The sequence below is a fragment of the Orcinus orca genome, chromosome 6, assembly GCF_937001465.1.
Source record: "Orcinus orca chromosome 6, mOrcOrc1.1, whole genome shotgun sequence".
NCBI lineage: Eukaryota > Metazoa > Chordata > Mammalia > Artiodactyla > Delphinidae > Orcinus > Orcinus orca.
Window position 1 is genome coordinate 68,923,529 of NC_064564.1, and position 72,089 is coordinate 68,995,617.

A 72,089-nucleotide genomic window follows, 5' to 3' on the forward strand; every position below is an offset into this window, starting at 1 on the left:
TGATCAGTCTTCCACAAGACTGGCCTGGGTCCCAGAAAAGAAAATACGGAAATTTCTACTTCTCCACTGGCCTGCAGTCCAACTAATGAAAGAAAAAAAAAGATTGCTCTAGGTCTGCTCTCTTCACTCAGCAAGTATTTCCAATGTACCAACTGCTCACATGTGGCTTCTGAACTTTCACCATCCATGCACAGTGTTCGACAGGATTTGTAAACTACCGGTAATTCTCAGGAAATGGAATTCTCCTTGCCACCCTTGGAGATAAGCAAGGAGGCATTTGCCATGACAGGTTCATCTGCAGGCATCCAGCTGGTATCTGCTCTTCCTATACGTCAGGAGGAAGGGAAGGACTCAGAAACACTGATTAGCAACCATGTTGAGCTATTCTCTATTCAGCACCACAGTTTTCAAGATGCATTTGAGATAAACTGGAAAAGAAGCAGCTAAGGAAAAGGCTGGCTGCCTGACAGTTAGGTCTTTGAGTTTAGTTAAGAGCCATGACTTAACGAAACTGAACAGTACAATGGCCCTCATCTTCTCCAGAGGGTCGTAAGCATGCTTTCAGCTGCTTGTTAAGATTTAGTCCCACTTGCTCACATCACCTCTTGGAGGTTATTAAAGTGCTCAGGTATTTTTCTAAGCAGCCTGGTGGCTAACAGTACTTTAGCCTAGCAGTTCTCAACACTTTAACAACACCACAGAAGACCAATGACATTTTGCACCTATGGGCAAAGTCAGATCTAAAGAACTCCCCTTTCCTGCCCAAGAATATTTGGCAGAGAAGTTAAATACTAAACTAATTTTTAACCATTACTATTCACAGTACCTCTGAGTGAAATGCCACCCTTCCCTGTCCCATTCAGGAAGGCATACAGAACATCAGTGCACAGGGACATATCTTGAGGGGAACTTTCAAGTCACTGAAATTTGTTTAAAAGCCAAACTATTAGAAAACAGACATTGCAGTTATTAGTAATAAAAAATGACTATGACACAATGCAGAGCTATACTTTAGGTGAGACTTGCTGCCTGAACCACTCAGCAGCTCAGAATGCACTGTGACTTCTAAAGATATGAGAACAGCTCCATTCCTGCTTTAAGAGTGATAAAAACGGATAAAGATGGGTTTAGTCCTTTGTGGCTTCCATCTTCACTTCTTTGCAAAGCCCATGGGGTGTTCCCATTGCTCTTTCTGTGGCTGATACTCCTACAGAATCAAACCCATGTTGTTCCTCCTCTTGTCGAGAGCAATATCCATCATAGGTTATAAAAGTGCAAGATCCAGTAGAAAGAGCTCAGTGGGGATGCTGAACCAGGCTGCTGCCAGCTGCAGTTCAAGGCCCAAGCAGCACAAAGGTGCTATGCTTACTCCTTTGCACTCTCCAAATGTCATCTGTTGCCTGTTGGATTTTCTCCCCACAGTTTCAAATCCTGCCAGCTACGATTTGTGGCTAGGCTTATTTTGAAATATATTATGCATACAAAAAATATATAATATCCCTAGGTACAGTTAGAAGAATAAAAAAATAAATACCCATTTACCCAACATCTGGCTGAAGAAAAGGAACATACCCATAACTTGAAAGCTCCCTCCCAACTGCTTACCCCTCACCTACTACTACCCTCACACTTCACAGAGGTAACGACCACTCAAAAATTAATAACTGTTCCTTTGTTTTTCTTTAAGACTTTATTATGAATAATACATGTCCAAACAAATGTATTGCTTGATTCTGCCTGGTTTTGAACTTCATATAAATGAATGATATTAAACATAGTCTTTTTTGACTTCTGAAGAAGTATAATTATTTTTTCAAGATTTCATCTCTCTCAATATCTATAGCTGTATTCCATTTCTTTTTACTGCTGTATAGTATTCCATTAAATAATCCTATTTTGTCCTACTAAAATGTTTCCAATTGTGTTTGCTTGCTTTTTAAAAAATTGTGTCTGTGAACAGTCTTGAACCTGTCCCCTGGTGTACAAGAGCAAAGAGTTTTCTAAAGGTTTTCCTTAGGAGTGAAATTGCTGGTTCATAGCATACCCACATATTCAAATGTATTATAAGCACATTTATATATACCCTGACTTTGTTCTGAGCTTCCTATTCCGTGCAACTGGTCTTTTGTCAATTCCTGCAACAATATCACAGTCTTAATTACCACAGCTTTATTAAAAGTCATGGTAAGGCAAGTCTTGTTCTTCTTTCTCAAGTCCCTATCCTGCCCTACTTCAGGAGTATTTTTATTCTTCAGGAACACTTTGCTTATCCAAATAAAGTTTATAGCCTCTTAACTAATCACACTTAAAAAAAAAAAAAAACATCGGGGCTTCCCTGGTGGCGCAGTGGTTGAGAGTCCGCCTGCTGATGCAGGGGACATGGGTTCGTGCCCTGGTCCAGGAAGATCCCACATGCCGCAGAGCGGCTGGGCCCTTGAGCCATGGCCACTGAGCCTGCGCGTCTGGAGCCTGTGCTCCGCAACGGGAGAGGCCACAACAGTGAGAGGCCCGCGTACCACAAAAATATTAAAAAATTAAAAAATAAAAAGAAGTTCTAATCACTAATCTTTAATCTTTTTGTTTTGTTGCCCAGCTCACTACACTGGCTAGACCTACAGTAAAATGATGAACAGAAGTGGTTATAGCAGACATTCCTATTCTGCTCATCTCAGAGGGAAAGTTTTCAACATTCTACCATTAATTATGACTTCTCATCTAAGCTTTTGTAGTTGTAGAGGTTAAGAAAGTTCCCTCTATTCTCAGTTTGCTAAGAGTTTTTATCCTAAATGATTCTGTTAGCCAAATGGGACTGCTAATACTGAAACCTAGAATTAAAAAGACATAAACTTAGGCATCCAGTCATGAAAAGAAGGATCTCAACAGCATACCCTCCTCACAGGGGAGACCCCTCCACAGTATTTGGCATCGGAACAGAGAACTCATGTCCTCTGTGGAAAGGCATAGCCCTAAATGAAAGGAGAGTAAAGCTGAGATAAGCATGACCAATGGTATTTCCAAAATTTACCAGTCAGGTGAGTCAATTTATCTCCCCTCAGGTAGAGTGAGTAAAGGGCCCGATAGGGTTCTTTCCATCAGAGGGTTTAAAAAAAAAAGTGAGAGAAAAAGCATTTTTCCTAAGTATACCCTATTTTAAAGATGAGGCTTTTGCACATGTTGAAGAAGCTGTTATGTAGAAAGTTCACGGGTCAGGGATGCACAATGAAGGGACTAGGGAAGAAAACCACTGTGTCGTCTGAATGACTTTCTTAACCTATGTGCAAAGAATGAAGCAAAGCAGTCATTCCCATTTCAAACCATCTGCTTGAAGGGAAGGACAAACAGGACAGGTTCTCCCCCATCTAAAGGCTGAGTCTATCAATCCATAAACCCTAAGTACACAACCAAAACAAAAATATCTTTCTAATCATCCCCCATGGAGGAGTTAGCTTTCAAACTTTCTCAACTGTAGTCCACAATAAGAAATATATTTACAAGATGGCCTTGCATATGCCCCACACACAAAAATAAAACTAAAAAAGGTTTTCCAAAACAATTCTTACCCTTACTTCATGTAAAGCAGTGAAGCACTTCAAGAGATCCACTTTGCTCACCTTCCATAATATATGAGTTAGGAAGGCAGCAACGTGTAAGTATGAGAGTGCAATGTTTGCTGTTGGTGCCCCACCCCTTTCAGCAGGCCTATGCACCCATCCACCAGCACCTGTGACTGGGGGCTGCTAACAGCTCAAAGCTGGAACCTTCTCTGGGTAATTGCTCTTGGCCTACAGAAGCCATCTTGACAGGAAATGCTCAGAGGTGACAGTCCACCCTAGGTGCAGCCCACAGCCAAAGACTGACTGGTATGGGGTCAAAAGCCCAGCCCCACTGCCTTAAAATGAGACAACTCTGTGGTGCATCTCTCCTTCAGAGCCCCTGGAGATCAGGCTGAAACTGCACTTCAGCTGAAGCCAGAGTGTACTTAGTTTCTCCCCTATCTCATCCTGCTTCCCTTACTTGCTTTACTGATTTTTCCTGAAACCCTCAATAAACCACTAGCACAACATTCTCCATCTCAGGCTCTGCTTCCGGGGGGCCCATCCTAAGTCAAGGAGCTGGAAGTCAGAAAGGAAAAAGTACGTTTGAGACATTCCAGTGCCTCTTAGCAGCTCTTTCTTGTATGTTGGCCACCATGTCTACAGCAAAACTCTCACCACTTTAAAAATACCTCACGTATCTTCTATAACCACAGTTGGAGGAATCAATGATTCCAATGGATGCACTGTCTTAGTCAATGAAATTCCTTTCTTTTTTTTTTTATTGAAGTGTAGTTCATTTACAATGTTGTGTTAGTTTCAGGTGTATAGCTAAGTGCTTCAGTTATATAGATAACTGAATTCAGATTCTTTTTCAGATTTTTTCCATTATACGTTATTACAAGATATAAATTCCCTTCTTGTTGATGAAGGATCCATTGTTCAATCATTCACACATTCTGTGAATTATAGCAGTGTGCTGCTCTATCTCTACCTTCACATTTTGCTTTAATTTGATTATCTGACCATTTAATTTCTCCCTTGTTTGTGGCCTCCCTGCCTTGTGTAGAAAAGACAAATAATGAACCAAAACAGAATCTAGAGAAGGTCGGGAAAGTAGAAGTGATGGCCATATTTCATGCAGCAATGTATGAATCACAATTCAGATACATCATCCCCTCCATGAGAGAGGCAAGTAGCAGAAAATACACTCTCTCACCTTCCAGTAACAACCAGTTCATTTACAGGCTAACCAAGTGCAAACTCAGACCACCCGACCACACTTGACAACTGGTGCTCCATCCTTGCCTTTCAACTGAAATCCTGGATCTCTAAGTATTAAAGTGCTAATGGCTCCCACTGGTCCATGGGAGTATGGTATCCTATATTATAAAAATATTTCCTCACAAGGGACCAGGTCTCCAACGGGCATACAAAGTGTGGCTTCACTCTTTTAAAATTCATCAGAACACATAAAGGTAAAAGTTTCTCCTTCATATAAAGAGTTAGAAGCCGACAGTTAACAGTGTGGGCTGTGGAGAGATAGAGTCCTGGGTTTAAATTCCAGGTTGGCCACTTATTGGCTGAGTAAACAGGCAAATTATTTAACCTCTGTAAGCCTTGCTTTCCTCAACCATTAAAATGAGGATAAAAACTAGCCCTATTTATTTTAGTGAAGACTGATTCTCATGCATGTAAGCACTTAGTATAACAGCTGACACAAAGGAACTGTTCAAATAATGACATCTGTTATGGTTATTTTCAAGGCTTGTGTTTTAGAGTTAAATTTAGTAATACGTAATCCCATTTTATAGTCAAACATCAGATGAGTGAATACAAGTTCCCAAGAAGTGCCCAGTGCCAGCGTGTTGCACATTCCAGCATCTCCATCCACACTCTGCCACTGCCATTTACGCTGTGGTGTAACCCTCACTGGGTTGTGAGCCTGGGAAGCCTTACCTGAGTCAGTCCCGTTTATTGCTTATCCTACTGTTTCCTTCAAAGAGACTAATCATAGTCATCCATGTCTGAAACTGTGTCTATACATTACAAATGGCTCCAGATGACTTCGACAAAAAACAAGAGCAAACTGATTAACATGATAAAATTAAAGCAAGAGCTTGGCAGAAAATGAATATCTGAAGTCACTGATTTTTCAGATGCCTTCCCTACTCTTTGTTTTTCCCTCTAATTCCTTTTAAGCCAATTACCTCTGCTCTATGTTGTTGGTGACAGCAAAAAAATTAAAAATGAAAAGTAAAAAGTTGCCTGCATGATTGTGTGCTGGTGATCATCACTATCACTCTCTTAGAGTGTTTATTGTGCCCCTTTTTTCCTCTTCTCTGGGCACCAAGAGCTGACCAATAGTGGACTGCATCCTTGGGCTCTCTGTCCTCTAGCTTCTGTTTGAGTTTGGCCAAAGAAAGGCACTAGCAAGAAAGTAGAAAAAAAAAAGGAGGGGGGAGGATGTGTTTGAGGTGCGATATTGACCCACTCCCTCCCTCCCAGGCAATTACAGCAAGTTCACTATGTCCCTCAACTGAAGGCAACTCCTGGAAAGTGGCCCTTTTCATAAGCACTCTCCTCCCCCTCCGCCTGGTCCTCCAACTCCCTCTCCTTTTCTTCTCCTATTCCTTGCCCCTCGTCCTATCCGTCAACCTCTACCTCTTCTTCCTCTTTCACCTCCTTCTCCCTCTGTTTCCCTTGTTCCCTCTCTCCCTGTGGGTTCCAGTAACCAACAAGTCCCTTTCCCCTTCGGGCCTAGGGATGGGAATGACTTCCTATTGTTACCAGCCTCAAGATATGACACCATCCTTTCTTGCTTTCTCTAAATTTTGCCTGCTGTTTTGTAAATAGGGCATTTTTATTAGTCTCTTCTTAAATTCTCCAATTTGAGTGTTCCACCTGTTTTTTTCTGGGACTTACAGAATACATTTAAGGTCAGAAGAAAGAGGTCTGAGGATCTAATGGTGACTACAGTTGATAATACTGTATTGCAGAATTAAAATTTGCTAGGAGAATAGAATTTCAGCATTCTCCACCCCACGAAAAAAAAGAGTAAAGTAAAAGAAAGTCCACAGAGGGTATAACTTAATTTTCATGTAGGGAATTTATTTTAATTCTATTTATAAATGTCCAAGGTTCTCTACCAATAGTATGTGAATTTTTTCTCAACATCATTTCCACCATTGACATTAACCTTGACTCAGGGAAGAATAACAGATTCGTAATAAGAGGAATCTATCCGTAAATTGTGTTTATTCCCAAAATAGTCTCATTGTTTTCATTATGATAACTGATCAGCTTAAGCAACTGTAGTGGAGCTTTATCTCAGTCCACAAAATTGAATCTAAAAGAAATAGTACATCTGTCTTTTCTAGAAATCAATTTTGAAATTAATCACTCATACAGCTAGTAGGAAACAATCACAGTGGTCTGTGGTCACCTCTCTTTCCTCAGGTTGCATCTAGGTTCCTAAGGCATGGAGGGAAGAGGGTTTGTTGGCAATCATTCATTTACCTACACAGTTTGCCAAAGAGTTGGCCACTGTCTTGCCCCTATGGCTCCCTGGGGCCCAATTTCTCTCTGCTGTTTCGATAGTCCAATAACACTTGTTTCCCTGAGAATTTCTCTGGTCTTATCTACCTAGACATGCTTGCTAGTGTCTTGCTTCCTCTGCAGGATGCTGTCAGGATCCCACTTCTCTAGGGCCCACCCACCTCTCACTCTCCCCTATCCAGCCCAGGAGAATATTCTCCTGGTCTGCAGTAAGCCCTTCTATGAACCCCCTGCATCTGCCAGGTCACTCTGCTTCTTCCTGTGAACAACTCTCTCCTTTTCTCATCCTTGGTGGATACTTTAAGCCCCCTCTTGACCTTTGAAAACATGGTCTTGACCTTTGAAAACACAAGCTAGGAGGGATTGATGAGTTTGTCACTTTCAACCCTGCTGTTGACCTCCCTGAGGAAATGACTGGATACAGAAGGGAGAGAAAGGGGAAACTAATTATCACAAATGACTATCCCAAAATACATCTAGTTACACCGTCAAAATCAGTTCATTCCAGGAGGAAAAAGCTATCATGTGGCCTGTGACTTTGCCCTCAGTACCTCTGTTTGAGTTTTCATGGACAGCATAGCTTTCACTCTGCCACCCTGGACCCCCCACTAGGAAGACAGTGGGACCTGAACCTGGTGACCCAAACGTATAAGCTTATGAGACACAGACACCTGGATTGACCAATATTGTTCCACTCAACCCCATTTTCTATGTAAGAGTATAATTTGCTAGTATATTAATTAATTTAAGGGACTTCCCTGGTGGCACAGTGGTTAAGAATCTGCCTGTCAATGCAGGGGACACAGGTTCAATCCCTGGTCCAGGAAGATCCCACATACTGCAGAGCAACTAAGCCCGTGCGCCACAACTACTGAGCCTGCACTCTAGAGCCCACGAGGCACAACTACTGAGCCCATGTGCCACAACTACTGAAGCTCACGCGCCTAGAGCCCGTGCTCTGCAACAAGAGAAGCCACTGCAATGAGAAGCCCGCGCACGGTAATGAAGAGTAGCCCCCGCTCACTGCAACTAGAGAAAGCCCTCGCACAGCAATGAAGACCCAACGCAGCCAAAAATAAATAAATTTAAAATAACCTGCCATTGCTTAAGTTTTTAAAGAATATCATTTACGAAAAGATTTTAAAAGCAGGAAACCTTAGGTTCACAACTCCAAAAGCTTGATCTACCTCTCCTTGATGTCAAAACCCCTACAGCACTTCTCCAACCAGAAATAAGTTGTTTTCCCTTCTCAGAAAGGCAGGATTCCATCATGAAGTTGATTACCAGAATAAATCACTGAATATTGGATAATTAGCCATTACCGTAGCAGATTTGCAGTTCATTTCTAAAATGAACTTTAAGCTTTAAGGGGATTGTGTCCTACTTTCCAGATCAGATTGTAACATTTTTAAATAGCAAAAACGGTTAACTACATAGATTTTTCTCAAGCAGTATCACCACCAGATATTACCCCCACACACAAAGTTATTATTTTTTAATATTTTCAGCTACTGTGCACGCAGCCTTTGTTAGCCAGAAAGAAATGTGTGGAGCATTGTTTTGTGGCAACACCAAAGTCAGACCCAGGAGACTTTGAAGGGAGCATGAAAGGACCGCATAAGGATTCTAATATTTAAGCCCAGCAGGAGAATGTTACAGCTCCTATAGAGCTCCCTCAAGATGTGACAGGACTCCTTGCATTTCCTGCTGTAAATGCAACCTCCTCCAACCTCAAATATCCTGGAATACTTCAAGCATTAAGAAAGCTCATACCTTGGCCTTACATAAGTTTGACTTAACACACCACCTCACTTTACCACAAGGCCTTTCCTTCAGGTCCATCACTGACAAGAGCAGAATCTGAGCTACTTGGGTTAGGCTCACAGCCAAATTCCTAAGTTCATTAACCTAAAATGACAAATCACAAGAGTCCCAGAGGTCGAAAACCTCAAGAAATAGATAGGACCTTCAACTGCCTTATAACAAAAACACTCCCAAATCCCACCTTCTCTCTAAGTGGGTCTTAGAATGGTCAAGTGAGGTAAGTGACTCAATCCGGTCTGCTCAGCCTCTCTATTTGTATTCTCAAAAGGCAAGGTGCAGAAACTACTGAGTATATAGTTCAAAGACCAAGGAACAACCAAGGTGTGGGCTGCCTGGTAATAGCTTTTAAGGCTACAAATAAAAATGAATACTTATTAAAATGTTGAAAGTCCCAGAGAAAATCTGTCAAGCAGGATCCTGTCCCTATTCAGGACATGTTTGTTTCTGTGTATTTTACATCCCATGGAATTAGAAGCTATTATCCAATGATGCTTCTTATCAACTCCAGGCATTAATCTTCCCATGGCTTTTCAGTGAATTTCTTTATAACTAATGCCCTTTTGTTAGTCGTTAGCTTGCCTGGGAGAAACAGGATAATTTGGAGTCTCTGAAGTCCTAAAAGCAGGCATTCACCAAATTCTTTCCACTTGTCTGAGAACTTTTACCTTTTTTTTTTTTAGCCTTCTAAGTGTAACATTCCATAAACCCCACTGACACTGTTCTCCAAACACGTGGCTTAGTTGTGGAAAGGAAGAGAGCTGCTCAGGGCAGGAAGAGTGAACCAAATGAGCCCTGGCCTGTTTTCATTTATGAAACCTCTCCCCCAGTGGACCAATGGAGAGGTGAGGCTACAGAAACTTCTGGAGGCATCAATCTGCTTGAATTAATGTGTTGCTACCCAAAATCGTAAGCACTTACATTTGGGGAGAAAACACCATGTGTGTCTGGGTATGTGGTATAGACTGACAGGGAAACCAAGGCAGGCATGTGGCTTACTTTACAGAGCATATCTGGATGCTATAAATCACCATCTGTACACATGTTACTTAGAATATCTGTACAGAGGGAACTCAAGCATTATTACGATATTAGAACCATCTCCCCTTTCTGGGTATTTTTACACCTAGCTTATTGAATTAGTTATATATAAATCACTTTTCATGTCTCTTCTTTTAGCTGCTTGACTTAGGTTCCAAAACTACTGTTATTTGCATACATTGATGTATTCTTAGAAAGCTCAACAAAATTAACTGAAATTTTCTTAGAATTAATATGATTTTTAAGTGTCTAACACAAAATATATATGCAAAATTTAACAGCTTTCCTGCCTAGCAGAAAAAGACACAGAAAATAAAAGGAAAACTGAATCAATCTATATTTATAATAGTATACACTTCAGAATAACTTTAGTGAGAAATAGGAATACCCTTATAAAGAAAACTACAAAACTTTCTTGAGGGAAGTTAAAATTTTTTGACTAGATGAAAATTTATACCACATAATTGGAGGGAAAGAATGAATATTCTAACAAGGTTAAAAGTTGCCAAGTTAATGTGAGGGTTTAATGCAATTCTAACCAAAATATCAATTTAATTTATTTTTGTAAGTTAATAAAATCACGTTAAAGTTCACCTGGAAGAAAAAAATAGGCAATAACTAAGAACTGAAAAAGAAATGCAATATACACCATAGTAGTTAAAATATAACACAACAAAAAATTATGGCAATAGCACAAGAATATAAAAATAATCAGATAAAATTGAATACACACACACCAGAAACTGATCCTACTAGTCTATACTTTTTTTTAAATGCAAATTTAATATGTGATGAAGGTTTCAACACTAATCAGTGGTGAAAGGTGCTGAGACACCTGGTTTAGTCACTTGGGGTCACCCAATCCGGTATACATTCTCCCTATATTTTGATCACTTCCCACATTGTCAGGACTGCCTTCCCAAAATACTTTCCAGAAAAATTGCTTCCTCTATCAAATGCAGCCACATGAGGCTTTTCCTCAAAAGTGAGTGGGGAAACCAGCTCTAAGCATGGCCTGACCTCAGTTTTGCTGGTACAGGTGGCAGCAGAGGCAGCTAGTAGATACCTCACCTGGCCAGTCCTGTGGCACCACTCCAGGTGTTATTACCAGAAGTTAGCCCTGAGCCCAGAAATTTTGTAAGCCACCTAAATTCCTCAGAATATTCCACATCTGCTTAAGTTAGCTAGAGTGCATTCTGTTATTTACAACTAAGGTACTCAAAAATTGCTTACTGGGCTTCCCTGGTGGCGCAGTCGTTGAGAGTCCGCCTGCCCATGCAGAGGACACGGGTTCGTGCCCCGGTCTGGGAAGATCCCACATGCCGCGGAGCGGCTGGGCCCATAAGCCATGGCCGCTGAACCTGCGCGTCCGGAGCCTGTGCTCCGCAACAGGAGAGGCCGCAACAGTGAGAGGCCCGTGTACCACAAAAACAAAAATTTAAAAAATTGCTTACTGATTTAAAGAAAAAGCATATTTATTTATTCTTTAACATCTTTATTGGAGTATAACTGCTTTACAATGGTGTGTTAGTTTCTGCTTTATAACAAAGTGAATCAGTTATACATATACATATGTCCCCATACCTCTTCCCTCTTGCATCTCCCTCCCTCCCACCCTCCCTGTCCCACCCCTCTAGGTGGTCACAAAGCACCAAGCTGATCTCCCTGTGCTATGCGGCTGCTTCCCACTAGCTATCTGTTTTACGTTTGGTAGTGTATATGTGTCCATGCCTCTCTCTCGCCCTGTCACAGCTTACCCTTCCCCCTCCCCATATCCTCAAGTCCATTCTCTAGTAGGTCTCTGTCTTTATTCCCGTCTTATGCCTAGGTTCTTCATGACCTTTTATTTTTTTTCTCTTAGATTCCATATATGTGTTAGCATATGGTATTTGTTTTTCTCCTTCTGACTTACTGCACTCTGTACACTTCACTCTTTCTCCACACCCTCTCCAGCATTTATTGTTTCTAGATTAGAAAAAGCATATTTAAATTCTCACCTCATACACATGCATTAAAGTAAATGTCATGCAGGTCAAGTGACAAATTTGTTTTTAAATCAAACCATTCTTAAAATCTAGAAAAAATATAGATGAACTTTGGAAGGAGAAGAACTCTCTAAAGAAGAAAAGTAAAAAAGAAAACAAGATAGGGCTTCCCTGGTGGCGCTGTGGCTGAGAGTCCGCCTGCCGATGCAGGGGACACGGGTTTGTGCCCCGGTCCGGGAAGATCCCACATTCCGTGGAGTGGCTGGGCCCGTGAGCCATGGCCACTGAGCCTGCGCGTCTAGAGCCTGTGCTCCACAACGGGAGAGGCCACAACAGTGAGAGGCCCACGTACCACCAAAAAAAAAAAAAAAAAAGAAAACAAGATAAATATACTTTAGCACTCAAAATGTTACATTTCTATACCTTGGAAGTGGGTACATAAGACTGAAAAATATGCATTTGTTTGCTTATGTATTTTTTATTAAGCTCACTAGTAATTAAATAAATGCAGTAAAAATAAGATATTTTCACCTATCAAGTTAGCAAAGGTTTTATTAGTAATAATAAATTCCAATAACAATATATTCACTTAATTAGCAGCAAGGTAAACTGGTACAAGCTTTCTGAAACATAATTTCACAATATGTATATTAAGGGTCTTTAAACTATATTCTACATAAAACTAGTATTTGTACTTGTAGGAATCAGTCTAAGGAAGTAATTTATACTTTTCTGTATTACTTTTATGAGCAGAAAAACAAAGGTATTACGAAAGTACTAAATAAAGTTTTAATGGAAAAAGAGGCCACAAGCAAATCTTCCAGCAGGACTGCTTTAATATAATACTGCCCACTCCAAACATTTAGAATTACATATGAATGAATCAAAGGAAAGAAAGGCATATTTAGTCTACAAGTCACAAACCTATAAAAGGAAGGTAACTCTGTCCTTCAGCCTCATCAGGAGGAAAATCAGGAGAGGTAATCATGTGATCATATTCGCTCTCCGAAGCAGGAGAAAAGGAGGGCATATCCAGGGGCTCACATGCCTCTGTAAACCAGCCATGTGCAAGGAAACAAGCAAGCAAAGTTTTAAAGGACTCCCAGGATTTCCTCCAAGCCTGGGCTAAAATGGGTGCTTCCCAGAAATACCCCAGGGAAACTGAAAGAAGATCTCTGAGAAAAGGTTTTATCCTTTCTAGGACAATAGTCTTAACAACCCCAAAGTTATTTACTCCTATCCAAAATCAAGACAACAACCCCCTCCCTGAAAGCTAATGGCGGAATCCAGGGAACAAAATGGAATTCAAGGGTCTGAAGGGCCGCAGGAAGTTTCAGCGCGAAGCCAGTACCAGACCAGATCAGACGGGTCGGCAAGCATCCTGGGAGAGGAGAACCAGCTCAGCTAGGGGAATCCACAAGATCAGAAAAGAAGCATGAACTATTTTCTAAATTAAGATTGGAGACATGGAATCTACACTCCCACTTGACTTACAGGGATGACAGTACAGACCATTAACACTGGAACTATTCCAGGACACCCAGTCACATGGTCATGTGTGATCTGACATCTTCTGTATATGTACGAACCGGTGCCCCTGTGGGACCCATCCTTTTAAGGTAAGCCAGGATATTTTCTACTGCTCAGGTGCTCATAGGGTACAGCTCTGGCTTAGATTAGTCAGAGATATAGTTAGCAACAGAGTAAGATCCAAAATTTAGTATAAACTAGTTTTGGAAGCAAAAGTAAGACCTAATTCTGGATACAGTGAATTCAAAAAGTATAGTAAAATACAGAATAACGGCCCCTCATCTGAATTTTCACTAATACAGCTGACACAATCACTTAAATCTGGAAGTCATTTCAGAAACTACCATAGATACTTGACTTTTGGATAATTCTTCAAAGACTTGTAGTAAGTTATTAATTATATTCCTCATTTAAAACCGGCTTATAACTGTTTTTAAGTATCAACTGTTTTGTAAGGTGCCTGAGACATTTGGTTCCACCATTTTCAAGCTGCCACAAAATATCAGCACAAGGCAAAAAATTCTAGGATGAAGTGGTTCAAAGATGCAAATACCAGAAGCGGGACCAGAAGCCTCAGCATGAGGCTGAGAGGCGGATGCATTTAGAGGGGTAGCCCTGTCCTCTGAAGCTGCTCCCTGAAGGGATGTGCAGTACCCATCCTTCCAACTGTACCCACGTTTACCAGGAATTAACATTGGGAACATCTGTAACATCCCTGAAGCTGGAAAGGGCAGATTTAGGGAGCTGTTTTTACTCATTCTGGCAATTCTAAATTTTCCAACTTTGACTCTATCTAAAGCTATAAATGTAATTGATACAAAATTATTAACTTTTAATGGAAGTCACCATGCCTGAAACACTGATCATGGGTCTTGAGAAATCAGAGAGGGAACCTGAGAAACAGCTCCCATGTCTAAGGAAGGCAGCAGCCCAAAGATGACCCACTCCTGATCCACGGGGAGAGTGAAAAAAATAACAGTACAGGATTCTTTCAAGACAGAAACAACCGTGATTCAAAATACCAGAATGTGCCCTATGGCATAACTAGAAAATAATCAACCATCATATTTTTTGTGACTATCCCAGAAGAAGACTATAGGGATTAATTGAAGGTATATTCTATACTTCTTTAAAAATCCACTTTAGGGCTTCCCTGGTGGCGCAGTGGTTGAGAGTCCGCCTGCTGATGCAGGGGACACGGGTTCGTGCCCCGGTCCGGGAAGATCCCACATGCCGCAGAGGCCCGTGAGCTGTGCAGCCAAAGTAAATAAATAAATAAATGCTCTTAAAAAAAAAAATCCATTTTAAGAGTTACCATATGACCCAGCAATCCCACTCCTGGGCGTATATCCGGAAAAGACAAAAACTCTAATTCAAAAAGATACATGCACCTCAATGTTCACAGTAGCACTATTTGCAAAAGCCAAGACATGAAAGCAACCTAAATGTCCGTTGACAGATGAATGGATAAAGAAGATGTGGTACGTATATACAATGGAGTATTACTCAGCCATATAAAAGAATGAAATGATGCCATCTGCAGCAACATGGATGGACCTAGAGATCATCACAGTAAGTGAAGTAAGTCAGATAGACAAAGACAAATATTATATATCACTTATATGTGGAATCTAAAGTATGGCACAAATGAACTTATTTACAAAACAGAAACAGACTCTCAGACATAGAGAACAACCTTACGGTTACCAAAGGGGGAAAGGCGGGGAGGGATAAGTTAGGAATTTGATGCGTACACACTACTATATGTAAAACAGGTAAACAATAAGGACCTACTGTATAGCATAGGGAACTGTATTCAATATCTTGTAATAACCTATAATGGTAAAGAATCTGAAAAAAGAATATGTATACGTGTGTGGATATATTTGTATGTATATATAAGTGAATGTATAACTGAATCACTTTGCTGTACAACTGAAACTAACACAACATTGTAAATCAACTATACTTCAATTAAAAAAAAAAAAGTTTTAGGGAATTCGCTGGCGGTCCAGTAGTTAGGACTTCATACTTCCACTGTACGGGGCCCGGGTTTGATCCCTGGTCGGGGAACTAGGATCCTGCAAGCTGTGTGGCACAGCCAAGAAATAATTAAGTAAATAATTTTAAAAAAACATTTTAGTATTATTTATGAACATATGAAATAAAATCTATCCCATGTGGGCTTCCCTGGTGGCGCAGTGGTTGAGAGTCCGCCTGCCGATGCAGGGGACACGGGTTCATGCCCCGGTCTGGGAAGATCCCACATGCCGCGGAGCGGCTGGGCCCGTGAGCCATGGTCACTGAGCCTGCACGGCCGGAGCCTGTGCTCCGCAGTGGGAGAGGCCACAACAGTGAGAGGTCCACGTACCGCAAAAAAAAAAAAAAAAAAAAATCTATTCCATATATGCATAATAGAATTAATTAATTATTTCCTCAGTTAATGCAGAAATGAACTCAGACCAAGGCTTTAATTTAACATGAGGTACAAAGGTGCCTTCTTGAACTGTAAGCCTCATTCAAGGAAGATATATTAGGAGATGTTTTCCAAGAACCTGCAAGGCTGAAAACTAGAGACTATCAAGATCTCTCCCCATAAAACGAACACTTCTCCCACCTCTACCATATGCTCCTCAGCAAGTTCTTCCCCATTCCTGCCCCCTTCCACAGGCCCCAGGCGCACGACATGGAGACTGGCCCTTACTACAACCAAACCGAAAGAGCTCTGGGGTGAAGGAGATTCAACTTGTCTACAAGGCTCTTCCTGGTATGGATGCTGCCTTGGCCTGTTTCCTGCTGCACATGGACCTTTCAGCTCCTGGAAACTAACCCTCTAGGCTCTTGGTCCCTCTTAGCCTTTCCCCCAAGGCTTCTGTATCCTCTGTGTGTTAACAAGTCCACTAACACTCAAATCACCCATCCCTATCACCAAGGCTTTCCCCACATATCCCACAGTAACTCCAACAACTGAAACTCTGGCAGGTCCCAGACCCAGCCCAATTCTTGAGCCCATCAGGTTGGAGACAAAGACGTCCATACCCTTGTTTCCGCTCCCATCTGATGCAACCAAGAACTAAATCATTGTATACAGCCAAGGTAACTAGTAAGCCTCTTTCTGAAAAACAACCTTCCCCGTCTCTCATATTGAAGCTCTCCAGGGGGTAAGATTCTTGCCTCAGTTTCCCTGTTTAGCACCCGTGTTGCCCAGCAGCACTAGCACCGTGCCCATCATAGTGTGGGCCTGTAGTTTGGAGTCACCTTCTCCCTGTGGGCTGGATCTGGCTGCCTGTGACTAGGCCCAGACACAAAGAGACAAGTTACCTGGCCATGAACAACTGCCATGTGGCTAGGTTTGCATATATGCGGGTCAGTCTCTGTTTTCTCCTCAACTCCAGCTATGCTCCACCCTTCAGTGAATGCCTGGCTCCGTGCCCCAGGAGGCTGACCTCATGGATTCCCTCACTTCTATCTTCAGATTGGGTTTCACCAATGGGAAGAGCCAAGAAGAGATGAGAGAAAAGGACAAGAGGTCAGGGTATTTCTTCTACACTCCCCCTGCTACGGTCTGAATGTTGGCATTCCTCGAAATTCACATTTGAAATCCTCATGTCCAACGCGATGGTATTAGGAGGTGGGGCCTCTGCTTATTAGAGTGGAACCCTCATGAATGGGACTACTGCTCTTTTAAAAGAGACCCCCAGTGAGCTCCCTAGCCCTTCCATCCTGTGAGGACACACACAGGAAGACGTCTGCAACCCAGAAGAAGGCCCTCAACTACCAAGCTGGCAACCTGATCTTAGACTTCCAAAACTGAAAAATATATTTCTGTTGTTTATAAGCCACTAAGCCTGTGGTATTTTTTTATAACAACTTGAACAGACTAAGACACCCTCCCCAATCTGCCTAGCAGTGGCTGTGGTCCTCTGTGATCACAACACTGGTCCGGCTGCCCCTACAGCACAGCTTCCACTCTCACTGGGCTGCAGAAACAACTGCCCCCACCCTTGCTCCGTCAGGTATAGGATGGTAACAGCTCCCAGCTGTCGCTAGTCCCTGAATACTTCACCACGCTTTGTTGGCTCACTTATCCCTGTCCACACCTTCGTAAGTTGTCCCTTCATCATAGTGTCTTGAGCCGTCTGAACTGGATTCTATTTCTTGCAAGCTCCCCAACTTATATCTTCCATCATATCCTTCCCGCCACCCCATTCCATCTGCCATATTCTCCACCCCCTATCTAGGCCAACTCTGCCTAGTGCGCAAGGCATTCCTTGCCTCTGCATCCCACCAAGCGTCCCAACCACACTATAAAACATAGGCATTAGGCTCTGCACACTCCAACTATACAAGCAAGACACCCATGACTTCACTATCTAGCTGGACCATTTCTGACCTGTGACTATTGCCCAATGCATACCATTCATGCACATCCTGATTCTGACCCACCTTGCACTCACCATCAGGATGGCGGATGTACCTCGCTCTGGGGTCTTCCCCCTGTATTGAAGCCCAGCTCCACCCTGACTACCAGCTTCCAAATGTTACTCAGGGTCTAGGCTGCCCTCATATCTGCCCTTCCATCCCATGACTCTGCTCCAGCTAGCACCTCCTCATTGTAATCCATTGCTGTACCAGCTCTGTCAGCGGACATAAGGAGATGAAAGCCAGAAGACCTCCCATTGAATAATTAGCCTTCCATTAAAAACACTCAAATTCTGGCAGATTCCTTATCCATAAAACTGAGCTATATTTGGCATCATATGTAGAAGCATCATGGTCTTGGGTGACTTTGAAATAGCCAATGATAATTATCCTTGGAATGCCAAGTTCTTTGGAGTTCCTCTTCTTGCTAGAGTTCTTCATGACTAACTGCTAAATGCCTCATGCCTCCCTCATCCAGTGTCTGACCTCACTCTCTGGGAGACCCACTCCACACTCTGGCAACATCTACCCCAGACTAGAAGCAAAACACCACTTCTCTTGCTCCCTGAGGGTCTGCCTCTTTGCTCTCCAAAACACCACCCCCTTTCTTCCCAGCCTCCCAGCCCTCCCCCTCCAGAATATCAGCCCTCCTGCTTAATAAATAATTCTTACATCTTCCTCCACAACACTTCCTCTTTCTCTCTTGCCGCTTTCATTTACATACTGATGTCATAAAGGAGGTGGGGGTGAGGAAGGGTTATAGCCAGGAGAGAAGATACATTATCTTCTTGGCATTTTACTAATAGGTCTTTTTTTTCTCCTCCTTTCAGAATTTGAAGGGAGCTACACAAGCTGGAACAAATTTCTTTCAAGCTCGTTTAGCCTTTCTTGTGCTTTTTCCATTATCATTTTATAGCGGAGATTTCAGTGAGGATTCACAGTGAGTCATTTTATGAGGCAGCTCCATCTGTACCATCTGCAGGCATGACTTTCCCATCACTCTAGACATTACGTATCTCCTTATGGCAGCCCGGACAGGGGGTGGAGATTGCCAAGCCAGGTCACATGCCAGGAGTCCATCACTCATCTGAAGGGTGTGGGAAGGGTCTGCTTACAATTAGATTCATCTCCTGGTTCTGGATAATATGTCCCTCTGGCTTCAAATTCTTTCTTGCCAGCTCCCTGCTGGCTGGGCCCAGGAGGGGTTGAAGTCCTGCCTTCCTGCTTTCTTTCCTCCTCTCTCTCTCATTCCCATCTCTCTCTCCCCCTTTCTCATTCTCCATTGTCTGCATCTGTCTATTTCTCTTTCCCCCATTCCATCTCTTTCCCCTTCTCCACCTTCCTCTCTTTCCATCTCTCCTCCACCTTTTCCCCACTTGGCCCCATTCTTCATCTTCCTGCTCTTATCTTTCCCTCTTTTCTGTCCTTCTCACTGTTTCTGGTCCTTTGAAATGAAAATTTTCAGGTCACCCTAACAGGGATCATTGCTGTTTCTCACACGGTAACCAGACTGCCAAAAATTTTTTAAGTCCATCTCCAGAGGGAGATAATCTCACATTTAACATGTTTTTAAGACTCATCAGGGCTTGTATATAATGCTAATTGCTGGAGAAAATATACCTAAGCCTTTAGGGGTAGGGATAGGAAAGCCATTTGTAAAATGAAGATTAGTGGGGAGCAGTCACCACTGAATGAGGAAGTAGGACTCCTCAGAAGAGGCATTTCAAAGCTATTAGTCACTAATGCAGCGCAAAATTTAATTTAGAATAAATTAAATTTTCAACCACCTCTCCCACGTTCTATTCCATCCATTGTAAAACATCATAACCAAAGATGAGGGGCTTAAGCAATTAATGTCCCTGTAATTTACATTCATTTGCATACAATTTACATCTTACTTGTGAAATCTACCTAAATATATACACGAAGACTCCCAAATCTTTGACACTGTCAATTCAATTTAAAGGGTGTCTAACACTGGCAAAAAGGTCTATCTTTTAATGACTAGTAGAACTATCACTCCATTAAACCGATAAATCTACTTCGTGATTTTGGGGCACCAAGGGGGATTACTGTGGCATGCATGCATGCATTCATTCATTCATTTATAGCATTGCAGAGATACTCATGTAGGTTACATTAGAGATACTCAGTGAGTTATCAAATTCAAATCAGTGTGTTCAAATCCCTGTTATTCTAGCTTACATATTACATGGCAGTTACTTTATCTCTAGAAGTCTCAGTTTCCTCATCTCTAAAAGGTGCACAATAACACCCACACTTAAAAAAAATTATGAAATACACCCTCTATTCTAGTAGAACTTATTGGATGATGCCTGATGCCTTTTCCTTGTCTTAATAAGCTACTCTATTCAGCATCTCTTCATCACAAGATCAACATCAACTCTGACATGGTAGGAAAACCATTTAAAATGGAATCTAAGTTCTGGGTTTGAGTCCCAATTCTAACTGCTAGTTGTATGTCCTTGGTAAAGTCCTATCACTTCTCCAGTTCACAGTTTCCTCAGCTTTCAAGTTAAAATATGACTAGTATAAAAAGTTGATGATTGAGCTGAACAATAGCTGTAAAAGTACATTTTACATAAATGTGAAGTATTTTTCTTTTCCAACACAGCTTTTACAAACAACAGTGTGAAAAAGGTGAGCTGCCCCGAGATAAGTATGGGGCTGAGAGATATTTAGTCTGTGAGCCACTTGGCCAAGACAAGTGTACCATATCTGCCATCATCCACCATCTAAAGACTCTACCAAGGGGGTGGGGATGGTGGAAATTTTGACAACTCAACAGTAAAAAATAGAATGTATACATTAATTCACAACAGAAAAGGAAGTGTAAGTCATGGCAGAAAAAAGAAATCTACACCTTTTTCTATACATCAACATTTTAATCTATACATTAATACCACATTGTCATTTGTGAAGTTTAACTTGCAATTTACTCCAAGGCCTAGAAAAATAATTGGAATATAAGACCCTTGTGGAGTGTCATTCTCTTTGCCCAGAGATGGTTCATGTCCATCAACAACTTCTGGTGTCACTGACCACAAGGGTTTGTTGATTCCTCTGTTAACTCTTCAGGGGGTAGATGGGTCACCTTCCTGTAGCCCCTGTCTCTTCTCTCTTGGGAACTTTCAAAGGACTTGGGGTGCAACAAATGCTTTCCTGGGCCCTGTGTGGTGAGTTTCCATTTTATCATCACTTATTCAAGATTCAACATGGATATGAACTTAATATAGGAAACCAGAATATAGATTCATGGTTGTAGAGTTACCAGAAAGCACAGCTCTTCCTGTCCTTTCTTTTGTATCCAGGCGGGAAGATTTGCTCCCTACACCATTTCTCATCAGAAAGTAGATAACCAACTAAATAGAAAACTGCTCCCAGATGGCATCATTCAGTAGTGGGAGATCAACATCCTGGAATTTCAGGATCTGCTCTATAACTCTGTGTGATCCTGACAAGTCCCTTAATCCTTCTGATCTCAGTGTTCTCATTTGTAAAAGTATAGGATTCAGTGAAATGGTCTCCATCTAAGCCCACGACACTATCCAGTAATTTTCAGGGTTAACTGAATTGACCAAAGCTAAAATATGGATTTCTGATCAGACTCATTATATTATTTACTCCAAGAGAAAGATTCCTCCTTTTTAAAAAATAGATTAAGAAAAATAAACTGTTAGCTCTGATGATGTAATGTCACTTTGGTTTTCCTATGTAGTCCATGGTAGACTTTAGGAGCAGAATGATGAGTGTAATTTTAACCCTGCGATTAAACATGGATTTAAAGCACCTAGCACATGGGCAGATCCAAGCAAATGTTATTTCCCCTTATACAACCTTTCCCAGGGTCTTCAGTGTACTCCTGAAACTGAAAAAGTGAAAGCTGCTCAAATATCTGCTTCCAGAAACACATCTCATCCATGCGATGCCAACAATAGCAAAAGAAATCCCACTTTTAAGGCAGATGTTGCACACACTCATTGCTTCCTTGTCTTCTGGCACAGGAACTGAGATCTGATACTTGGGGCTTCAGTTTTCCTTTGTGCAAGATGAGCATTAGGTCCTTTGCTTAGAAAGAGCTCAATTGATCTGGCTCCAGGATGACGTGCATGATAAAAAGAAAAACAATGTAAGTGAGGGGAGTTTCTTTTTGTCTTGCAGGTAGCCTCAGAACACTTCTTGCTGCTCAAACGTCATTTCCCTAATAGTAGGGTAGTAGTGTGGAATGTGAAAAGATTACTCAAAATTAGGGCCATTTTGGAGGCCAGGTGTATTAAAAACTATGCCCTTCCTGCCCCACCTTGACAGAGAAGAACACAGAGGGAAGAAATCAGGACAGGGTTTTCTGTCAGGTCCTGCAATAATAAGGTAGTTCAATATATGAATCTTTATTTTTTATAATATATTTTTAAAATTTTTTATTTATTTTTTATTTTTGGCTGCGTTGGGTCTTCGTTGCTGCACGTGGGCTTTCTCTAGTTGCGGTGAGCGGGGACTAATCTTTGTTGCGGCGCAGGGGCTTCTCATTGCAGTGGCTTCTCGTGCTGCAGAGCACGGGCTCTAGGCACGCGGGCTTCAGTAGTTTTGGCACGTGGGCTCAGTAGTTGTGGTTCGCGGGCTCTAGAGCACAGGCTCAGTAGTTGTGGTGCAGGAGTTTAGCTGCTCCGCGGCATGTGGGATCTTCCTGGACCAGGGCTGAAACCTGTGTCCCCGGCATCAGCAGGTGGATTCTTAACCACCACGCCACCAGGGAAGCCCAACATATGAATCTTTACACCAAAAATCTCAGGGCAAAAATTTCAGTTGATTGGGATAACAAAGCACAAACACCATATTCCAAAAAGCTTCTCATTCCTTGACTCAGATTCAGAGGCAAAGACTCACGATGCTGATGAAACAACTATCTAAATAAATAATACAATTTTAATGAAAAACACAAGAGACTGATACAAAAGAATGCAGCCTCCTGCTGCACCAACACATAGCCCCAAGTACAGACACAATCATTTACAACAGGGGTAAAGAGATCCTGTTCTCCCCACAAGTCTGATATGGTAGCCCAAGCCTAACTGATGAAAGATGCCAATTTTTCAATGAACATCCTTTTTCTGATTTTTTTTCTTTAAAATATTCCAAGAGGTAGAATTATGGATGCCAAGTCTATGCACGTTTTTAAAGCTACTGAGACTTATCCCCAAACTAGTGCATTTTTCTTCAAGGGAAGCCCCTCTGCTTGGTGTGGTGGCATGTGGGATACCCAGGATTGGATGTTAAGTGGCATACAAATCGCAACCTCCTTTCCTTGGCACTGAATAGAATTTAAGGTGCTGCCTGTCATCTTCTTTGCAGCCTAGGCCTACTTTCAGCAGCTCCATTCAGTTGCAAGAGGCTGCATGCTGGACACCAGAGGACAACCACAGAACTGGCTCTTCTCGACACCCTGTGAAGGTCACACGAGCACAAACCTTTCAGGGGAAGCCCAGATGTCAACAGCCAAAGTAAACAAGAGAGTCGCTCACTAAGGCAGCACTCCCTGCTTTTTTCAACATAAATAATCTATGTTTATTACAGAAAATAGACAGGATAATATTTTAAAAAGCAAAGTCACCCATAACCTCACCACCCAGAGACAACCATCTTTACATGTTTATATATGTCCTTGTATTGATAGAATTCATTCCCATACAAATATATAAGTAAACTTGCATTTTATAAAAACAGAATTATAGCATATATATACTATGCTACACTTATTTTTTCAGACTTAGTAATACACAACATTCTATACTTTTGAAAACATCAAATCCTGTAGGTTGGCATATTTAGGGTGTTTCCAACTTTTCTCTGTTAAAACATGTAGACACACACACTTGCATGGCACTTAATTCTGGAAGGATATCTATTTTTTTTAAATCGCACTACAATAAACATCTTTGAACACGTATGTTTTCAATGGACATCCTTTTTCTGATTTTTTTTTCTTTAAAATATTCCAAGAGGTAGAATTATGGATGCCAAGTCTATGCACGTTTTTAAAGCTACTGAGACTTATCCCCAAACTGTAGTGCATTTTTCTTCAAGGGGAGCCCCTCTGCTTAGCGTGGTGGTGGCATGTGGAATGCCCAAGATTGGATGTTAAGTGGCATACAAATTCCAACTGCCAAGAAGCCGATGGCAAACAAATTGGAACCCTTTCTAAAGCGTCAAGGTGATTACTGCTTAGTACCCAGATATCTTCCAGCAACTTCATATAAAATATTCCTTCATGTCAGACCCATAATCACCTTTTCAAACTTGTGCCGTGGAGAGTCTCCGATGTGTGTTCAGCCTGCAGGGCATAAATCTCTCAGAGCGCACTGCAACCTGCAGAGCTTCCCTCCCACAGGCGTGGGGCTGCTCCACGGCAGCTGAAAAGCACATGTTGTGGTCCTCCACCCTCACCTCTTCTCCCACACCCTCCTCCAGCTTCCTTCTGCCTTCGGGCTTGCACATTTCTCCATGACAGTTGCTTTCAGAAAAATATTTCTAAGATGCTTACCTATGCAAATCTGTCTTTCAAAACAGTACCCACAATCAAACCTCAGCGCACAAAAGGCTACACTCATTGGTGGCCAAACGAGCATGTCAGGATGACCAAAGAGGTAGGGATTTGCTGAGCGCCGATATACAGCCCAGAGCCCTTCTGGCCTGAGTTATTTGTCCAGAGGAGGGGAATTTAGATGCTCTGCCCTTCCACTGAAGAGCCGCACACACAAATGAGGACCAGGTAGCAGATGGATCAGGCAGGTGTCGTTCCCCAAGAAGTTGGCATGAAAGTTAACATAAGAGAGGAATCTTTCTCACAGTTCTAGGGTGTTCGCCATCAGACGTGTCATGTCTTACTTCACTAGGAAAAAACTAATCCATCGAAGCACAAACAGCTTCCCAAGCCCTGTGCTAAGGAGTCCAACTCGTCCCAAAGCTGCCAAGAGTCCCCATTCATGTTTCCCAGCATTCTCTGAGCGCAGGTAGGCTTGGCTGCCCTGGCTTATGTTACCACACACAGGCCTACAAAGCCCTGGCCTGTGTGCATGCAGCATTTTCTGACACTGCAGCACGTGAAATAGCTCTGCTGACCAGAGGGGAAGAGGGGGAGGGCTAAACTGGGAGACTGGGATTGACATATACACACTACTATATACAAAATATATAACTAATAAGAACCTACTATATAGCACAGGGAACTCTACCCAGTACTCTGTAATGACCTATATGGGAAAAGAATCTTTAGAGTGGATATATATGTATGTGTATAACTGACTCACTTTGCTGTACACCTGAAACTAACACAACATTGTAAATCAACCGTACTCCAATAAAAATTTTTTTAAAGGACTAAAAAAAAAAAAAGAAATAGCTGTGCTGTTATTTCCATTGTGGTCTTGCAGCAAATGCCAAGTGACCTACAAGCACCTGAAATGCACCTGAGACCGGTCACGGGAGAGCTGTTTCAAGCCCACGTCTGTGCGGGACCTGGAGCATCAGGGGAAGATCCTAGTGCTGTGTGCTTTGGCCGCCGCTGCTTATGGTCGTTGCCACCTGAGTTCATTGCCATCCTCGGGTGTTAGGGCTCAGGGGTAGTTGCTGGGGGAAGGGAAAGCTGGTAAGGACTTGGACAGGACGGTAGGTGTGTATGACAGCTGTATAAAGCTAGCCTGTTAGTGGGAGATGGGGAGGTAGGCGGCACTGGGGGCTCCAGAGGCTGAAAAAATACACCCCTGGTGAGTGGGTATTTTTCTCCAACCAGGCTTTCAGGAAGGGGTGAATGCTGTTCTCTCTGCTCAGCATCTCCCGAGTGATGACAAGTTTCTCAGCCAGATCCCCACACTCAGAACGGTCTCAGTCCCTAAACACCACCTCCTGAGAATCCCCAGCCCACTGGTGGGTCGACAGCAGTGATAACAGCACCAACAGTAACAGCATCTGTGATGTGTGGAGCCCTACATGCCACTGTACGCTTCCTCGTAAAGACAACTGCACCCGGTTTTATTGAATCCTCCTAACATCTTTGTGAAGTTGGCATTATTATTCCTTTTATAGATAACGATCCTGAGGCCCAGAGAGGTTACACTGACTGCCCAAGTCAAACAGCTAGCAGACGGCAGAGCAGGGCTGGACTGCTCTTCACCTCTGCACCAGGTACACACTTATCTGTTCACTCAGAAAGGGGCAGGTACCAAGGGCACGTACTAAGAAGACGAACACATTCACAAGTTCTGCCCATCGGCTGTTTCCCCAGCTTGTATCTCCAGAAGGTTTACTGGGCCACATCATGCTGCCCCCAAACCCACACAAACACCCAAAAACGGTCCCAAACAAAACCGTCCTCTTTCATCCAAACATTTCTTCAGTTCTCACCATGGAACCACCATATCTACATCAACCCTGTGTGAACTACAGTCATTTATCTAACCCTTCTTCCTTACCTCCATGCAGTAAGTCTTGTTTTTTCTCCTCCAAAATGGTTCTTCAAGGTAGCTGATCATCACTTTCTTATTCCAACTGCCTTGGAGCTGTGCTCCCTGCCTCCAGCATCCAGACCCTCTATTCCGAACACCACACCTTCAGCAGCGCTTCTGCCATTTCCTACCTCCCTCTACACCTACAATCTTGAGGTGAGATTCCTCTGTCTTGATATCAAGGCCCCCTATAGCTGGCCCCATCCTACCTTTCCATACTCCCACCTTTGTTCTACACAATATCACCTCCACCAATCCCCTCACCAACAAGACCCACCTGTCAGTCTGTACCACTCCAACCCAAATCACTGTTCAAGCACCATTCTCATGATTACACAAGTTTAATATTATTGCATTTCACAGAGAACCCAGTGTATAGGACTCAGTCAACACATCCATTTCTAAATTAACTATGATATAGTCTGGACAATTTTCCTGAATCAAAACACGTAGCTTGGCTTTGTATGAAACAGATCTTGGCCATTGATTGACCATAAATTTAAGTGAACCAGTTGAGGAACACAGCCACTTGAAAAAGCCAAGACAAGGCAAACCGGGCCTGTGTCATGAAAAGCATGGTGCCCAGATCATGAATATAGGTCCCAAGACAGCCTCCACCAACCAGGGCACATACTGAGTGATGCACGCAACTCGATGTCCTGCTCAAATTCTGTGTATCACCTGGTCAAGATATTGATCATCCCCAGAAGTGGGATAAAGCTAAGGAAGGGATAGAGAATTGATTACGAAGGAAAAACCGTGGGGCTCGCTTCAGCAGCACGTATACTAAAGTTGGAATGATACAGAGAAGATTAGCATGGCCCCTGAACAAGGATGACATGCAAATTCGTAAAGCATTCCATATTTTTAGTTACATGTAAAAGAACGAAATTAGAACACTCCCTAACACCATACACAAAAATAAACTCAAATGGATTAAAGACCTAAATGTAAGGCCAGACACTATCAAACTCTTAGAGGAAAACATAGGCAGAACACTCTATAACATAAATCACAGCAAGATCCTTTTTGACCCACCTCCTGGAGAAATAGAAATAAAAACAAAAATAAACAAATGGGACCTAATGAAACTTAAAAACTTTTGCACAGCAAAGGAAACCATAAACAAGACAAAAAGACAACCCTCAGAATGGGAGAAAATATTTGCAAATGAAGCAACTGTCAAAGGATTAATCTCCAAAATATACGAGCAGCTCATGCAGCTCAATATCAAAAAAAAAAAAACAATCCAAAATATGGGCAGAAGACCTAAACAGACATTTCTCCAAAGAAGATATACAGATTGCCAACAAACACATGAAAGGATGCTCAACATCACTAACCATTAGAGAAATGCAAATCAAAACTACAATGAGATATCATCGCACACCAGTCAGAATGGCCATCATCAAAAAATCTAGAAACAATAAGTGCTGGAGAGGGTGTGGAGAAAAGGGAACCCTCTTGCACTGTTGGTGGGAATGTAAATTGATATAGCCACTATGGAGAACAGTATGAAGGTGCCTTAAAAAACTACATATAGAACTACCATATGACCCAGCAATCCCACTACTGGGCATATACCCTGAGAAAACCATAATTCAAAAAGAGTCATGTACCAACATGTTCATTGCAGCACTGTTTACAACAGCCAGGACATGGAAGCAACCTAAGTGTCCATCGACAGATGAATGGATAAAGAAGATGTGGCACATATATACAATGGAATATTACTCAGCCAAAAAAAGAAACGAAATTGAGTCATTTGTAGTGAGGTGGATGGACCTAGAGTCTGTCATACAGAGTGAAGTAAGTCAGAAGGAGAAAAACAAATACTATATGCTAACACATATATATGGAATCTAAAAAAACAAAAAAAAAAACGGTCATGAAGAACCTAGGGGCAAGATGGGAATAAAGACACAAACCTACTAGAGAATGGACTTGAGGACACGGGGAGGGGGAAGGATAAGCTGTGACAAAGTGAGAGAGTGGCGTGGACATATATACACTACCAAACGTAAAATAGATAGCTAGTGGGAAGCAGCCTCATAGCACAGGGAGATCAGCTCGGTGTTTTGTGACCACCTAGAGGGGTGGGATAGGGAGGGTGGGAGGGAGGGAGATGCAAGAGGGAAGAGATATGGGGACATATGTATATGTATAACTGATTCACTTTGTTATAAAGCAGAAACTAACACACCATTGTAAAGCAATTATACTCCAATAAAGATGTAAAAAAAAAAAAAACACTAAAAATAGAATTACCCTATGACCCAGCAATCCCACTACTAGGCAGATATCCTGAGAAAACCATAATTCAAAAAGTCATGTACCACAATGTTCATTGCAACACTATTTACAAGAGCCAGGACATGGAAGCAACCTAAGTGTCCATCGACAGATGAATGGATAAAGAAGATGTGGCACATATATACAATGGAATATTACTCAGCCAAAAAAAGAAACGAAATTGAGTTATTTGTAGTGAGGTGGATGGACCTAGAGTCTGTCATACAGAGTGAAGTAAGTCAGAAGGAGAAAAACAAATACCGTACGCTAACACATACATATAGATTAAAAAAAAAATGGTTCTGAAGAACCTACAGGCAGGACAGGAATAAAGACATAGACAGAGAATGGACTTGAGGACACGGGAAAGGGGAAGCTAGGACAAAGTACGAGAGTGGCATGGACTTATATACACTACCAAATGTAAAGTAGATAGCTAGTGGGAAGCAGCCACATAGCACAGGGACATCAGCTCGATTATTTGTGAACACCTAGAGGGGTGGGATAGGGAGGGTGGAAGGAAGACGCAAGAGTGAGGAGATATGGGGATATATGTATATGTATAGCTGATTCACTTTGTTGTAAAGCACAGACTAACACACCACTGTAAAGCAATTATACTCCAATAAAGATGTTAAAAAAAAAAAAAGAAAGAAAAACCATGGAAGGAATCAGTATGTTCAGAGGACCATCCAATAGAAGGGACATTCTAGCAAAGACAGAGATTTTTTTCTATGTTTTTCCATTAGGCAGAAGCCCTAAGGTGCAAGTTTTAGGCAAGGGACGCAAAACATCCCAATTTAATATGCGTATTAAGTCAGTATTATAAGTAGTAATTCCCCTGTCATTAAAAGTGTTGGAGCAGACATGAAATGTCTACCTCCTGAATGTTTTAGAAAGAATTCCTATACAACATGGTAAATCTACTATACCCCAATAAAATTTTTAATTAAATTTTTTTTTAATGTTTTAAAGAAGAATTCCTACATTAAGTGGAAGCTACAATGAGACGGTCCACTAGAGAGACTCTACCACTTTCTTTGCTGCTGCTTTTGCTGACATTGAGGAGGTCCCAGATTTCTCTTGCCTCCTAAAAACATGAAAGTAATTTAGTTCCAATATTCCCAGGCTACACTCTTTTCCTTTCTGAACCAGCCACAGTGAGTTGTGACAACAAGTGAAAACCCGAATGCCTATAGGCAGGTGATTAATTTTCTGCATCAGATTGAGATTAAACAATACAGAATAGAGAGTCCAGTGTACAACAAATAAGTTCATGCACTGCTCAAAGGTATTCAAATTCCAGTTATTTTTAAATATTGTGCCAAGAGAAATGGAATAACCAGTTTACAACCCCTGAAACCATCATAGAACAGAATAAAGTATTGAAGAATTTTGCTTTGTTTTGTTCTATTTTGGTTTTGCTATGGTCATAGATCACAGTGATTAGTAGCATGGGTTCTGAAACAGAACGACTGGGTTCAGGTACAAGCTCAGTAATTTCCAGTTATTTCGCTTCTCTGAACCTTAGTTTTCTCATCTTTAAAACATATTAAGTATACTCACCTAATTGGTTTGTTTTGAGGAAAAAATGGAATTATACCACATGCTTAGAGCAGTGCCTAACATTTAATAAGCACTCAAAAACGAAGGTGAAATTGGAAAGATATTCTAAAAGGCATTCTTTTTAGGAATCCCCAAGGGGCCTAGCTTACCTTAGAGCAGCATTTCCTGATCCATAGTCTTTGAAAGACTTGATAGTAAGTGTTCTGCACTAAGAGGGGTCCATGATTAAATAATCTTGAGAAATGATACACACTATAGAAATCCCTTTGGAGATGGACACTAGCATACATTAACTTAATTTACTCTGGTAGATTTAATCACAAAACCTCTATCCTTTGAGATATCCAACTAAAACCCAAAGATCCAGTATTTTTATGAATATATTTTAGAAATGCCTCCTTCTGGGAGCTTCCAATTTTTTCTTAAAATATTTACTCTTTCACCATTTATATCCACTTCTGCTTCCAAGAAAGGATTTGAAGCACATGCTAAGGGGTCAAAGAAATTTATTTCTCTAGAGATTGTAAACCTCAACCTCCTCTTTGCTGGGCTTCTTTCCTCCCCCCCAGACCCACTGCAAAACTTCAAAGCCAGTTTTGATATCCATTCCTTCATGCTGGTTCAATGGTCCTGAAATCTACATACCTTCTGCCTAAATGATCACCTCTTCTGCACTACTGAATATCTATAGAACCGTTCCCCCTTCCTGAAGTCCCTGGGCCACTTTCGTACCTCTCCAGGTCAAATTATTCCAACCATTGTGCCACAAATTGTAAGGGACACAACGGTAGCATAAGATAATGTCCCCTAGCCGCATGGAGCTTACCTTATCCTGGAGAGGCCAGATCTACACTCCTGAGCGTGTCAGAAATCAGAATTCACAAGCAAACTCTGTGACCCGAGAGGTGATCTGAGAGCTCCTCCTTCAACTTGACATTGACTTTCTGCATTGCATTTTCAGTGGAACAGCTTAGAGAAAAGGCGAGTATTTTCCCAAGGCACGAACTGCCCCTATCAGGGGTAAGTAATGGGTACATCAAACCTCTAAATGTAAGTGCTATGGTTGAACCGGAGCTGCCTGGGACCCTAACCAGAGAAATGTGGAAGGTTCCCATTCCTGAGGGTCTTCATAAACAACTTCCTCAAATTCACCCAAAACTTGTATTGCTTCTAGAAGAACTCAGAGGAAAATATTTTTAATTAATGACATGGTCTAGAAATCAACTGTGGACTAATTAGCAGGGAATTTTGAGTTTCAAGCCATTTGGATAATTTGGGGTGGTCCAGATCAAGTTTGGAGCAGTCCCCATTTAAGTCAGCCTGTGAGACTTCCAGTGTTTGGAGTGTGACTTTGGGGGTTGGTGGGGGATTTGAAGGTGAGGGAAGGTTCATTCATGAGTTAAAGAGCAGATCTGGCCCCTGAGATAGACTGTGCTCAGCAAAAAACGCCCTTCCGTGTATGAAGATGCAATAACTGGTTCTGTAGTTCCCCACCACAGGGAAAGTTGGGGAAAACAGGGGAAGGAAACCAAGAACAAGAATACCAGGGACTCAGTCCCTTCATTTGGAACAATTACTAAACGAACATTTGAAAAGGTGTTACATAGTTTATGAAACAGTATCACATGCACTATTTAATTCTCACAAGTGTCTTTGAGCTGGGATCCCTGTCTCCTATTTACAGATGGAAAAACCACAGCTCTAGAGGCAGAGATAAAATGGTTTCCTCAAGATCCCATGGTTCATAAGTGGCAGAACCAGGACCCAAACACAGAGACTCATGGATCCAAATTCCACATTCTTTTCCTCTTTAATCACCTTTAATTTTTTTTGTTTTTTGTTTTTTGTTTGTTTGTTTCGCGGTACGCGGGCCTCTCACTGTTGTGGCCTCTCCCGTTGCGGAGCACAGGCTCCGGACGCGCAGGCTCAGCGGCCATGGCTCACGGGCCTAGCCGCTACCGCGGCATGTGGGATCCTCCCTGACCGGGGCACGAACCTGCGTCCCCTGCATTGGCAGGCGGACTCTCAACCACTGCGCCACTAGGGAAGCCCAATCACCTTTAATTTTTGACTGGACTTCTTTGCTACCACCTGAGGAGTTGAGATAGCAAGTGGCTGGAAGAGGAAAAGAATGTGGAATTTGGATCCATAAGGATCTGTGTTGGATGTTGTATATGAAAGCTGTTAAGAGAGTAAATCCTGAGTTCTCATCACAAGGAAAACATTTTTTCTTTAATTTCGTATCTATATGAGATGGTGGATGTTCACTAAACTTGTGCTCATCATTTCATGATGCATGTAAGTCAAATCATTATGCTGTACACCTTAAACTTATACAGGGCTATATGTCAATTTATCTCAGTAAAACTAGAGGAAAAAAAAATTAAAGGTGAAAAGGCAGAAGAAGTTCTCCATGCCTACTAAACCCCTGCAACAAGTGACATTCCAACGTCAGCGAACAGAAGAGCCTATCTGCTCCTGACGCATGCAAGTCCTCCAGATCTGTCCAACTCTTTGTCACATCCCTTGTCCACAAGCAGTAAACCAACCATTTCAAAATCATATGGAAATGGTACATCCAGACAGTGGGATATTATCCAGTACTAAAAAGAAATGAGCTATCAAGCCATGAAAAAAATACGGAAGAATCTTAAATGCACATTACTAAATGAAAGAAGCCAACCTGAAAAGGCTGCATACTCTGATTCCTACTATATGACATTCTGGAAAAGGCAAAACTAAGGAGACGGTAAAAAGATCAGTGGTTACCAGGGGTCGAGGCAGGGGAAAGGATGAATAGGCGGAACACAGAAGATTTTGAGGGCAGTGAAACTATTCCGTATGACACTATAATGGTGGACGCATGTTACTATACATTTGTTAAAGCCCATGGAATACACAACACCAAGGCTGAAGCCTGATGTAAACTATGGACTTTGAGTGGCGATGCATCAATGCAGATTCATCAAATGTAACAAAGGTACAACTCTAATGGGAAATATTGATGGTGGGAGAGGTGTACATGTGCAGAATCAGAGTTTATATGGGAAATCTCTGCACCGTCTGTTCAATTTTGCTATGAACCTAAAACTACTCTAAAAAAAGTCTATTTAAAAAACAAAAAAGTAGGTTCACATACTCAAGTTGTTCCAAACATACTTAAAAGTTCTCCAATGACGTACTTGCCTATCAGTTTTTAAGTTTAAATTAGCTAAAAATAAATAAAATTTCAAATTCAAAACAAAAATCATATGGGGGTCACCACAGAACCTCGTTGTCATTTCTTTCTAACTAGAGGCTTCTTATAGTCCCTTCTTCCCAGGAGCAAAAGACCACTCTGAGAATCTGTTACCTAGATTTGGAAAGCCTTTCCCCAGTTGAGGGGATGTACATGAACATCCTAGCAAAAGTGAGTTGTTACAGCTGGAACACCACCCAAATATGGAACCATTCAAACGTCCATGCTCCCCCTCCACAGCATCACTCTGAGCCCCAAGATTAGCAAGGAAAGTCTGTGGAACTGTCTTACAAAAGTGGAAGCATATTGCCAGGTTGCATCAGTCATCCTGGTCCAGCTGGCATCTGCTTCTCCCACCAGAATAGGGATACTTCTTCCCCATCCGCTCCTGGAAAACACCTCCTAATGATTGTGGATGGTGCCCGAGATGAGGGGAAGGAGGAAAAGTGCCACCTTCCTGACCCAACAAGCAATCTGTTCACACCTGGCAGCGTGAGCTTTGATTATCCTCGACTCAGGTTGTGTAACTACAGATGTCTCTAGTTTTCACAAAGCAAAGGAGCTCTTGTCTGGAATAAATGAGATAGATAAATTAGAGGGGGAAGGGAAAGAGTCAAAGGTGTCCCCCCCACTCCCCCCACTTTTCATCTGTGGTGATCTGGGCTCTCTAATCTATTGTACAAATGTCTGCACACAGCATGCCAACACTTGCTTGTAAACTCACGGGAGAAATATCACCTGGAGACAATGAATAATGTCTGCTTCATGCCGTTCTCCCCTAATATACTTTTTGTTTTGAAGGCATCATATGGATTAAGTTAGTAACACCCATCCTCACGTTTTCAAGCCGCTATCTCCCCCTAAATCATCTCTCTTTGGAACTTGACAGGTTATCACACCTTGTCTCATTTCATGCTGCAGCTTCCCATGAGCAGATTAGTCTTGCTTCACAAATCACAGGCTCCTTTCCCGAGTGAAACACCTTCAAAATTACAGCAACTTTCCCCAAGGGGTATCGAAGTTCTCTTTTCCAAGGTCTGTGGTGTTCCACTAAGAGGCTTCACTGTTCTGAAGCACCACACCTTGGATCATCTCCTTGGCTGAGGGTATTATCATAAAACAGCAAGAAGAGGATTCGCCAAGCCCATGATAACTTCATCTCTGTATTTAACAGGGTGTCCTCCGGGCACGGCTCCAGGTGGCCTCCGCCTTACGAACCTTCAGCGGGGCAGGCAATGCCTGGAGCTGCTCTCCCAGGCCCAAGGTGCAGAGAGAGACAGGAAACAGTCTATCAGCAGCATCCTAGTGGTTCTGTGGTTTATGAAATTCAAGCACAACCGCTTGCAATTTGCCAACTCATTCCAACCTATGGTTAGACAACCATCTGTGGCAGATTCTGTACAGACACATACCATAGAAGTGTCAAAGAATCTGCTTCCTCCAAGTATTCCTAAGATATTCTTCATACTTGCAGTGGCTGTGTATTGCTTCAAACCACTCAATATTCATTCCTTTTCTTGGGCTATTAGTACCTCAGTTTCTCCTGGGAGGATCACGTCTTAGTGCATAACATCTGGTCCTAGCACTCAAGGTGAACATTCGACCAGGCCTAGTCAATGAGAAGACTCCATCACCCTGGCTACAGTGATTGATTCAGTGACAGTCGTGTGACCCACATCTGAGAACTTCAAGAACAATTAAGAAAGAGATGATCCCTTTCCACAGGGGTTGCTAAGCTGGTAAAATGTAACTCTGGATCTCAGGGTGGCTATCTTGCTACCACAGGGTGAGGGTGGGGGAGATCCTATGTGAAAATGGTGCCCTTGCAGAAGGAAGCACTGTTAAAAGTGAGAGAAGTACACGATAACACTGTTTGACACCTGGATCCAGCCATGCCTGAAGTCACTGCCACATTCTAATCATAAGAACCAATAAATTTCCTTTCTTGCTCAAGATAGTTTTAGCTGGGCTTCTCTCTTGAAAACAAAGAGCTCTGATAAATACACTGCCCAATAACTTAAGGAAAATAAAAGGCATCAGCAGTCCCAAATGATTCATACATTGATTTATGGTAAAATACATATTGAATACCTAACCTATGTCAAGCTCTATGTTTGGTGTTAGGGACACAGAGACAAATAGGACACAATCCTTGCCTTAAAGGTTTTATATTCTAGTATCCAATTTAGCAACAAAATCCACAGTTTCAATAGCTCAAGGGATAATGAGGATTCTTGAATTTCTATTAAGAAATGAAATAGCATGGATTAGCACAAGTATCTAGCAACTTCGTATAATCCAGACGAGTGTGCCTTAGTACTTAGGACGCAACTTACTTCTATTACATGCTTTTGTGAAAAGAGCTAAATGCATATCTAATAAATTCTGGGAAGAGGAGTATGTGGCCACGTGTTGTTTATGTTTGCAGAGAGTCCATTCCTTCTTCTGATAATGAATTTGGGGAACCACCTCCACCACTGCTTGCAGTCTTGGTGAGACTGTCTATTTGGTGACTCTGTCAACTAGGCAAGACTGCTCCCAACCCAGATCAAGGCATGGCCATACGACACAAGTTGGTCCAATCAATTAGATCACTCCTTCTCAGTCCCCTTTTCAAGTCTTCCCCTCCCCCATATACCTGCCTCAGGCCTCTTCTCTTTTCCATCTGTTCACTCCCAAGGTGATCTCAACCAACCTCATGGCTTTAAATACCATTCACTTAATTAAATTAATATCCCCATCACAGATCTCGCCCCTGAACTCCAGATCACCCACTTGCATGTCCAACTGCCGACTCTTGATACTTCCACCTAATCTCACCCTTAGCATGCCCACACCACACTCCTGAATCCTGCAGACTTGCTCTTTCCTACAGTCTTTTCCATCTTAAGAACTGCTCAGGTGAAAAACTTGGGAGTCATCATTGATTCTTCCCTTTCTTGTCACACTCCATATCCTGACGGCCGTCAAATCTGACAGCTCTTCCTTCACAAGAGATCCAGAAGCTGGTCGCTTCTTATCATCACCTCCACTAAGATCACTCTGGCCCAAGCCCAAATCATCTCCTCGCTGGATGATTGCAGAAGCTTTCTTATCAGTGACCATGATTCAGCTTTTGGTATATTCAGTATATTAGCAACAGAGCAACCAGCGGGATTAAGTCAACACTATTCCTCTGCAAGGAAATGTCATCTCCCAACATCCACACCAATCTCCTCTAGGTCTTGACTCAAACCTCACCTTCTAGATCAGGCGTTTTCTGACCACTCTATTTGAAACTGCATCACCCTCCTGCTGCAGGTCCCTATCCCATTATACCCTCCTTCATTTATACTCCATAACACTTACTGCTACCTAACATACTAAATATTTTTGGCCTTTTTTCTTATTAGTTTATTATCATCTCCCCCAACTAGAATGCAAGCTCCATGAGGGTAGGGCTTCTGTCTGTTTTGTTCACTGCTGTAACCATAAAACCTAGAAGAGTGCCTGGCACCCATTACCTGATGAATGGATGAATGAACAATGAACACGGTGGTCTCTTTAGAGGAGGGACCCAGTGATGGAAAACAGTGCAGACTCATTCTGGAACGAGTGCCCAAAAGAGACCACACTTTATTACCTGCCACCTAAAGCTTCTGAACTGTCCTTCTACCTTCACTAAGACCCAGTTCTTCTGCATTCCCATTGATTCTATGAGCTGCTCCTATTCAGCCAGTAAATTTCCCATTTTATATAAGCCAGGGTCAGTTTCTGTTGCTTGCAACCAAAGATTCCTAGTTGATTCAAGGAGCCAAATATCTAGGCTCTCACTACAACACCATTTATTGTCATAAATGTACAGAGATGTGGTAGCCTGGTACTTTGGGTGTCCTATTCCACAACAAGAGGTAAGGCTTTAACTGCAAATGACACAAGAAGAGCTGCTTATAAGTTAGATTCACACAAAAGCATTAAGTAACTTCTGAGTCTTTTCTAAAATGACTATGCTGCTTATTTTAAACCAACAAGACCTCATTCATTTATTAAGTATATCTTATCCTTATAAAACAAAGATGTATGCACAAACATTCTAGAGAGGTTTTATAAGGTAATGATGAACAGCAGATTCATGAAGAGAGTAGAATACCTTCACTTCCATGTTAGCAATCAGGACCCTAACACCAGTAAGTCTGAGAAGATAAAACATGAAGGATATGAAAAATAGCATACATGTCTTTAAGCATATTGATTCCAACTTTTATGTGAAGGACAAGAAAAGAAAATATACCAAATCACTAGCAATGGTTCTAAGTAGAGCAATAGCGGTGATTTGTACTTTTTATTTAACCCTTCCTGAATTTTCACAAGCTTAGTAGTTAATAAACATAATTATTTTAATAAAGAAATAAACAGCATTCTTTTGGAATTTGAAACAACACAAATATTTAGGAGGCATGAGAATCTGAAAAACAGTGTGCTGACACCTTCTAGCTACTAACATAAAGTCATGGGAAATTAAATAAGACCCTCTCCTTCAGAAACTCCTTTCCTTCTGGAAATCATCAGAACATTGGTATGAAGAAGGAAACAAGGGAACAGAACAGACTATGTATCCGTGCTTCTCAAACGACACTTGGAAAACCATCCGTAACAGAGTCACCAGGGGCACTTGTTAAAAGTAAAGATTCCCAACAGCCATTTCAGACCTGTTACACCATAATCTCTGAGGGTCAGACCCAGGAATCTGCATTGAACAAATTCACCCAGTAAGTCTGACACCTGCTCAAGTCCAAGAACCACTAGAAAGATGAAGGAAGCTACGTGAAGCTCCTTGGGGATTCACCACGCCTCTGTTTGAATGATTTCAACTGAATAATAAAGCTTAAGTCAGCAGAGAGAAAAAACTCCATCAGTCAAAATCATCACCAGGTTTCCACTTTGTTTTCTGTAGTGTAGACACAATCTATATCATATGCCAGTAGCATAACATCTGCAGGCCCAACCCCCTGATAAACCCATCAGCCAGTTGTTGGATAATGCAGTGGAATCTTCATTATGAAAGCATATTTGACAAGTTCTTATAATTGATAGTTAAACCATTTTTCCCATAACCAGCCTATCATCAGTGAAAGCCTGATCTAACCCAATTAGCGCTAAACGTATTGGTTAGTCCTGTTTTCAGTATTTTAAAAGGACAGCACTGTAATATTTAATCAGTTCCATACTGGCCTGGTCCTTCCCCATCTTTTCACTAGACATTTTCCAGCCAGAACGAACAACCCTTCAGACTGTTCTGCACCTTGCTCCCCGGATATGCCACATCCAACCCCACCTCTGTGCCTCCCTGAATGTCCCTCCCCTCTCCTCTCTGCTTTCCTGGATCCTTAGGACTTGACTACCTAGAGCATAAACCCAATAACCATGGCTTAACCCAAGAAGCTATGGCTTTTCTTACCCAAAAAGAAGTCTGGAAATGTACCTTCCAGAGTTGGTCCAAGTGCTCAAGGATGTGATCAAGGACCCAGGTCTCTTCCCTCCTCTGGTCCACCCTGCTTAGCATGTGGCTTCTGTCATCTAGGTTGTAAGATAGCTAATCCCACCCATGAGCATCACGTGTGGCTTACAAACAAAAAGACAGAGGTGAGGAGTAAAGGCAAAAGTCTTCGATGCTAAGTCTGGTTATCTTTCTTTTAAAAAAAAGAACAAAAAAGGCTTCCCGGGAGCTCTGCTATGTTCATCTATTGGTCAGAAATATGCGATTTTACCACTTAAGCTGCAAGGGACTAGTTTGTTTGTTTGTTTTTTTAGCTAGAATTGACTAGAACAAAAGACTGGGGGAAAGGATATTGGATAGATGACTAACAGTTTCTGCCACAAATATCTGCAATGAAGCTTTGAACTCCTTTTTCCCATAAAGATCTCTCCCACTGTAAAAATCCTTCATCATTTACTGTCCCTGCTCCTCCCACTGGAAGTCCAATCCATAATCATGAATCTAATAGAGATTTATCTACATACATATAAAGTAGACGTAAATTTCAACCTACAATCTTGATGTATAAAATAATATCTCCATTTCCTTTAACACTGAATCTGACTCGTGGCTTGTTCCCCGTGGACATCAGCCATTATGTGAAATGAAGGATACTCCTAAGTCACAGCCAAAGACAGAACACTTGCCTGTTATTATGAATCATCCAGCCCATCACTGTTCTCACCAACATCCTTATTGTCCAAGCCCAGTCTATTTCATTGGAGTTGGAAGCTCTGTATTCAAGTCACATGTGGGCTACAGGGATTCTCGGAGATAGGAGTTCTAGAACATAGAGCCAGCCTCACTAAGGGTACGATGCAGTTATTTCCCTCTGACATTTTCCATTGCCACAGACCAAGAGATGGGCCCCACTCTTCTTTTACCCACCTCTGATTTTTGGGGTGGGGTCAGGGATTTCTGAGTTCCCTGCCCCCTACTGTTTCCTTCAAGGTCATGAGGTATAAAATTCTTCCCCATCCACTCCAATGAGCCAAGACTTTAAGAAAAGTCAGCAAGAGATGGGTCTTGAAGTCAGCCTATGCTTCAAGACCTATGGGAGGGGCCCATGAAGGCCTAACTACCTTTGTAGATCAGGTGAGGGAGAAATACAATAAGGGGATGAAAATGAGTCTCTTAAGAAAGTTTCCTGCTACACGTGTATGACTCGTGTCCACATCTAGGGAGAAGCTCCCAGCCCTCTCAGAAGACACTTTGGTATTCCATACCTAACTTGTCATGAACATAGTATGCTCAATAAATGTCTTTCCTGTGGTATTGAGCAAGTCGCCCAAAAGAAAGTTTTGCTCAGTCACATGAGAAATGAGGAGTGTATGCACAGTGCCTGAAGACGGTATGGACAGCTACTGACTTGATATGACTGGGTCCTTGAAACACATTTTCTCGGACTTGATATGACTGGGTCCTTGAAACACATTTTCTCGGACTTAATTGTGGGTACCAGTCAATGTCATCAATAGGGATTGCAAGTCTTAAACCTAGTGAGCAATTATTAAAAGAACTCTGGATATAGAGAATCCCATAAATACCACAACTGAGAGGTGAAAGCGAATATAGGCCAGGCCAGTTGCGGAGTACAGAGAAAAAGCACGTGGATTTCAGAGGTCTGGGAGACCTCACTTTCTATCTCAGTCTGTGAATGAGTTGCTGAACCTCTCTGATCCTCTCTTTCCTCACCTGTGAAGTAGGAATAATACCTTCTTGAGCACTTTTTTTGAGCACTTCTAATCTTCATATCTTTACCTAAATCAAAGGAGGGTTAAGTGCCTTGAAGATGAAAATGAGAAAGCATGCAAAAACACAAGGCTTATTGCCCAGGAGTTGGTAGATCCTTCGGGAAATATTTGTTTCCCCATCTGCTTTTCTTTCTCCAGAGATTTACTCTGATCTTGAGCTCCTAAGTAGTGCATCATACTGTCAAAATGATTGCCTTTCAGTTCAACATCCCATCTGATTAATATTTTAAGTATCAAAACCCACACACTATTGAGATAAACCTAAGAGCCATCAATAGTTTAATTACTCCTACCTCTGGGCACTTTCCCTTGGATGTTCCAGAACCTTCTTAAAATCACCTTCTCTGAAATTAAGCTTGGCATCCTCTTCATCAAAACCCTCTCCCTGGAATACCCTGTTTCTTTTGGTCCCTCTGATTCGAAAAACAGAGTCATTTGTGTTTTCTCCCAGCCCAGGCACTAATTTTGCCAATTGTCCCTTCCCCAAATCTGTCTTAGTCACCTGGTCTATTCATTTTCTTCAACCACCTCCTGAGCCTCGGTTCCCTTCACCTCACACACAGAGTGTCGCCAAAGCTTCCTAACTCCTTTGCTAGTGGTGATGCCTGAATTTGCCAGCTATCTCTTCACCGAGTTCAATTCTTTGAACCTCATCAGAGGGGAGGAAAGTGTCTCTCTCTACAACTAGCAAGTGCAGACACATATGGGGTCCTCAAGAAATACCAGATCAATTGCATCACTGTTACATCCAGGTGAGGTCAGCCATGCATGGCAACTGGGGTGCTGCTCTTATGTGAACCGGTGCTTTCCCTTTGTACTACACATTTGGTTCCAGAAGTTTTTTCACCTTCCAAAGATGCATTCTTTTAAAAATAAGTGTACCTTTCTTTTATTTAACAATTCACATAACCTCTTTATAAAAATCTCTTGGTATTTTCTTTAGTAAATGTATGATTTAAACTGGTCGTATCTTTTTTTTAACATCTTTATTGGAGAATAATTGCTTTACAATGTTGTGTTAGTTTCTGCTTTATAACAAAGTGAATCAGCTATATGTATACATATATCCCCATATCCCTCCCTCTTGTGTCTCCCTCCCACCTTCCCTATCCCACCCCTCTAGGTGGTCACAAAGCACCGACCTGATCTCCCTGTGCTATGTGGCTGCTTCCCACTAGCTGTCTATTTTACATTTGGTAGTGTATATATGTCCATGCCACTCTCTCACTTTGTCCCATCTTACCCTTCCCCCTCCCCGTGTCTTCAAGTCCATTCTCTACGTCTGCATCTTTATTCCTGTCCTGCCCCTAGGTCCATCACAACCATTTATTTTTTTATTCCATACATATGTGTTAGCATACGGTATTTGTCTTTCTCTTTCTGACTCACTTCACTCTGTATGACAGACTCTAGGTCCATCCACCTCACTACAAATGACTCAATTTCATTTCTTTTTATGGCTGAGTAATATTCCACTGTATATATGTGCCACATCTTCTTTATCCATTCATCTGTCGATGGGCACTTAGGTTGCTTCCGTGTCCTGGCTATTGTAAATAGAGCTGCAGTGAACATTGTGGTACATGACTCTTTTTGAATTATGGTTTTCTCAGGGTATATGCCCAGTAGTGGGATTGCTGGGTCGTATGGTAGTTCTATTTTTAGTTTTTTAAGTCACCTCCATGCTGTTCTCCATAGTGGCTGTATCAATTTACATTCCCACCAACAGTGCAAGAGGGTTCCCTTTTCTCCACATCCTCTCCAGCATTTATTGTTTGTAGATTTTTTCATGGTGGTGATTCTGACCAGTGTGAGGTGATACCTCATTGTGTAAACTTGTCGTATCTTATTTTAATCCTCTGAAAATGGAGTTGCAAATATATTTTCTCCCTCACAGGCATATTATTTCTCTTCATGGGAGAATTTATTGCTTGAATTTATTTTTCTCTTTCAGCAATTTAACAAGCCAATGCAATAGCCTCTATCTAAAAGGATGAGTTTTTTTTTCTTTCAAATGTTACTAGCAGACCTTATGTTGAAATTTCCCTTTTCCAAGATGTGAAATGTGAAAATGGAATTATTATTGAAAAAGTCAGGTTCTCCCCAAAATACAAGCAAAGCTTCACTTGTTCATCTCCCTTTCCTTCTTGATGCTATCTGACCAACCTTGTTACCCACTTTACATAATGTTTCAGAGAAAAACAAGATGTTTTGGGAAGTTTGCTCTGTAAACAGCACTTTGTGAAACAACTTTAAAAAGGGCTTAATGTCTATCCATAAACACCTCCTCTGTGATTGCAACAAGGGTCACAGTTGTAAACAGTTTACGGTCAATTACTTGATCAACAATTGTTGAAATAAAAGGTATGCTGGGTTCTTTCTGTACGTCTACATTCCACGCACTCCTCCCTTCCCAGCCAAAAAACCAAAAGCCTTTTAACCAACTGCAGAAGGACTTGTTCACAAATGTTTCTAATTCAGCTAAACATCTTGATTGGAAATATCATAAATTATATGTATAGGCCTGTCAGTACAATTTTCAACAGGAGTAACATGAGTTCAGTTTGAAATAAAATGAAAACTTAAGACCAATTTTTGAACTTGCTACCTTGAGTTTTAATCCAAAGCCCAACCGAGAAAGAGAAGGCAAAAATTCTAGTCCTGTTGGATAAGAACCTACCACTGAGAAAGATACTTATAGTGCCTTGAAATTATTTTTTATACTCTTCTGGGAGCTGGAGGGAAAATATTCAAAAGCATAAAAATATTAAGGTAGAGAATCAAACCTAGCAAGACCTTTGGTGCATTTAAATACCCACTGCATTACCCAAATTTATGCTTGGCTTCTACTGAGGGAGTCTTGTGGATTTTCCCCATCCTAGACAATTAGAAAAGGGTCTCCTAAGGGCAACAGTATGTGACCCTACTAGACACTAAAATGCAAGAAGAAAGGAAAGGAGAAGCTGGATTAGGGCCAATGATCTTGAATATTAATTACTTTTAATATGTACTCTTAAAGTTTATTCACACAAACTAACACAACATTGTCAGCACATAGGAACGTCCCTCTTTGTTGTGGGATTATCTAGAAAGAAAATAAGCATATTAACAGCTACCTGTAAAGAGCACATTCAACTGACTAGAGAATCAGTGCAATATAGAAAAACAGGAAATACTTTCTTTTTCTTTTCTTAGTGTAAGCACATGTATACACGTGTATTCTGCTTCTTTTGCTTATGCATATGGTGAAAAAGATTTCCTTCAACTCCCCATTCCTAGAGAACAATCCTATACTCCATGAAATAATTTTTTGTTTTTAAGTATAAAGTGAAGAGAAAGGTTTAGCCTGACAGATTATGACTGTAAAAACAATTTGTTCTCCATTTTCACTCACAAAGAAACCTATCTTAGAAATCATTTGGGGACTATTAAAAGTCTAAAATTATATAAACAAAAAAAAATCCATCCAGGAAGATTCAGTATAACTGATACCAAGATTTTCTTCCTTTCTTAGCAAGAACATTTTATATTAACTTCAGAAACATAATCCCACCAGTTTAGTGTATCGATACGGACAACAGTATAATGAACTTAACTCCTTGTCCAGATTAACCAAGGAAAATTAAGAGTTCATTGGCATCTAAACTGCAGTTGGGGGAGCTGAAATGTACTTTAAAATATCTATTACATCCTGTACGATTCTATTCCTGGGACATTCTGAAAAATGTAAAGCTGCAAGAACAGAAAATACATCGGTCACAGTCAGAGGCTAGGGAAGGGGAAAGGTGACTGACCACTAAGGGGCATGAGGGGACTTCTTCAGGTGATGTACCAGTTCTATATCTTCATTGTGGTGGTGGCGAAGTAAATAAACATTTTTGTCAAAACTCAGGAACTATAAACCTATATAATATATGAAAATGATACCTCCATGAAACTGACCTTTAAAAATATCTATTGAGGGGCTTCCCTGGTGGCGCAGTGGTTGAGAGTCCACCTGCCGATGCAGGGGACATGGGTTCGTGCCCCGGTCTGGGAAGATCCCACATGCCGCAGAGCGGCTGGGCCCGTGAGCCATGGCTGCTGAGCCTGCGTGCCCAGAGCCTGTGCTCCGCAACGGGAGAGGCCACAACAGTGAGAGGCCCGCGTACCGCAAAAATTAAAAAAAATAAAAAATAAAAAAAATATATCTATTGAGAAAACAATTTGTTGAACAGTTTGAGTACAAAAATAAGATTATAAAATTTTGAATTACCCAAATTTTTCAAGCAGATTAAAAATAGTGTTTGCATACAAAGGGTGTGATCCACTGAAATGTCAGCATAAGGAACAAAGGGTAGGCTATTACTGATATATGCTAATAACAACGCTTCCTTCGAGAAGGACCTCTGCTAACATCTGGTGATTATCCTATTTCCCCTTTGTGCACTTAACTGGAAGATCATTTCAATTTCAGATACACTGCAATCAAGTCTAGCTTTTCCTCACTTGCATGAATTGGTCATGTTTTAGTCTAGGCCAGAGGTTGGCCACATTTTTCTGTAAAGGGCTAGATGGTAAATGTTACAACTAACCACCAAGGCAGCCATAGAGAATAATAAATGAATGAGTAGCTGTGTTCTAAGACTTTACAGACACTGACATTTGAATTTCACATGATTTTCATGTGTCACCAAAAAAAATTATTCTTCTTTTGATTCTTTGCAACCATTTAGAAATGTAAAAACCATTCTTAATTCTGGAGCTATACAAGAACAGGCAGTGGGGCCATAGCATATCAATCCCTGACCTAGGCTATTAGTGGTTAATTATAATGGCTTCTTCCTCATGTATTTCTCGTATATTACAAACTCCTTTCTGTTCAGGCTGTCCATCCCAAGAGCCACTGTTTTAAAGTCCCAGAACCGTGCCGCCCACCCACAACTACTCAGATTGCCTTCTCTAAATATCTGAGAAGATAAAAGGTGAGGAAATATATGGACCATGAAAAAGAAATTCTGCCTGCAGTAAAAGAAAGCAGAAGAAAAACACTGGATCCACACATTTCCAACCAAGGTTTTTCAGGTGCCGAGACCAAATTGCCTAGTAAACCAGGTCCAAGCACCTCAATTTGCTCCCCCTCAATGTGTAAGGGGTTAATGTTACCTGTTTGTGTCATAAATTGCTAATATTAACTTTTTTTCAAACAGCGGTTAAACCGACCATAACTTATGAACTTTTGTATTTTTAGATATACAGGATGACTTGATTTTTCTGTTCTGTTCTGTTCTGTCTTAGTGAGGACAGGAATGGGGTGCATTTATCTGAAACAGATTTGTGTGATGGAAACATTTCCAGCTGCACAAGTGTTGTAACATCTACACCCAAATTAGCTCATGAGTCAACATATCTCGTTTGTTATTACATTTATTGCATCAATTATCTACAAATGAAATACAGCTGCGTTGTCAGCATCCCGATGTTCAAGCATCTGCTTAATGAGCTTGCAAGGTAGGAAACATCAGGAGCACTTGCTGACAACAAATAAAGATGAAACCCAATCCTCTCGCTCTGGACAGACACTACCCAGCTGAAATTCCTTTCATTTATGGGCAGTAGTAGTCATATTTTAAGAGACTCATCAGGTATTTATCCCAAACACGAGCAGCAGTACATTCGATTTATTTGCTAAATAGAAATCGGGTAAATCTGGCATCCAAATCACAGTCACCACTTTGCCTGTACAGCCCAAGGTCACTTAGGTCACCCTGACGGGAGAGGAGGGGGGACAAGGCAAGGGACGAGAGCCGCTTTCCCAGCAGTGCCATGCCCAGTCTGACATTTTGACAGTCTCTCTAATCTTTTTCACATTTCTTTCTACAAAACAGGATGGTGGAACCATATGCTCCCAGTTTCCCTGAAAGTTTTCGGATTTTTTTTTTTTAAAGAGATGGGTCTGGAGGCCTGGATCTAGGTAGAGTCGGAGCTGGGAATTATCTCCATATTTCTACCAGCTGAAAGAATCTCCAAGGATCTCCCCCATTGCCAGTATATATTTTATAGGCACTAGGAAGACACCTGTTTTCAATCGCACCTTGAGATCAGAGGAGCCCTCCAGGAGCAGCCTGCGAGCTTAGGCCTGGCCCAGAGCAAAAGAACAGTGGCCTGCCCAGCGCTGTCTTCTCTGTTTGCTTTCTAAATGATTTCTGAGCTACGTGTGGGAGAAAGGCCTGCCCAGGCTCTTGCTTACATCATGCATGTGGAACTCGAGTCTCGCCATAGGAATGCTATAGAGGCGGACATTTGTTTAAGCTGCTGGTCAGCCGGGGTCTTCCTCATTGTAAACGGATTTGGGCTCGTAAACTATGGAAGATTAGCTTTAAGCCCTCACACTAGACCTTGCTGAGCAGATTCCAGGTGACATGAAAGGCAGAGGAGGGGCACCCCCCTCGGGATGTCTGGACTCAGAACCCAGGGTGTGGAGATGGATGTCCACAGCAGCTGGATCAAGAAGATGTAGCCAGGGCAGGTTCTGCCTAAATCAGCCACATATAACATACCTCCCCCACCAAAAAAAACAGAAAATTCACTGGAAAACAAAACCCTTTCAACTCTAGGTATAAATGGGATTGTCATTAAAGGGCCAGGCCGCCGCCTCTGGTGGAATCTGACCTCTAAAGCACATGTTGAAAAACTCCTCAGCCAACAAGTCCCTCAGGACCAGGAAAAAGGATCTAGGATACTGATTCCCCGCTTAGAGAAACCTGGGTTCAAATCTCACCTTGAGGGGTTCCCTGGTGGCGCAGTGGTTGAGAGTCCTGCTGATGCAGGGGACACGGGTTCGTGCCCCGGTCTGGGAAGATCCCACGTGCCACGGAGCAGCTGGGCCGGTGAGCCATGGCCGCTGAGCCTGCACGTCCAGAGCCTGTGCTCCGCAACGGGAGAGGCCACAACAGTGAGAGGCCCGCGTACCGCAAAAAAAAAAAAAAAAAAATCTCACCTTGACCACTTTCTAGGCCTGCGACGAGGACAAGCCAACTTCATGATCTGTAAACCAGTATATAAATGGTAATTACTTACTGCAGACATTGCATAAATGTGAAGTCCTAGGGTATAGTTGGAGCTATCAGATTCCCTTACGCCATCCAAGTCCCAGCAAAAGTTGGACTGCAGTTGCCCACATGATGTGCCCGCCTGTGGCGTTATCCTATCCTCCTTTTCACCATCCAAGCTTTCCTGTTACCAAACCCTGGACTTGACTCTCCCTGCTCCCCACAGCTAAACATGGCTTCTCACCCTCGCTTAGGTTAGGTGTTGTACTGGGGAGACTCAGATAAACCAATTCTGTTCATGTCTGAGAATAAGTGAATAGGATGTTTACTGTAGTCCAAGAGAACATCTCAACCCCAGAGAAGTCAGGGACAAAATATAATCAGGGACTGCACCTGAAAGTGGTCAAGACAGGGAGACTTGTTGATGCCAAAAAACAAAACAAATGCCAAAAAATGCCAAATGCCAAAAAACAAAACAAAACAAAACTTGTGAACCAGACCATCTTCACCACACCCAGGCCTTCATCTTATTATCCTTTCAGGATCAAGAGGAGGGCTGTACGGTCAACCAGTGGCAGTATCGGGCGATGCAGTGGCTGAGGTGCCTGCTGCCCTGACATCCCAAATCCCGATGTTACAGCAGCAATGACTGCTCTGTCACCTTCTCTCTACCCGACTCTTCAAAGGTACTTCAGAACACACTTAGGCTTTGGAATGCTTTAGGCAAATTTTCTTTCCCCATCCCCACTCCCTCTCCCTCATTTCTCTTCTCACCCCCTACCAGGGAAGATGAGGACCTGAGTTTGGGATGTGCCATCAACTAAATGTGTGTTTCCCCTCCCCAGAAAATTCATATGTTGAAATCTAATCCCCAATGTGATGTATTTGGAGGTGGGCCTTCGGGAGGTGACTGCGTCATAAAGGTGGAGCCCTCATGAATGGGATTAGTGCCCTTATAAAAGAAGCCCCAGAAACATCACAGTTAAAAGACAACTGTCTATGAACCAGGAAGTGCAGCCTCACCAGACACTGAATCTGCCAGCACCTTGGCTTTGGACTTCCCCTCCAGGACAGTGAGAAACACAACTCTGTTGTTTATAAGCCACCTACTCTATGGTATTTTTGTTACAGCAGCCTGAAAGCACAAAGACAGGATGTAAGTGGCAAGAGCCACTAGCATTAGTATCTGCCACCTCTGCCGGAGGTTTAGTTAACTGGGCCATGGCTCAGAAAGAACTATGTAATTTGGTTTCCATTGACGCCCATGTTAAAGTGTTGGTTAATGATAGCAAAACACCCACAAGGTTTACATTCCTATTCACAAAAGGTTTCACACATGAGTCTCCTGGTGTTTTCCTGCCTATTATCATCACTTCATAGCATGTAATTCCACTCAAATTTTTTAAATAAGTTATTTTGACTCCATCTGACCTGTTATCATGGGGTTGTTTTCCTTTTCTCTCCCACACCAAAGCGGACCAAGTCCCTCTCTCTCTCTCCCCTCCACCAACAACCAAGCCCCATCTCTCTCTCTCTCTCTCTCTCTCTCTCTCTCTCTCTCTCTCTCTCTCACACACACACACACACACACACTTCAATGTGGGCCTGCCCTTCAAAAGCCAAAAACAACAAGATCAAAAAGTCGTAAGTGGAGCAAATGTCAAGTGGTCCCCCTGGACTCCTACTTAACCCCTTCCAGAGATCTGGCTGGAAGCTGACAAAGAATTGATTTGGTGAGGAAAGCAAAAGGCTTTGTAAACATGACCCCACTCTTCTTATAAATCTCCAAAATGGACAGTGAAATGATTCCATACAACTGCCATCTGCTCCCAGGGAAATGGACACACAACTGCTTTTCAAAAGGTAACTTTAACTGTGAACAGACTTTGATAATTGGGGTTGTTTATGATCCAGTGTAATGAAATTTGATGTTGCAAACTGGAAGCATTTTCTCTTGTTTTGTTTCCTTAGACCTTCCTCTCTTCCTACTCTAGAACTGTACCAAAAACCAGGTGTGGGAAATGTCTGAGCAGAAGTTAAGTAACGGGGCCCTTTTATCTACCTGACAGAGACATATGGGGAATTTTAAGACCTAGTGATTACAAATGGGCAGGAAATTAGCATGAAGGAACTTTTCTATATCTTGCCTCTAAACACAGTATGCATCACTAATTTATCATATTAGACTGGGGCCATAGTGTGCCGGCCTGCAACTCTTTCATACAGTGAAAAAAAAATTGTAAACCACTTTGAAAGGCCTCAAAGGCATCTTCTCAAATTTCAACTCTTTCCAAAACTGAGGCAATATTACCCAAGTTGTATATACACAGTAAGATGAAAACCGAAATTTTCCAAGGGTGCTTGGTTGGAACAAGCTTACAAAATATTGACAGTAACCAGAATGATCAAGTTAGTTTCCTGTAATCAGATAACTTTTGACTTCAGTTGAGTGGCCACTTGGTGAAGGAGCAACTATGTTTGCAAATCAAACATAGATTGCAATGTAGCATTGGAAAAATTTCCAATGCCCTGAACCAAAGTTCCAGGGTTATTAAATAACCCTCAAAGATGCAAGCAACTTCCTCGCCTTAAAAAGGAGAAAACTAGAGAAATTCACCTTCCATGTGGCTTTAGATTCATGCTCTTTTTAATCAAAAGCATTTGATGGTCATTAATTACATGTTTGTCAGAAACTCTAGGCTGTTTCAAACATTGTTCTTTGAAAGGGAGTATCACGTTCAAGGGCAATGCCAGTCGACAGAAGGTTTTATTGCACTTTTACTTCACCTTTTCCCCAGTGTCAAGCGATTCAGGTTGCATATGAGCTGACAAGCAGCAGCAATGGAGAGTCTATGGCGGGTGCTAGACAGTGGGGTTTGTAACTTTCATAGATGTGGGCTGCCATATTTCAGGGGGCAGGCTCCAGTGACGGGTCTGCTTTCATTTATTTGTGCATGAGTGCTTTGGTTCCAGGGCTCAGTTATGGAGTTTGACATCTCCCAAGGTGCTCCAGAAAGCCATTTCCAAGCAAAAATGTGCCAAACAATAACTTAATCATAACCAGGAGATGGGGCATGGCATGGTGGGCCACTGTGGGTACCCCATTCCTGAAACCCAGTCTGCTGTCGCTATTGTTTGCAGGAGGCAGAAAGCAATCCTTTAGGAGCAGCCCTAACAAGAAGAAGCCACAAAGATCCAGGTTCCAAGTGTAACAGAAAGATAAGAACCACCTACACACCATGAGTGTAAAAGGGAAGAACAAATCTGACACCATATTGGATTTTTTCTTTTACTTTAACCTTTGTATTCTATTGCTTTTGCTACACGGTAATCACTAAAGGGATGTTGCCTATAGCTTAAAGTATAGATAATGGCTTATCTCCAGGAACCCTGCCTCCCATGCCTGAGCTTAATGTGAAATACTTTAGTTTAGCTCACAGGAAACATCCTGACCAGACCCACCTGTGAATGGTTGCAGGAAAAAGGAAATTAACACATCCCCTCCAGAGTCTGGCCAGAACCAGGAAATATTGCAACAACTGACTACCTTTTTTACTCTATACCTCCTCACCTCCCCCTCTTTGCTCTATAGAAGAAACTAGCATCCAAACTCAGGCAAGATGGTTCTTTAGGACACTAGTCCATCATCTTCTTGCTGCTTGCTTTCCAAATAAAGTCACTATTCCTTGCCCCAACAATTCCTCTCTCAATTTACTGGCCTGTCGTGTGGCAAGAACTATAAGCTTAGACTCGGTAACAGGTGAACTGCAGGGGAACTGGAGTCCTGGGTTCTGTCCTAACCAGCCCATGGCAAGTTTGGCCAGTCTCTGCTTTTCCCTTAGACTGATTTGTATAACACAGTAGGCATGCTGCTGATTATGGTAACGACTCCCTGCATCTTCCATCCTTGGTGCCTTTGCTTATGCTCATTCTTCCTCCTGGAATATCCCCCACTGCTCCCCATAAGCTTCCTGCTGAAGTCCAACCCATCTTTCAAGGTCCCAGTTCAAACCATCTCTCTCCCAAGAGCTTTCTTAAAATCACACAGATGTCATCTGGCGTCTCCTTCTCCTCAGAGAAGTTAACCTACTGATATCCATGAGTCCCTGTCACTTATTTTCCCATTTCACTGTAGGCAAAACATTTCCATTCTGCCTCCCTAGAGCCAGAACATACAACTCAGTCTAGGGAAATGTATTTATATTAAGCATTTAAGAATCTTTTTGGGCATTACTGAAGATTTAGCAGTTCTTAGGGAGGAATTACACTGAGAAGTAAGCAACCTTGCATCACCTCCTGGCTCCATGTCAAGCTCTCCCTCCCTCCCTCCCTCCTTCCCTCTCTCTCTCTCTGTCCCTCTTACAACCAAAAAAAATAATTTTTTTTCTTGCTTTGTCCTGAGTAGGGCAATTCATTCAGGACACTTGGGATCTTAGCTTCCACTTGCAATGATCTGTCAAGAAATTTCTTTTGAAAAAGTAACAGCACTCACCCTGAAAAAAAAATTCCTCTAAAAACCATTATTATCGATTGCATTGCCTTTGGAATTAATATCCCTCCAAAATCCCCATGTTGTATGCCTACATGCCATTGATTCTCATATAACATATAGGCTATTTTTCATCTGAGCTTTTTATATGTGTCTTATTCTTTCATTGTTTTGAGTTTTCTTGAAAGCACAAACCACATATATTCACTTATTCCCTTAAAGTACCTAGCACATCGTTTGGCTGATATAAGACTCCCAATTTCTAGAATTATATCAGAAAAAGGGTGAAATGGTTTATCATTCTTCAAAGTAACATACAATGAGTTTTCTTTAAGTGGCATTCATAGAAAGTAGGCTCAAATACCACCACTCCCATATAATTAGAATCCAAGTAGACAGAAGAGCACATATGTGCTCATCAGATCTTTAATGTGTTAAACACATTAATTTTTTTTAAATAATTCATCTTTCAGATTCAATACAAGGCTGATTAATATTCTTTATGGTTTCCCTCCATGAATTTTAAAATTTGTCTTTTATTTCTTTAAATACGATAAATGTTATATTTTATGCCTAAGAATGCCAGTATCTGTAGTCTTTATGGACCCATTTCTGTTACATGTTGTTTCTGTTGGTTCTCACTTAGGATGACTTTTTGCCCTAAAATGTTTAGAGAACCATGACAGTAAGTTGCCTATTTTCCTGAATAGAATGAAAGTGGTTTCCTCCAGAAGGGATCTGCATTTGCATTTGCATTTGCTTCTGTCAGGAGCCTGGGGGCAGGAGGGAGATACCAGTCTACTACTACTTTAAACTCGCTTCTTAGTTTTTGTCAGACCACTCAAGTAGTGTGTAGTTTGGCTGCAAACATGATTCAAGGGTGCCATGATCATGCCCTTTTTTTTCAGAACTTTTATTTTTCTTCCTCCACTGAACAGCTGAGCATTTTGCTTCCAGTCCTGATTGGAAGAATGGAAGTAGGTTGGGGAAAAGGTTTATTTTTAGGTCATCCATATGTTGAAGGTCAACAAATCCCAAGCAGGATAATTAAAAAGGAAATCACACAGATACCGCAGAACACTTAAATCTAAAAGAACATCTTGAAAGTAACCAGAGACAAACAAAACAATTATATTCAAGGGGGTGTCTGTTAGACTGAAAGATATAATGGAAGCCAGAAAAAAGTACCATATCTTCAATGTGCTGAAAGAAAGCTGGTAACCTCAAGATCCGTATTTGGCAAAATATCCTTCAAGAATGAAAGTGAAATAAAGATACTTCGACACAAACAAAAACTAAGATAGTTTGCCACCAGCAGAAGGAAGTTCTAAAGGATGTCTTTCAAGCAGAGGAAGGATAATTACAGACAGCAGGTTAAAGATACAGAAAGAATGAAGAACAAAGAACATGAAAAATACATGAGTAAAATAAAACATACATGGACCACATTAAATAAAAATGATAATGTCTTGTTATAAAAATAAAATACATGACAATGACACTATATAATTCAAGAGTAGGGTAACTGGAGTAAATTATCTCTAAAGGCCTTGTCTTGTTTAAAAAGAAGATACTGATTGATTTTAGACTTTGATAAGTGAGATGTATATGTACTAATTTCACAAGTAATCACTGAAGGAGTAGAAAGAGTCCAGTAAAAGAAAAAAGAAATGAAAATATCAACTGAAAAAAATAAAGAAGAAAAACATAAAAGATCAGACTAACAGACCAAATAAAGGCTATAAAATATGATATAAATTCAAATATGATATAAATTCAAATAAATTCAAATATTTGAATAAATGAACTATATGCTCCAATTAAAAGACAAAGATTAGCAGACTAGATTTTAAAGCAAAAGAAAGCAATTATATTTTTCACCCATTATATTAGTAAAAAGAAAAACTAAAATTCATCTATGATCATACTTCTCAGAGAAAACCATACTAAATATTTGTTTAGCTTTTAGTTTTTTTCAGAAAGGCAAAGACACATTTTTATATAAAAATTGTAATACATGTACATGTTTTGTAACTTTTTTCTCTTAAAAACATCATGAATATATTTTAATATCATTAAAACATTCTCAAAAGTTGCTATGAAGATTAAATGAGATAATATATGTAAAGTAAACACAAAAGCCTTTGCATTTACTATTACATCATATGTACGGTGCTTCATTTATAGTTTATTTAACCAGTCTACTATTGTTGGACATTTTGGTTGTTTCCAATGTTTGAGATATATTAAGATACAGATATGTAGATGACATTTCTCTTCAAAGAACATTCTTAGAGCCAAATATTGGTGAATATCCTTGATTATGTACGTGGGCTACATTTCCTAGTATATATAATACATCTGATGCCTATTTCAAGATCACCCCCCAAAATATCTACAAAAATGTGCTCTTCCACAAGAAATGTGTCCATTTTTCCTTGTTCAAAGGGAGAGGTTATTATCTTCCTTAACATTGTTCACAAATGAAAGAGGAAGTCCACAAATTAAAGAGGAAATCCAGAGAATTTTCTAGGTCACCAGATTGACTTAACCCTTCTAGTATCTCCAAACTTTTAAGAGTCAAAAGCAAGAGACACAACAGAATGGACAGAAAAGAATAAAACCCCCTTCTCCTTCAAGAAAAATTTTAAGCCAGGTCATGGAAGCAACCTAAATGCCCATCAACAGACGAATGGATAAAGAAGATGTGGTACATATATACAATAGAATATTACTCAGCCATAAAATTGGGTCATTTGTAAAGACGTGGTTGGACCTACAGACTGTCATACAGAGTGAAGTAAGTCAGAAAGAGAAAAACAAATATCGTTTATTAACACATGTATGTGGAATTTAGAAAAATGGTACAGATGAACCAGTTTGCAAGGCAGAAATAGAGACACAGATGTAGAGAACAAACATATGGACACCAGAGGGGGAAAGTGGGGGCAGCAGGGGTGGCGGTGGGATGAATTGGGAGATTGGGGTTGACAATACATACACTAACATGTATAAAATAGCTAAATACCAAGAACCTGCTGTATAACATAAATAAATAAAAATTTTTAAAAAAGAAAAATTTTAAAACAAGATGCCCAGTTCTACTTCACTATGTCTTCAGACACCAACTCAAATTAGATGTCTTTTGACTTTAAAAAATCAAGATGAGTGTTTTCACCTTTGTGTATTAGAGTCTTGACAAAGCAACACCCAGAAGCCAAACTGCAGAACTGCTAGATTACATCTCATAGTTCCAGGGACAAAACTCCAACTGGCATAAGCCCTGTGTTCTGATATTTACCACCTTTCCTTTCTTCCCATTCACCATCCCACCCATGATACAGTCTGTTCTGAACATGATTTTGAGTTAGAGGAAGGATTTAAGTCCTGGCCCTATCATTTCCTATTTGAGACAGCTTGAATAACTTCACCTCTAGTCTCAGTCTCCTCCATCTAACATATTGCTTATAAGCACACTCTAGAGCCACAGGTGTGGGTACATAATCTACCACCTACCAGCAGTGTTTCCTTTAGTCAGCTTCCTTATCTATAAAATGAGTTTATTATGGGGCTTACCTAAAATTAGTTTCTTAACCCAGTATTTGCCTTACAAGTAAGTACTCAATAAATGTTATGCAATTGGTTCTCACTATTTGTGGGTTCTGTATTTGTGAATTCACCTACTCAATAAAATTTATTTGTAACCTCAGAATCAATACTCACAGTGCCTTTACGGTCATTAACAGACGTGCAGACCAGTGAAAACTGTGAGTCACTCAAAGCACATGTTCTTACCTCAGGTTAAACAAAACAGTGCTCTGCCTTCTTGTTTCATCTGTCATACTTTAGACAAGTATTCTTTTCACATTCTATTTCTGTGCTTTTTCTTTGGTGATCTCGCTGTTTAAAATGCCCCCCAACCACAGCGCTGAAGTGCTGCTTAGTGTCCCTAAGGTTGTGATGTACATCGTGGGAAAGAAATACATGTGTTACTGAAAACTGTATGATGTTAATGGAAGAAACTGAAGAAGACACAAATAAATGGAAAGATATTCCATGCTCATGGACTGGAAGAACACTATTAAAATGTCCATACTCCCCAAAGCCATCTATTGATATACAATGCCATCCCCATCAAAATTCCAACAGCATTTTTCACAGAAATAGGACAAACAATCCTAAAACTCATATGGAACTACAAAAGACCTCAAAGAGCCAATGCCAACTCAAGAAAGAATAACACAGCTAGAGGTATTACACTCCTTTATTTCACACTGTATTACAAAACTATAATAATCAAGACGGTACAGTACTGGCATAAAAACAAACACATAAATCAACAGAAGAGAATAGAGAGTCCAGAAAAATACCTACACATATATGGTCAATTAGTTTATGACAAAGGAGCCAAGAATTTACAATGGAAAAGGGACAGTCTCTTCAACAAATCATGTTGGGAAAACTGGACAGCCACATGGAAAAGAATGAAACTGGATCACTGTCTTACACCACACACAGGGAAAAAAACTCGAAATAGATTAAAGACTTGAATGTCAGACCTGCAACCATAAAATTCCTAGAAGGAAACATAGGCAATAAGCTCCTTGATTTTGGTCTTGGTGATAATTTTTTGGATCTGACACCAAAAACAAAGGCAACAAAAGCAAAAATAAACAAGTGGGACTACATCAAATTAAAGTGCTTCTGCACAGCAAAGGAAATCATCAACAAAATGAAAAGGCAACCTACAGAATGGAAGAAAATATTTGCAAATCATGTATCTAATAAGGGGTTAATATCCAAAATATATAAAGAACTCAAACAACTCATTAGCCAAAAAACAATCAATTCGACTTAAAAAAAAGTGGGAAATCTGAATATTTTTCCAAAGAAGACATATGGATGGCCAACAGTTACATGAAAAGATGCTCAGTGTCACTAACCATCAGGGAAATGCAAATCAAAACTACGAGATATCACTTTGCGCCGGTCAGAAAGGCTATTATCAAAAAGGCAACAAATAACAAGTGTTGGTGAGGATGTGGAGAAAATGGACCCTTTTGCACTGTTGGTGGGAATGTAAATTGGTGCAGCCACTGTGGAGAACAATATGGAGGTTGCTCAAAAAATTAAATGTAGAACTACCATGTGAATCAGCAATTCCATTTCTGGGTATTTATCTGAAGAAAACAAAAACACTAACTTAAAAAGATATACGTTGCTCTCAGAGGAAAACATAGGCAGAACACTCTAACATAAATCACAGCAAGATCCTTTTTGACCCACCTCATGGAGAAATGGAAATAAAAACAAAAATAAACAAATGGGACCTAATGAAACTTAAAAGCTTTTGCACAGCAAAGGAAAGCATAAACAAGACAAAAAGACAACCCTCAGAATGAGACAAAATATTTGCCAATGAAGCAACTGACAAAGGATTAATCTCCAAAATTTACAAGCAGCTCCTTCAGCTCAATATCAAAAATACAACCCAATCCAAAAATGGGCAGAAGACCTAAATAGACGTTTCTCCAAAGACGACATACAGATTGCCAACAAACACATGAAAGGATGCTCAATATCACTAATCATTAGAGAAATGCAAATCAAAACTGCAATGAGGTATCACCTCACACCAGTCAGAAAGGCTATCAACAAAAAGTCTACAAACAATAAATGCTGCAGAGGGTGTGGAGAAAAGGGAACCCTCTTGCACTGTTGGTGGGAATGTAAATTGATACAGCCACTATGGAGAACAGTATGGAGATTCCTTAAAAAACTAAAGCTAGAACTACCATATGACCCAGCAATCCCACTACTGGGCATATACCCTGAGAAAACCGTAATTCAAAAAGAGACATGTACCACAATGTTCATTGCAGCACTATTTACAATAGCCAGGACACGGAAGCAACCTAAGTGTCCATCGACAGATGAATGGATAAAGATGTGGCACATATATACTATGGAATATTACTCAGCCATAAAAAGGAATGAAATTGAGTTATTTGTAGTGAGGTGGATGGACCTAGAGTCTGTCATACAGAGTGAAGTAAGTCAGAAAGAGAAAAACAAATACTATATGCTAACACATATATATGGAATCTTAAAAAAAATGTTCTGATGAACCTATGGGTGGGACAGGAATAAAGACAAAGACATAGAGAAAGGGCTTGAGGACACAGGGAGGGGGAAGGGTAAGCTCGGATGAAGAGAGTGGCATGGACATATATACACTACCAAATGTAAAACAGATAGCTAGTGGGAAGCAGCCACATAGCACAGGGAGATCAGCTCAGTGCTTTGTGACCACCTAGAGGGGTGGGATAAGGAGGGTGGGAGGGAGACACAAGAGGGAAGAGATATGGGGATATATGTATACATATAGCTGATTCACGTTGCTGTACAGCGGAAACTAACACAACATTGTAAACCAATTATACTCCAATAAAGATGTTAAAAAAAAAACATATGCACCCCCATGTTCATTGCAGCAATGTTTATAATAGCCAGGATATGAAAACAAACTGTCTATCAAAAGATGAATAAAGAAATAAAATGTAATATACACACAGAGGAATATTATATTATTCGGCCATGAAAAAGAATGAAATTTTGCCATTTGCAACAACATAGATGGACACTGAGAGCATTATGATAAGTGAAATCAGTCAAAGACAAATACCATATAATCTCACTTGTATGTAGAATTTTTTAAAAAAACACAACAAGCTCATAGATACAGAGAACAGATAGGTTGTTGCCACAGGCAGGGGGATACAAGGGGTCAAAAGGCATAAACTTCCAATTATAAAATCATGGAGATGTAATGTACAGCATGGTGACGTACTATACATATTTAAAAGTTTGCTGGCAAGCAACTGGAAACTGAACATATTCTGACTACAGCCTTCAAAAGGAGTGCACCCTTCATCTTGTGTTGAGACTTCGTGGTGGTACGAAGAAAAGGAAGAATAACTCTTATACCACTCCCTAAAAGAATAAGCATAAAAGAAAGAAGAGTGGGCTGGCTGTCCTGAAATACTTATAAGATGGATGAGAATGGCAACATCAGTCACCTTTGTTGGAAGGGTCCTTCAGATGAAGGTGGTCTGCAGTTTTCATGGTCATCCACTTTGACACACATTATTGTGTCAAATGTTGTCTGAGCTACTGCCTCAACAAACCAGAAAGCAAGTAACTGTATAAGAGTTAATAAAAGACATGAACTAGGAACCATGTCAATCTTCACACTTAGCCACACTTTCCACTGCCTGAGTGATGAAATCCAGCCTTGACTGCTTAAGCTGACCACGATATGGCTCCAGCCCACCTATCCCACCACCCCCCTTACATAAATCCCCTGCTGCTCCAATATAACCTCATCACTGGGCCCCAGGCACATGTTCTTCCCACCTTCACTTAGTCCCCACTTTCCTCCCATCTGATATGCAGCCCTGTTTCTTCTTCATCCTGTCTAAACTCTTCCAATCTATCAAACTCAAGTTAGGGTCCCATTTCCTCTATGGAACCTTTCCCAATCACACAATATACTTGCTATCAGTAGCCAACAAGACAAAGACCAAAAGGGGATCTCTAGCTCTATGAAGGGAGAAAGGCAACACAAAAAGGGGAAAAAAAAAACAGCTGTCCAATTTAAATTTTCCAGTAAATCTGTCTTGTTCCCCGACTAGGCTGTTCATTTTCTTCTATCAGTTTTCCCCATAGACTGCTCCCTCAATTTTGGGTCTCGCAATTGCTTAATCTGGTTGCGAATATCCATATTTGCTTTCTGAGTAGTCAGCTGCTACCCCTAATCTCTCAATCTCTGCTCTCTGGTCCACACACTAGGCTGAAATGTGACTTTCCCAGTCCAATATTAACAGTTCACATAGAACCAGAAATTTGGCCCATATGTTACCAATATATTACGGAAAAAGCTGCAAGTTTAAGCCCTGTCTTACCAACTAGATTATAAATTCTTTGATAGTAGCTCTTTCTTTATGCTCCACCCCAGTTTTTAGACAGTGCAATGATAGCATTAATACCATATAAAGCATACAGGAGACAAGAAAACTGAGTTCCAATAGAAAACAACGCTAACAAGATATTTAAATTGACTTAATAAACTTTTGCAATGAAATTAAAATACCTATTTTTCTTTCAGATTCTCAAAGGTAATACATGCAACCCTCTAAGATATTTCTTCTCAATAATTTTACAAAATTATCAGAGTGCTAGAAGCAAAGGGATTCATCTCACTTCAAATTCTCTGATACAGGAAACTTAACAGAAATGCCCTAAGCTCCCAAATTTAAGAAAAACATGCTCTAGCCATATAGGGACCTTTATAAATCATAAACTATATGTATATATGTGTGTGTGTATGTGTGTGTGTGTGTGTGTGTGTGTGTGTGTGTGTGTGTAAGAGCTTCTTCTTGCCATCAAAAATGGAGAAGGCAAGTTTGTGAGGAATTACATTCTGTTTTTCTAGTTAATAACAGTCTGCTGATTGTTGACCCAAAAAGTTAGTTCCCAGACCTGTACTTCACCTCACATAAATATTGCACAAGCTAAAGTCACAACATTATGGTGCCAGAAAGAAATAAAAGTATGCAACATTTATCAGGTTGATTTTCTGGCAAAGACAGCCCAAATATCTGTTTGATAAGAAAGTGATAGCTTTTGGCAATGAAAATGCAATTTAGTTTGTGAAGCCAGATAACTCCTTCCCTAGACAGAAATGAACTGCCTCCCTACGTACAGCACTCATATCCTTGGCAAATCATGGTTGTCTTATATTTGGCAAATAGCATTCTTTTTGGTCCAGCACGAAGCTGGGGAAACTTGAGGGGTGGGGGACACCCCGATAGCTGACCAGTCCAATGAAATGAACAACAGTGACCATCACAACCCCACAGTGACACTGGCCTTGCACTTGCTGCTGATTTCATAGTATTCATTTCTGCTGCCAAAGGGGCTACTGTTCCCATAGGATTTCACTTAAGATGAAGATTTCTTCCAGGTACTTCTAGAAATAATGCCAGTAAATCCTGGAAAATATCACTATCAAGTTATTATAACAGTTAGAAAGACCAACAGAAAAACTTCCAGAATCAAAGGTGAATAGCAATTCCAGAGGACACACGGTCCTGGTTCATCACACTGCCCCAGTGCACTCCCTTCCAGAATGTAAGATGCAAGTGCTTGGTATTCAAGTGACTGCTGGAGACACTGAGTCATGCTTGGAGGAACGAGCTCAGACCTGACCTAGGATATAACTGTAATTTTCTTCATACTCAGGAGGAGGGGGGGAAATGAGTAAAATATGAAGGAAATCCCATTAAGAAAAAATAACCTAGATTTTGTCCTCTAGGCTCTCACTAAGTCAAAGCTCACAAAGTCAATTTATTAGTAGGCAAATTTAAATTCCAATTTGAGATACAGCATAAGCAAAGCACAGTGGACCAGTGAGCTCGGTCTTAAGGATAAGTAAGCTATACTGTGGCCTCTCCTCCTCTAAATGAAACTATATTCATAATAAGGGAACCAAATTTACCCTAGCAAAGCAAATCAGTATCTCTATTATCTTCTCAATGTGTGGAACCACCAATGTGATCACCTAGTAGTCAATGAAGATTTGGTCATAAAGTTCCCCAAAGGACTCAATGACTGTGTCACCATTTGCCTTTTGCTACACACTACCTTTCCTAAATACAAAAGGATGACAACATCTACTTCTTCAGGGTGGCAATGCACTACTTAGTAATGTCAAAGGTATGTACAAAGCACTTCTTATCTATGATAATGAGTGTTTCAAAGAAAAGAAAATTATATAAACTGTAGAATCGGCATCAGTGGGTTAAATTCCCATCAGACCCAGAGAGAGAGTTTGGATGCATGCTACTTCAAATTCAGATTTATTGCAAAGAACTTCTCCAGTTGGTGTGTTGTGAATAGAGTAACCAGTTCTTTCTGGTTTTCCTAGGACTGCCTTTGTTTTAGCACTGAAAGTCCCACCTCCCAGAAACCCCATCAGTCCTAGGAAAATAAGAACGGTTGGTCAACCTAGTCATGGCACAAAAAGTAAAACTAGTATAGACCTATATTTCATCCATCTTGAAACTCTATGCTTTCCTGGTAGACTTACATGCACGTGTAAACAATAATAGTACTAGGCAAACACAGATCATACAACAAACACACTACTAGTCATTTATTTGTGTAATCCCCCCAGTAAGCTTGTAAATAAGATGAGCAATATAGTTTCCTCATTTTGCAAATGAAAAAACTGAGAGGCAGACAAGTAACTTTCTCAGTCAAATTATTCATTAGAACATAAGCTAGACTAAATAATACTGTGACTCAAAGATAAGACCGTTCTATTTTCTCTCAGTTAACAAACAGTACAGAGATAGGCGGGCTACAATCAGTGATCAGCTCTGTTCCATGTGATCATTCAGGGACCCAGGTTCCTCCTACATTGTTGCTCTATGCTTCTCTACATTGCAGTGCTCATTGGCCTGATGAGAGTTGGCTCTTCAGGGTCACATCAGTGTATCAACCCATCAGAATGAATACAGACAAGTCATGAAGGACTGGTGATTTCCTTTAAGGAGGGGATACTGATATTTCATATACCACTTCCACTCACATTCCTTTGGGAGTACATAATTATTTGCCCACACCTAAATTCAAAGGGCTTGGGAAATAGAGTCCCAACCTGAAAAGTGATGTCCCATTCTCTATTTTCAAAAGAAGGTAGGAGAAATGCATACTTGGGTACACTTCGTTGTCTCCAGCGATTGAATAGCTGGTGTTTGGAACTATTAGGATCAGAACCCAATTCTGTCTGATTCTAAAGACCACACTTCTCCCCCCATGCCTTGCTACCCACCCCTAGAACTAATTTTTTTTTGGTGTTGTTCTGCCAGGAAATATGTCAGCCAATGAAAACGCTTCTCAGAGCTTATCTTAGGGAAAACAAGCCATTTTAAACACCCAGAGACCACCTTTTCTTCCAACTTATCCTGAATAAGGCTTAAACAAACTATACCCTTTCACTTAAAATCTGAGAGTTGTGCCTCTTGAGTATGAAGTGAAGCCCAAGGCCTGTCAACTTCAGATAGTGAGGTTTACACAAAGAGAAATTAAGGAAACACTCCCATTTACCATTGCAACAAAAAGAATAAAATACCTAGGAATAAACCTACCCAAGGGGACAAAAGACCTGTATGCAGAAAACTATAAGACACTGATGAAAGACATTAAAGATGAAACAAACAAATGGAGAGATATACCATGTTCTTGGATTGGAAGAATCAACATTGTGAAAATAACTATACGCCCAAAGCAATCTACAGATTCGATGCAATCCCTTTCAAACTACCAATGGCATTTTTCACAGAACTAGAACAAAAAATTTCACAATTTGTATGGAAACACAAAAGACCCCAAATAACCAAAGCAATCTTGAGAAAAACGGAGCTGGAGGAATCAAGCTCCTGGACTTCAGACTATACTACAAAGCTATAGTAATCAAGACAGTATGGTACTGGCACAAAAACAGAAATATAGATCAATGGAACAGGATAGAAAGCCCAGAGATAAACCCATGCACATACAGTCACCCTATTTTTGATAAAGGAAGCAAGCATATACAATGGAGAAAAGACAGTGTCTTCAATAAGTGGTGCTGGGAAAACTGGACAGCTACATGTAAAAGAATGAAATTAGAACACTCCCTAACACCATACACAAAAATAAACTCCAAGTGGATTAAGGACCTAAATGTATGGCCAGGCACTATAAAACTCTTAGAGGAAAACATAGGCAGAACATTCTATGATATGAATCACAGCAAGATCCTTTTTGACCCACCTCCTAGAGAAATAGAAATAAAAACGAAAATAAACAAATGGGACCTAATGAAACTTAAAAGCTTTTGCACAGCAAAGGAAAGCATAAACAAGACGAAAAGACAACCCTCAGAATGGGACAAAATATTTGCCAATGAAGCAACTGACAAAGGATTAATCTCCAAAGTTTACAATCAGCTCCTTCAGCTCAATATCAAGAAAAACAAACAACCCAATCCAAAAATGGGGAGAAGACCTAAATAGAAATTTCTGCAAAGAAGATATACAGATTGCCAACAAACACATGAAAGGATGCTCAACATCACCAATCATTAGAGAAATACAAATCAAAACCACAACGAGGTAGGACTTCACACCATTCGGAATAGCCATTATCAAAAAATCTACAAACAATAATTGCTGGAGAGGGTGTGGAGAAAAGGGAACCCTCTTGCACTGTTGGTGGGAATGTAAATTGATACAGCCACTATGGAGAACAGTATGGAAGTGCCTTGAAAAACTAAAAATAGAACTACCATATGACCCAGCAATCCCACTACTGGGCACATATCCTGAGAAAACCATAAGTCAAAAAGAGTCATGTACCACAATGTTCATTGCAGCACCATTTACAATAGCCAGAACATGGAAGCAACCTAAGTGTCCATCGACAGATGAATGGATAAAGAAGATGTGGCACATATATACAATGGAATATTACTCAGCCATAAAAAGAAGTGAAGTTGAGTCATTTGTGGTGAGGTGGATGGACCTAGAGTCTGTCCTACAGAGTGAAGTAAGTCAGAAAGAGAAAAACAAATACCGTATGCTAGCACATATATACAGAATCTTAAAAAAAAAAATGGGGTTTCCCTGGTGGCGCAGTGGTTGAGAGTCTGCCTGCTGATGCAGGGGACATGGGTTCATGCCGTGGTCCGGGAAGATTCCACATGCTGCGGAGCAGCTGGGCCCGTTAGCCATGGCCGCTGGGCCTGCGCGTCCGGAGCCTGAGCTCCACAACGGGAGAGGCCACAACAGTGAGAGGCCCATGTACCGCAAAAAAGAAAGAAAGAAAGAAACAAAAAGTTCTGAAGAACCTAGGGACAGGACAGCAATAAACACGCAGAAGAAGAGAATGGACTTGAGGACACGGGGAGGGGGAACAGTAAGCTGGGACAAAGTGAGAGAGTGGCATGGACATATATACACTACCAAATGTAAAATAGATAGCTAGTGGGAAGCAGCCACATAGCACAGGGACATCAGCTTGATGCTTTGTGACCACCTAGAGGGGTGGGATAGGGAGGGTGGGAGGGAGATGCAACAGGGAGGAGATATGGGGAAATATGTATAGCTGATTCACTTTGTTATAAAGCAGAAACTAACACCACTGTAAAGCAATTATTGTCCAATAAAGATGTTAAAAAAAAAAAAAAGAGATGTGCGCAGTAGAGAGCACAGAGGTTCTGCTAGAAAAATAGAAAAGTATCATGGATAGTTTCTCTAGCCAAGGTACCCAGAAATAAGGAGGTGGCAGGCCGTGGGTGTACCCATGATCAATGCCAACTACTACCATCGAAAAGGGAACAGCCTAGGTCTTAGCTCTCTCTGGTGACATTAGCCATAAAGAATATTCCTGATTAGAAAGTGGGTTAGGTTACATTTTAGCCTTTTCAATTGCTTCTGAAGGTAACATGAGCCTGAAGATGGAATTTCACTTTGAGTTTATCCTAGCTTCTGTTGCTCTGGACAAACCTAATTTACAGAACACCAAGCTATCTGTTGTCACTGGTACTTTCATCCCATTTGCTTTTCTCATTATTCGTAGCAACTTCCAGCTCCTTCCCTGCATTGTGGGCTCATCATTGAGCCCCTTAGAACTCCAACCTCTGTAACACCAGCTTTGTAGCTTGCTGTGAGGAAGTGAGGACTCAGTAAGGATGGGCCTGCAAAAGATTCACCCCTTAAAAAAGGACAGTGTAAATCAAAGGTTTGTCCTGGAAAAGGTATCAGGAAAGAATGTTACGGAGCTGCATTTTTTTCCACTTACAATTAACATAGCCTTATAGAGCCCCATGGAATAAATGCATATTCTTATAATGATGCATACACAAACAACACACACCAAACAGATGAGGATTACATCAAGCAGATGAGGCTTACATCACAGGATGGTGAAGGTAGAGCAACAGCATAGAGGAAAACTAAATGACCAAACGGAGCAGAAGCACCCACCCAGCTCAACTCAAGGCTGTTATTTGAAAGATACTACTTCTGTTTGCTTTTGATAATGAGAAAATTAGAAGTCTCTGAACCACTTATCATTATTAATAATAAAGAACATTTCCAAGTGGCATACATTTCAGTAATAAATGGGATTCCCTATATCGGTGCCCATGCTTGTCTGGATGTGTCTACACATTCTGTAGACATCACACAATCATTTCCTCGCCATTGAAAGCAGCATTCAGATGAGATGTGTCTTTCAACTGGGCTATTAAATAGATAAAGTATGATATGCACAAAGCAATTTAAAGCTGTAGACTTTTGAAGTCACAGAAAAAGAAAAAAATGTTCTCACATCCTCTAAACACATCTCTAGGGAATCTGTGTCTAATATTCTGAGATTGGGCCAATTTGCTTTACTCTAGTAGAGCCATTTAACAATATAAAACTGTTAGCCACACAATAGAAATTAAAGCAAAAATAAACAAATGGGACCTAATCAAACTTATCACCTATTGCACAGCAAAGGAAACCATGAACAAAATGAAAGCACAACCTGCAGACTGGGAGAAAATATCTGCAAATGATATAACCAATAAGGGCTTAGTTTCCAAAATATACAAACAGCTCATACAACTCAATAAGAAAAAAACAAACAACCCAATCAAAAAATGGGCAAAAGACCTAAATTGACATTTCTTCAAAGAAGACATACAGATGGCCAACATATGCATGAAAAGATACTCAACACTGCTGATTATGAGAGAAATGCAAATCAAAACTACAATGAGGTACCACCTCACACCAGTCAGAATGGCCATCATCAAAAAGTCTACAAATAACAAATGCTGGAGAGGGTGTGGAGAAAAGGGAACCTTCCTACACTGTTGGTGGAAATGTAAATTGGTGCAGCCACTATGGAGAACAGTATGGAGGCTCCTCAAAAAGCTAAAAATAGAGTTGCCATATGCAATCCCACTCCTGGGCATATATCTGGACAAAACTATAATTTGAAGAGATACATGCACCCCTATGTTCATAGCTAAGACATGGACAATAGCTGAGACATGGAAACAACCTAAATGTCCACTGACAGATGAATGAATAAAGAAGATGTGCTACATATATACAATAGAACACCACTCAGCTATAAAAAGAATGAAATAATGCCATTTGCAGCTACATGGGTGGACCTAGAGATTATCGTACTAAGTGAAATCAGAAAGAGAAAGACAAATACCGTATGATATCACTTATATGTAAAATCTAAAGAAATGGTACAAATGAACTTATCTACGAAAAGAAACAGACTCACAGACTTGTGGTTGCCATGGGGGAGGGGAGATGAGGAGGGTTGGATTGGGAGTTTCAGACTAGCAGATGTGAACTATTATATATAGAATGAATAAACAGCAAGGTCCTACTGTATAGCACAAGGAATTATAGTCAATATCCTGTAATAAACCATAATGAAAAAGAATAGGAAAAAGAATATACATATATATACACACACATATATAAGGCATATATATATAAAACTGAATCACTTTGCTGTACACCAGAAACTAACAACATTGTAAATCAACTACACTTCAATTTTAAAAAATGTTAGCCACAGCTTTTAAGAGAGATACCACATTTTGACCACTTAAATGCTAATATCTGGACATATGTGAAACACAGAAGCAAAGAAGCAGCTTTCTGATCTTTCTTCCTAAAATTAGATCGTGGGTTGTAAGTAAAATGAAGCCAGCTGCTTGTGACCCTCTGGTCCTGCACTGTTATTTCCTACTTTAAAAGGAAAAGCTGACCAGCCATTTTAGAAAAAAAAGATTTCTCATTTAAATCTGACAAATCAACACAAGACTAGCCAATCAGTCGATACCAGCTGCTGGTTCTCTTTCTGTGGGTAGGTCCCAGGATGAGGAAGGTCTCCTGGATTTGAGCCCAGGAGACAGCACAGCTGCTCCCAGACACCCACACTCACCCTGCACAGCCTTGACTGACAGCACTATCACATGCCAAGCTTCCCCTCCTGGAAGTTCTGCCACTTCCCAGGTCGAGCCTCCTGGAAGGTTCTCTTCTCTCTGCCTTCCTGAGAAATTAATTCTTAGCTAAGCCCTCCTCCCTAACAGCTAGCCAAAGGCTACTGTGCACACTTTGAGACAGAGAAACTGAAGGATATTTCCCAAGCCAAATGGCTTTGTGCAAATCATTATGCTAAGAGAGGCAGTTTAGCAAAGTCCAGGCATATATGGCCAAAGACCTTTCCTTTCTCCCACCTCTCAGTTCTCTCCACTCCCACTTCTCACGCACTCCTGGAGAAACTTAGTCTGCAAGTTTCTTACTCATTGACAGTTGACTCATGCAAGCTCCTTTCCATCAGGACTATTGGATAGACAGAAAAAAATATATATGAATATTTTTACTCTCACCCAGAAAACTGGACTTGCCTAAGCTATAGAAAGGCCATTGTATCTCTCAAGGTATTTGAATTTCACATGAAAAATCAACTCCCAGACACAACCACTTACACGTACAGTTTATTTAAAAATAAAATATTCATCTCTATATTCTAACTGGATTCTAACATATTACCTTAGGTAGGGACTACTATCCATCTCCCCATTTTACACAAGATTCCCCAGGGCTCAAAGACACAAGTAGTCAAACTATGGTCCACAGGCCGAAGTCAGCCCCCTGCACCTGTTTTATAAATAAAGTTTTATTGAAACACAGTGGTATCCATTCATTTACATATTTTTAATGGCTGCTTTAGCTATGATTCCAGAGTTGAATATTTTGGACAGAGACCATATGGTCCACAAAGCCAAAATTATTTATTATCTGGTCCTTTACAGAAAAAGTTTGCCAACTTCTACTAGAGAGAGAATCTGCCTTTCACTAAGTCACTACTCAGCAATTTTCCACAAGGCCTTGAGCCTGATGAATTTCCTACGGGAAGTCAGACACATCTCTAGCCCAGCACATCTGACTCTTTCCACTCTGCCACACTGCCTTCAAAAGAACTGTTCAGTGTCTACAGGGCTCTCTGGCTGGGCCAGGAGAACCACAGATCACACCACTGTTATAGAGCAACATACAGAGGAAACACCCGGGGCTGTACAGGATGGAGTATACTATGAAGACAGAAGGGCTACTCCACCCGATTGCAAAGCCCTTACTTGCAAGTGATACCAAAGATGAACATACCCAAGACCTTTCCAAATGGCACCCATGACCTTGAGCTGAAGGCCCCTGGGACATTTGTTTGTGGTTCAACCCTTGGAGAGACCTCTGCAGACTTCTACCATTCTTAGAACTTTGCATGTCTGGTCTCTTGTGTTTTTACGGTTGTTGCTTCTGTTATTGTGGTTTGATTTCATTGATTTTTGAGGCTTTTAACTCTATTTAGTAAGTTGAGTCTTAGAGTCATAGAAAGATTTGATGGATGTTTATTACCAGGAATGTGGAAATGTGGGAAAAGCCCACTGGAATCAAAAACTACCTTTGTAGGGCTTCCCTGGTGGCGCAGTGGTTGAGAATCTGCCTGCTAATGCAGGGGACACGGGTTCGAGCCCTGGTCTGGGAGAATGCCACATGCCGCGGAGCAACTAGGCCTGTGAGCCACAACTGCTGAGCCTGTGCATCTGGAGCCTGTGCTCCGCGATGAGAAGCCGCGATAATGAGAGGCCTGTGCACTGCGATGAAGAGTGGCCCCCACTTGCCACAACTAGAGAAAGCCCTTGCACAGAAACGAAGACCCAATACAGCAAAAATAAATAAATTAATAAAAAAACTCCTACCCCCAACATCTTCTTTAAAAAACAAAAAACTACCTTTGTAAAAATCCTAAAATGCCTATTGTGCATCAAGTAGTTCCAGAATTTAGAGATTGATTGTTTCTTTGTTTGGAGGGGAGCTGTTTAGTTTTTCTTTAAGAGGATGGGGAAGAAGCAAGAAGTGGGGATAGGGCGTATAAGACTAACCAGCCTAGAATATATCCTCCTAAATGGCAAAACCCACCCATTTTACACAGCCAGGTATCCCCCGGTAACTTAAACACATACCCAGTGCGGCAAACGGCACTGCTCTGGATCTTGGAAACAAGACCAGTAAAGTACATACCCAAGGATGTACTGTTCTTGGAAGATTTCTGCACCAGACACAAACTTGTACACATTCAGCTTATGGTAAAAGAATTCTCATGTTGCAACTGGTTTGAGATTCCAGGAATGTGTGTGTTCAAATTTTTGTTTGAACATTTTGAGTAATTTGCAGCTTTTCATGTGTTTTATGTTTGATTTTGATGTAGTTATTTTTTATTGGAGTGTTTTTGAAGAAACGCCCTGTAGTAAGTATGGTGACCTGAGAGAGGGAAGAAACACACAGCCTTTCCTATCTCTGAAGGCTACAAATTACAACCTAGGAAATCTCCTTCCTCCAAGAACTGCTTCATCTCCAGGGTTTAAAAGTGAAACCTTAGCACAAGGAGTTGCCTGGTGAGAAGACAGCCAACAAGAGTGTTAGGCAGGCAGGAGAAGTGGGCAAGATAGTGGAGTAGGAAGACCCTGAACTCATCTCCTCTCATGGGCACAACAAAATTATAACTATTTACAGAGCAACTATTGATGAGAAAGACCAAAATCTAGCATAAAAGATCTTCCACAACTAAAGACATAAAGAAATAACCACAACAAGTTGGGTAGGAGGGGTGGATTTGCAGTAGAGTCAAGACCCATACCCTCAGCTGGGTGACCCACAAACAAGAGGATAATTACAACTGCAGAGGTTCTCCCCAAGGAGCAAGTGGTCTGAGCCCCACACTGGGCTCCACAGCTCAGAGATCCTGCACTGGGAAGACAAGGCCCCAGAATGTCTGACTTTGAAAACCAAGGGGGCTTATGTTCAGGAGGGTTGAAGGGCTGTGGGAAAGAGAGATATGCTCTTAAAGGGTGGGTGCAAAATCTCACAGGCTCCAAGTCCCACTGTAGAGGAGTAGTTTGAAAGGAGCCTGGATCAGACCCACTTGCTGGTGAGCCCCCTAGGGAGGCAGGAGGCAACTGTAATGGAGACACTGGTGGCAGCCATTTCTGGGACCTCATTCTACCACAATAAAACTCGCACTGGTAAGCACCATCTTGGAATCCTCCCTCTAATCATTAGCTCTGGGGGTTTACTCACACACCAGTAAACTAGCAGCAGCCAAAAGCCCCACCCCCAGGCCAAACAGACAGCATGGTCAAGTGGGATTTATACCAGGGATGCAGGATTCTTCAATATAGGCAAATCAAACAATGTGATACACCATATTAATAAACTGAAGAATAAAAACCATACGATCATCTCAATAGATGCAGAAAAAGTGTTTGACAAACTCAACACCCATTTATGACAAAAACTCTCCAGGAAGTGGGCATAGAGGGAAGCTACCTCAACATAATAAAATCCATGTATGAAAAATCCACGACAAACATCATTCTCAATGGTGAAAAAGTGAAAGCATTTCCTCTAAGATCAAGAACAAGATAAGAATGTCCACTCTTACCACTTTTATTCAACATAGTTTTAGATGTTCTAGCCACAGCAATCAGAGAAGAAAAAGAAATAAAAGGAATCCAAATTGGAAAAGAAGTAAAACTGTCATTGTTTTCAGATGACATGATACTACACATAGAAAATTCTAAAGACACTACCAGGGAACTTCTAGA

The 72,089-nt window shown here is 41.1% G+C and overlaps 1 non-coding gene across 1 annotated transcript; it reads left to right on the forward strand.

Moving 5' to 3' along the window:
- The first annotated feature begins 27,171 nt into the window (after positions 1-27,171).
- Positions 27,172-27,278, forward strand: LOC117203887 (U6 spliceosomal RNA). Its single transcript, XR_004486831.1, has one exon. It is a non-coding gene; the product is annotated as a U6 spliceosomal RNA (small nuclear RNA).
- The last annotated feature ends 44,811 nt before the right edge of the window (positions 27,279-72,089 follow it).